This window comes from Phyllobates terribilis, unplaced genomic scaffold (assembly GCF_046119375.1).
Source record: "Phyllobates terribilis strain yellow unplaced genomic scaffold, ASM4611937v1 Scaffold_5__5_contigs__length_657084704, whole genome shotgun sequence".
NCBI classification, from domain to species: Eukaryota; Metazoa; Chordata; class Amphibia; order Anura; family Dendrobatidae; genus Phyllobates; species Phyllobates terribilis.
The window spans coordinates 10,346,144-10,418,232 of NW_027362765.1; the positions used below are offsets into that span (position 1 = coordinate 10,346,144).

The 72,089-nt window shown below is 45.8% G+C and overlaps 1 protein-coding gene, 1 long non-coding RNA gene and 1 pseudogene across 3 annotated transcripts; 1 reads left to right on the forward strand and 2 right to left on the reverse strand.

Annotated features, from left to right (window-relative positions):
- Positions 1 to 10,561: 10,561 nt before the first annotated feature.
- Positions 10,562 to 27,933, forward strand: LOC141270546 (uncharacterized). Of its 2 annotated transcripts, none has more exons than XM_073680606.1 (7): positions 10,562 to 10,638; positions 16,048 to 16,197; positions 16,327 to 16,506; positions 16,581 to 16,704; positions 16,788 to 16,885; positions 17,084 to 17,174; positions 21,888 to 27,933. In XM_073680606.1, exons 2-7 carry the CDS (start codon positions 16,120 to 16,122, stop codon positions 22,979 to 22,981), a joined length of 1,665 nt encoding a protein of 554 aa, XP_073536707.1. In that variant the 5' UTR covers positions 10,562 to 10,638; positions 16,048 to 16,119; the 3' UTR covers positions 22,982 to 27,933. The 2 variants fall into 2 exon arrangements, with proteins under 2 accessions (XP_073536707.1, XP_073536708.1); XM_073680607.1 differs by lacking the exon at positions 10,562 to 10,638 and adding an exon at positions 14,911 to 14,983.
- Positions 20,399 to 21,763, reverse strand: LOC141270578 (COP9 signalosome complex subunit 7b pseudogene; annotated as a pseudogene).
- Positions 27,934 to 63,771: 35,838 nt separating the features above from the next.
- LOC141270606 (uncharacterized) lies at positions 63,772 to 65,255 on the reverse strand. Its single transcript, XR_012321706.1, has 3 exons — positions 65,097 to 65,255; positions 64,941 to 65,005; positions 63,772 to 64,459 (listed from the first exon to the last, which is right to left on the reverse strand). It is a non-coding gene; the product is annotated as an uncharacterized lncRNA (long non-coding RNA).
- Positions 65,256 to 72,089: the final 6,834 nt, after the last annotated feature.

Below are 72,089 nucleotides of genomic sequence, written 5' to 3' on the forward strand. Positions count from 1 at the left end.
AATCTGTGAATTACCTGGGAGCCGACCGCATGGGGGTGAGGGAGTCTCTTCTATGCAGTGATATAATTAGGTAGAATATAACAGTTATTCTTACCTCAGCGCTGTATATATCACCAACAGAGAGCTTCACTCGTCCCACGTCTCGGACCGGTCGAGCACCCCTGGGTAGATTAACTCAAGGTCCCTGTTCGAGGCGCCAGCTGTCGTCACTGCATTCTTGGTCTTCTATCCTTTGGATTACGATATCGGAGAGAAGAAGACACAGGACAGGATGTTTGTGTCTAAACATACTCTAAACTTTATTACAAAACACAGGGCTAATATACACCCTGAAGGCAGGAAACGGATTTACCATATATGGTTCGATTATACAGTTTAGCTGAACAAGCGAAAAAAGCTAGTTTCTGTATTCTTTAAAATATTTTATTAGACGTATCTGGTTAGCAAGGCCACATTATCTTCTTGCAAGAACACATTATTGCCACAAGAAGAAACATCTGGCCAGGGAGGACACGTTATCTTCTTAGCAAGGACACGCTATTGATACAAGAAGGAACATTTCAGCTTGCTGTTGTTTTCTACCTAAAATAACTGTCAGACTTATATAGCATAGATGGGGCCTTTAAACTTGAGGGACTCCATCTTCTGCTATAACAGTGGCGACGAGGAAAATGGCTGGGTCTTATAGGGCAAGGACATGTGACATACACTGCCAATGACACATGCCCTTGCTTGTGTGAAAAAAAGCAGTTCGCTCTGTGTGTGCGCTGCTGATAGGCTGACAGATTGCACCTCCCCACTGTAAATGCGGGAAAGAGAAAAAAAAAATGGAGATCTTCATTATTCCTGCAGAGATCCATCCCCTGCCCCTCCCCCCGCCCCGCTGTACACTCAAACTGCGTATTAACATTAATTTTCAGCATTACTGAGAAAAAATCCAGTTATGATTTTGGTGCACGAACAGTTATCGAACATAACCTCGAACAGCCGAATTTTTTTCAAATCGTTCGTGTTCGCCGAACGGCTCGAACACCGCCCAAAACAGCTCGAATTTGAGATTGGCGAACAGTTCGAGTCGAACAACGCTCATCTCTAGTACTAAGTGCCGAATTTATACTATCCTGGTAATATACACTGATTAACAGACTGTTTTTTATAGCCATCAGAAATATAAGTATATAATTTTTATTCATTTTTAACTAATTGTGAAAGTTTGAACAAAGTCTTTTTTATTATTATTTTTTTCACACACAGTCTATTATTATTGGAATTCTATCTTAGTTCTATTGCACCTCCATATATCCTTTTGCACCGTCTTGATAGTATTGGATCTTCCTCCATTTCTTTGGTTGTATTATCTTTGTGGGGGGCGTTTGAACTTTATTAGGTTACCAGTTTGACTACCAGCGAGAAGAGGAACTGTGAGTCCTCGAAACACGTAGTTTTTTTTGGCCTATACAGGACATCGAAGGAGAAGGAGAGAGTCAATGCACAGGGATAAGCCCTCCTGATATCCAGAAGATATATATAACCATATCATATTGTTGATACAAAATATAAATGCACAGAGTCAATAAAATCACTTAAAAACACCAAACCCCATCCTTACTTTGCAAGATACCTGTTCCAAAGGTGTATCTAGGTTTTCTGGCACCCGGTGCAGAAGGGGCTGGCTGGCACATTTTAGCTTGGGGGGCAAGCACACAGCAGTGGCCCATGAGTAGCGGCCCATCCTTAACATGTTTATTACCAGATGCATCATAAGCCTGTATTCACACGACCGTATTGTCTAAGTGCTGCCCGTGAAAAAAGCTGACAGGACTTGGACCAGTTCAGATGAGTGTTTGTAGTGGTCAGACATAGTACATATTATTCTTATGTATTACTTAGTGTTGAGCGATACCTTCCGATATCGGGAAATATCGGATCGGATTGGATCGGACCGATACCCAAAAAGTATCGGATATCGCCGATTCCGATACCGGAAACCAATGCAAGTCAATGGGACACTAATATCGGAATGCCATCCCAGCGTGAGAGAATTCTCCTGATTGTTTAAAAGCCGGCGGTAAAAATCCGGCGAGCGGTAAAAAGCCGCCGGCTTTTAAACAATCACACAGCCCCATACTGCTTCCCCGCAGCCTCCCGCCCCGATCCTGCGCTCCCCCCGCCACCTCACATCTCGATCGTAAGTTAGGACCGGGCGGGGAGCGAAACACCAAGGAGCAGGGAGCGAAGGACCCGGGCGGGGAAGCCGGCAGGGAAAAGACTTCACCGCCGGCTTTCCCGTTCTGTGCTGCGCTCTCCTGCCGGTTATTTCAAATGAACAGATGAGGTATCAGGTGATGCTGATCAGCTGTTCATTTGAAGTAGCCGCGGTGCCCTCAGAGGGTTCATGTGAGTTCATGCTTCACTGCATTGCATGAACTCACATGAACTTTCCCACGGCCGCACAGGTCAGCCTAACCTCCCAGACCATCAGAGCCATCATGATTGGTGTGTGCGCGGGTGTCTGTGCGATGTGTGCGGGTGTGTGCGCGATGTCTGCGGGTGTCTGCGTGCAGGCAGACATAGGCCGATGTGACACTACTACTCCCATCGGCCTATGTCTGTCCCCCGTCCACTCGTGCCAGCAGGATCAGCTCGATGGGAGCAGTAGTTCCCATCAGCCTGATCCTGCTATTTAAACTGCCCCATATGTTATTTTTGCCCCTATACATCTTTTATTTATTTAGGCCCCCATATATATTTTTTTCTTTTTGGTCCCCAATAAATTTTAAATACATTTTTCATTGGTGGACAGTGGTTACCTAAAATAAATTAGTTCATACATTACCTGTCCCCGCCGATCGCCACCTAAAATAAAGAAAAAAATAAAAAACTACACCTATACTCACCTAGACACCTAATTCCCCGAAGCCATCGATCTCCTGTAATAAAATATAAAATAATAAACCACAACCTTATCCTTACCCCTCCGTAGTAGTCCACGAGTGTCCCACGAAGATCTCCAGTTTAGAGCAGCCACATAAAATGTGACCGCTCTAAACCGCTGCGGCCGCTAGAATGACGGGGCCGTAAAGCAGACCCGTCATTGCATAAGCGGGTTCGCCGGAGTTCAGGCAGCGCTGCTCCGGTTAGCTCCTTTACGGCCCTGCTGTACCGTGAGAAATTCCCACGGTACAGCAGTGCCGTAAAGGAGGTCTCCGGAGCTGCGCTGACTGAATGCACTCCGGTGACCTCAGTCATGGGCTCATGCTGACAGGAGCGGACGTGTTCCCGGCAGTGTGAGCTTACAGCAGCAATGACAGCTGTCACCATCTCCAGATGTGACAGCTGTGCATGGGAGATCAGCGCAGGAACGTGGACAGGTAACTATTTTTTTTTAGTAAACTAACAATTAAATAAAATTATGTGTTTTATTTCAAATAAATTATTTTTTTCTGGGTGTAGTGTGTGTTTTTTCTTTTTAACACTTTGTAGGTTAGTAATGGGGGTGTCTTATAGACACCTCTCCATTACTAACCTGGGCTTGATGTCAGCTAGCATTATAAGCTGACATCAACCCCAGCCCTATTACCCCACTGCCACCGCTACAGGGCAGTGGGAAGAGCGAGGCTAAGTGCCAGAATTGGCAAATCCTATGGATGCGCCATTTCTGGGGCGGCTGACGGCTGGTGTTTCTATTAATATCAGCCCCCAGCTGTCTGCCTAGCTTTTGCTAGCTATTAAAATAGGCAGGACCCCATGTCATTTTTTTTGGGTCCCCCATTTTAATAGCTAGTAAAGGCTAGGTATTCAGCTGGGGGCTGATATTAGTAGCCTGGGAAGCTCTGTGGGTATTACCCCCTTCCCAGGCTTCAAACATCTGCCCCAGCTGTCAGCTTAACCTCCGGTTGAGACTAAAATTGTGGGGGATCCCACGCCAATTTTTTTTTAAATAAATCCTTTATTTTAACACTAAATGACACTTGAGGGGTTAATAAAGATGCCGTCCCTAAATTATTATTTATTTTTTAATTAATTTTTCCCAAAATTTTTGACGTGGGCTTTGCCATATTTTTGTATGCCAGCAGGTAAAGCATCCAGAAACGGGCTGCCCCCAACTCCCAGCTGCCTATTTGTACCTGGCCGGACACGGCAATATAGGGAAGCCCTTTTTTTATTATTATTTCATGAATTTCATGAAAGAATTGAAAAAAAAAATACGTGGGGCTTCGCCCTATTTTTGTGTCCAGCCAGGTACAACTAAGCAGCTGGGGGCTGGAATCCACAGCGCAGGGTGGCCCAAGCTTTGTGGACCCCCCTGCTGCGAACTGCAGTCCGCAGCCACCCCAGAAAATATCGCGTTCATAGAAGCGCCACATTCTGACGCTGTATCCAGCTCATCCAGGGCCCTGGTGCGGTGGCTCACTGGTAGTAAAGGGGTTAGGGCCAGCTTTGTATTATCCGCTGGCCCTAAGCCCGAAATTCATGGGGTCACGCGAATATTAGGCTATGTGCCCACGATGCAGAAATGAAGCAGAAATTTTCCTGACCATTTCCGCATCTCCTTGCCAGAAAAACGCATGCGGATTCTATGTGCGTTTTTGACGCATTTTTAAAGACAAATAAAGTTAGTGAAGAAAAAAAAAAAAGGCCAATTTGATGTCATTTCCTAGTCCAACCCCTATTCAATGTATAAAAAAAAAAAAAAAAAAAAAGGGTGGGCTCACGCGTATTTTTAAGGAAAAGAGGGAAATCTGAGGGCTGATTTAATAGTCTGGGAAGTAGCCAAGGATCATGGCCCCTTCCCTTGCTATTAATATCAGTCCGCAGCAGTTAGCTTAGCCTTTACGGCCCATTGTACAGGTGGGACCTCCCCCAAAAAAAAAATAGGGTCCCCCTATAAATTGGAGCCAGCAAAGGCTAGGCGGACAGCTGCAACCTGATATTAATAGCCTAGAAAGGGGCCATAGTTATAGGCCCCCTCCCAGGCTATAATATCAGCCCTTAGCCACCCCAGATTTGGCACATCCTATTTGTGCGCCAAATCTGGCGCTTAGCCTCGCTCTTCCACACTGCCCTGGTGCGGTGGCAGGGGGTAATAGTGGTGGGATTCATGTCAGCGCCAGCTGCCATGAAGCCCAGGTTAGTAATGATGGGCGTCTATAAGACACCCCCATTACTAACCTACAAAGTGTTAGAAAGAAAAAACACACACTACACCCAGAAAAAAATAATTTATTTGAAATAAAACACACCATTTTATTTAATTCTTAGTTTACTAAAAAAAATAAATAGTTACCTGTCAACGTTCCTGCGCTGATCTCCCATGCACAGCTGTCACATCTGTCATTGCTGCTGTAAGCTCCTACTGCCGGGAACACGTCCGCTCCCGGCAGCGTGAGCCCCTGACTGAGGTCACCGGAGTGCATTCAGTCAGTGCAGCTCCCGTGACCTCCTTTACGGCCCTGCTGTACCGTGGGAATTTCTCACGGTCAGGAGCAGCGCTGCCTGAACTCCGGAAAATTTCTGCTTCATTTCTGCATCGTGGGCACATAGCCTAATATTGGCGTGACCCCATGAATTTTGGGCTTAGGGCCAGCGGATAATACAAAGCTGGCCCTAACCCCTTTATTACCCAGTGAGCCACCACACCAGGGTCCTGGATGAGCTGGATACAACGCCAGAAGATGGCGCTTCTATGAACTCGACATTTTCTGGGGTGGCTGCGGACTGCAGTTCGCAGCAGGGGGGGCCCACAAAGCTTGGGCCACCCTGCGCTGTGGATTCCAGCCCCCAGCTGCTTAGTTGTACCTGGCTGGACACAAAAATAGGGCGAAGCCCCACGTATTTTTTTTTTAATTATTTCATGAAATTCATGAAATAATAAAAAAAAGGGCTTCCCTATATTGTTGTGTCCAGCCAGGTACAAATAGGCAGCTGGGGGTTGGGGGCTGCCCGTTCCTGGATGCTGTAACTGGCTGGCATACAAAAATATGGCGAAGCTCACATCAAAATTTTTGGTAAAAATTAATTAAAAAATAAATAATAATTTAGGGACTGCATCTTTATTAACCCCTCAAGTGTCATTTAGTGTTAAAATAAAGGATTTATTAAAAAAAAAAATTGGTGTGGGCTCCCCCATAATTTTAGTCTCTAGCGGAGGTTAAGCAGACAGCTGGGGCAGAAGTTTGAAGCCTGGGAAGGGGGTAATACCCACGGAGCTTCCTAGGCTACTAATATCAGCCCCCAGCTGAATACCTAGCCTTTACTAGCTATTAAAATGGGGGACCCCCAAAAAAATGACGTGGGGTCCCCTTATTTTAATAGCTAGCAAAGGCTAGGCAGACAGCTGGGGGCTGATATTAATAGTCCAGGAAGGGTGCCATGAATATTGCCCCCCTTCCAGGCTAGAAACAACAGCCCTCAGCCACCCCAGATTTGGCGCATCCTATTTGTGCGCCAAATCTGGCGCTTAGCCTCGCTCTTCCACGCTGCCCTGGTATGATGGCAGGGGGTAATAGTGGTGGGGTTCATGTAAGCGCCAGCTGCCATGAAGCCCAGGTTAGTAATGATGGGCGTCTATAAGACACCCCCATTACTAACCTACAAAGTGTTAGAAAGAAAAAACACACTACACCCAGAAAAAAATAATTTATTTGAAATAAAACACACCATTTTATTTAATTCTTAGTTTACTAAAAAAAATAAATAGTTACCTTTCCCCCTTCCGGCGCTGATCTCCCATGCACAGCTGTCACATCTGTCATTGCTGCTGTAAGCTCACACTGCCGGGAACACGTCCGCTCCCGGCAGCGTGAGCCCCTGACTGAGGTCACCGGAGTGCATTCAGTCAGTGCAGCTCCCGTGACCTCCTTTACGGCCCTGCTGTACCGTGGGAATTTCTCACGGTCAGGAGCAGCGCTGCCTGAACTCCGGAAAATTTCTGCTTCATTTCTGCATCGTGGGCACATAGCCTAATATTGGCGTGACCCCATGAATTTTAGGCTTAGGGCCAGCGGAGAATACAAAGCTGGCCCTAACCCCTTTATTACCCAGTGAGCCACCACACCAGGGTCCTGGATGAGCTGGATACAACGCCAGAAGATGGCGCTTCTATGAACTCGACATTTTCTGGGGTGGCTGCGGACTGCTGTTCGCAGCAGGGGGCGCCCACAAAGCTTGGGCCACCCTGCGCTGTGGATTCCAGCCCCCAGCTGCTTAGTTGTACCTGGCTGGACACAAAAATAGGGTGAAGCCCCACGTATTTTTTATTTAAATTATTTCATGAAATTCATGAAATAATAAAAAAAAAAAAGGGCTTCCCTATATTGTTGTGTCCAGCCAGGTACAAATAGGCAGCTGGGGGTTGGGGGCTGCCCGTTCCTGGATGCTGTACCTGGCTGGCATACAAAAATATGGCGAAGCTCACATCAAAATTTTTGGTAAAAATTAATTAAAAAATAAATAATAATTTAGGGACTGCATCTTTATTAACCCCTCAAGTGTCATTTAGTGTTAAAATAAAGGATTTATTAAAAAAAAAAATTGGTGTGGGCTCCCCCATAATTTTAGTCTCTAGCGGAGGTTAAGCAGACAGCTGGGGCAGATGTTTGAAGCCTGGGAAGGGGGTAATACCCACGGAGCTTCCTAGGCTACTAATATCAGCCCCCAGCTGAATACCTAGCCTTTACTAGCTATTAAAATGGGGGACCCCCCAAAAAAATGACGTGGGGTCCCCTTATTTTAATAGCTAGCAAAGGCTAGGCAGACAGCTGGGGGCTGATATTAATAGTCCAGGAAGGGTGCCATGAATATTGGCCCCCTCCCAGGCTAGAAACAACAGCCCTCAGCCACCCCAGATTTGGCGCATCCTATTTGTGCGCCAAATCTGGCGCTTAGCCTCGCTCTTCCACGCTGCCCTGGTATGATGGCAGGGGGTAATAGTGGTGGGGTTCATGTCAGCGCCAGCTGCCATGAAGCCCAGGTTAGTAATGATGGGCGTCTATAAGACACCCCGATTACTAACCTACAAAGTGTTAAAAAGAAAAAACACACACTACACCCAGAAAAAAATAATTTATTTGAAATAAAACACACCATTTTATTTAATTCTTAGTTTACTAAAAAAAAAATAGTTACCTGTCCACGTTCCTGCTCTGATCTCCCATGCACAGCTGTCACATCTGGAGATGGTGACAGCTGTGCATGGCTGCTGTAAGCTCACACTGCCGGGAACACGTCCGCTCTCGGCAGCGTGAGCCCCTGACTGAGGTCACCGGAGTGCATTCAGTCAGCGCAGCTCCGGTGACCTCCTTTACGGTCCTGCTGTACCGTGGGAATTTCGCACGGTACAGCAGGGCCGTAAAGGAGCTAACCGGAGCAGCGCTGCCTGTACTCCGGCGAACCCGCTTATGCAATGACGAGGCTGCTTTACGGCCCTGTCATTCTAGCGGCGGCAGCGGTTTAGAGCAGTCACATTTTATGTGGCTGCTCTAAACTGGAGATCTTCGTGGTTCACTCTTGGACTACTACAGAGGGGTAAGGATAAGGTTGTGGTTTATTATTTTATATTTTATTACAGGAGATCGATGGCTTCGGGGAATTAGGTGTCTAGGTAAGTATAGGTGTAGTTTTTTATTTTTTACTTTATTTTAGGTGGCGATCGGCGGGGACAGGTAATGTATAAACTAATTTATTTTAGGCAACCACTGGCCACCAATGAAATGTATTTAAAATTTATTGGGGACCAAAAAAAATAAAAAAATGGGGGCCTAAAAGAATAAAACATGTATAGGGGCAAAAATAACATATGGGGCAGTTTAAATAGCAGGATCAGGCTGATGGGAACTACTGCTCCCATCGAGCTGATCCTGCTGGCGCGAGTGGACGGGGGACAGACATAGGCCGATGGGAGTAGTAGTGTCACATCGGCCTATGTCTGCCTGCACGCAGACACCCGCAGACACCCACAGACACCCGCAAACACCTGCAGACATCGCGCAGACACCCGCAAACACCCACAGACACCCGCAGACACTGCGCGCACACTAATCATCTCCATCCTCTTGTACCACCCCAGGTGCTCAGCCATGATCCAGGAAGACGGGAATGGTATGGAATTCTCGTCTTCCTGGATTGATGGGATGGTCTGGGAGGTGTGGCTGATCTGTGTGGCCGTGGGAAAGTTCATGTGAGTTCATGCCGTCAAGCGTGAACTCACATGAACCCTCTGAGGGCACCGCGGCTACTTCAAATGAACAGCTGATCAGCATCAGCTGATACCTCAGCTGTTCATTTGAAATAACTGGCGGGAGAGCGCAGCACAGAACGGGAAAGCCCACGGTGAAGTCTTTTCACTGCCGGCTTCCCCGCCCGGGTCCTTCGCTCCCCGCTCCTTGGTGCTGCGCTCCCCGCCCAGTCCTAACTTACGATCGGGATGTGAGGTGGCGGGGGGAGCGGAGGATCGGGGTGGGAGGCTGCGGGGAAGCAGTATGGGGCTGTGTGATTGTTTAATAACCGCAGCTGAGCGCTGCCATCCAGCTTGTCATCCTTCAGAGACACTGCAGAGCGCAGGCATTATGGGAACTTCCGATTCCGGTATCCGATATTCCAAAAGTATCGGAACTCAGTATCGGAACTCCGATACCGCGAATATCGGTCGATACCCGATATTACAGTATCGGAATGCTCAACACTAACCAGGACATGTGAAACTGGCCTAATACTGCGTGTGTGGTGCACAGATCATAGTTAGTCTGTAAGAGCCTGTAAGGGTATGTGCACATGATCAGTAATCGCTGTGGATTGGACGCAGTGCAAACCGCAGCGGCCAGATGTTAGAGCATAGTGGATGGGATTTCAAGAAATCCCATCCACTATGCGTCTCCGTGAATCTGCGGATTACCCGCGGACACGTACATGTGGCACGTCTTCACAGACTGCAGCATGTCAATTTCTCTTGCAGAGACTAGCGACTCCGCAAGAGAAATTAGATCACTGTAATGTTTAGGATGCAGTGAATCCGCATGGTTCAATGAACACATGCGGATTCACCTGCGTGCAGCACTTTGGACGCAGCATAAAGTATACTGCGTTCAAAGTGCTGTCAATACCGACCATGTGCACATACCCTAATGCGTCTCCAAGCACTTATTCTTAAGAATCAGAATCTTCTTCAGCTCCAGCAGATGTCACAGCACTGACTGATGCAGAAAGGACATTTACAAGCAATATCAGATACTAGACAGTAACACAGGTCAGCAATAACCATGAGTGAGCAGTCTGTACAGGAGCTGACACTCTGAGGACAGGGCAAAAAGCAATCTGTACTGCTTCAATAGATGCCTATACAGGTGTGTAATGAGGTTCTGGCTTTACAGTCAAAGGACTGGAGTTATAACAGTGAGAAAATTAGTATTAATTGCAAGAAGAGCCGTTTTTTGAGCCAAAAAGAGCCGGATCTTTTTGGTGAGCGGAGCCCAGTGAGCCAGATCTCCAAAAAAAAGCCGGACTGCCCATCACTACAGCAGAGTCCTGCATCCACTGAGGCCCCGGATCATGTGACCCCTGACTCCTCCCCTCCTGTGACCTCATCACAGGTCCTGTGCGCACAGAACAGCCATATATGTGGTGGCGGCTCTGCAGGTGGAGGTATGTGGAGATTCCCCATTACTGGCGCATTAACCCCTTTACCCGAGGGTGGTTTGCACGTTAATGACCAGGCCAATTTTTACAATTCTGACCACTGTCACTTGATGAGGTAATTACTCTGGAACGCTTCAACGGATCTCACTGATTCTGAGAATGTTTTTTCGTGACATATTGTACTTCATGATAGTGGTAAAATTTCTTCGATATCACTTGCGTTTATTTGTGAAAAAAATGGAAATTTGGCAAAAATTTAGCAATTTTCAAACTTTGAATTTTCATGCCCTTAAATCAGAGAGATATGTCACACAAAATAGTTAATAAATAACATTTCCCACATGTCTACTTTACATCAGCACAATTTTGGAACCAACATTTTTTTTTGTTAGGGAGCTATAAGGGTTAAAAGATGACCAGCGATTTCTCATTTTTACAACAAAATGTACAAAACCATTTTTTTAGGGACCGCATCACATTTGAAGTCACTTTGAGGGGTCTTTATGACAGAAAATACCCAAAAGTGACACCATTCTAAAAACTGCACCCCTCAAGGTGCTCAAAACCACATTCAAAACTTTATTAACCCTTCAGGTGCTTCACAGGAATTTTTGAAATGGGGAAGAAAAAAATGAACATTTAACTTTTTTCACAAATATGTTACTTTAGACCCCAATTTTTTTATTTTCACAGAGGTAACCGGAAAAAAGGACAACATTTCTTGTGCAATTTCCCCTGAGCACGCAGATACCCCATATGTGGGGAAAAAACACTGTTTGGGCGCACTACAGGGTTCGGAAGGGAAGGAGCGCCATTAGACTTTTTGAATGTAAAATTTGCTTGAATAATTAGCGGACGCCATGTCGCGTTTGGGGAGCCCCTGATGTGAAACCCCCATAAGTGACTCCATTTTGGAAACTAGACCCCTCGGGGAACTTATCTAGATGTGTGGTGAGCACCTTGAACCCCCAGGTGCTTCACAGAAGTTTATATAATTGAGCCGTAAAAATAAAATTTTCATATTTTTCCCACAAAAATGTTTTTCAGCCCCCAATTTTGCATTTTCCTAAGGGTAACAGGCACCATACCATTTGTTGAGTCGCTTCTCCTGAGTAAGCCAATACCCCATATGTGGGAGAAAACCACTGTTTGGGCGCATGGCAGGGCTCGGAAGGGAAGGAGCGCCATTTGACTTTTTAATTGTATAATTTGCTTGAATAATTAGCGGACGCCATGTTGCACTTGGGGAGTCCCTGATGTGCCTAAACAGTGGAAACCCCCCACAAGAAACACCATTTTTGAAACTAGACCCCTCTGGGAACTTATCTAGATGTGTGGTGAGCACCTTGAACCCCCAGGTGCTTCACAGAAGTTTATATAATTGAGCCGTAAAAATAAAATTTTCATATTTTTCCCACAAAAATGTTTTTCAGCCCCCAATTTTGCATTTTCCTAAGGGTAACAGGCACCATACCATTTGTTGAGTCGCTTCTCCTGAGTAAGCCAATACCCCATATGTGGGAGAAAACCACTGTTTGGGCGCATGGCAGGGCTCGGAAGGGAAGGAGCGCCATTTGACTTTTTAATTGTATAATTTGCTTGAATAATTAGCGGACGCCATGTTGCACTTGGGGAGTCCCTGATGTGCCTAAACAGTGGAAACCCCCCACAAGAAACACCATTTTTGAAACTAGACCCCTCTGGGAACTTATCTAGATGTGTGGTTAGCACGTTGAACTCCCAGGTGATTCACAGACGTTTATAACATGGAGCCGTGAAAATAAAAAAATCTTCTTCCACAAAAATGATGTTTTAGCCCCAAATTTTTTATTTTCACAAGGGTAAGAGAAATAAATGGACCCCAAAAACTTTTGTGCAATTTCTCCTGAGTACGCCGATACCCCATATGTGGGGAAAATACAGTGTTTGGGCGCACAGCAGAGTTCAGAAGGGAAGGAGCACTGTGTGACTTTTTGAACGCAAAATTGGCTGGAATTGAGAGCGGATGCCATGTTGCTTTTGGAGAGCCCCTGATGTGCCTAAACAGTGGAAACCCCCCACAAGTGACCTCATTTTGGAAACTACACCTCTACAGGATTTTATCAAGGGGTGTAGTGAACATTTTGAACCGAGAAGTACGACACAGAATTTGATAACATTAGGTCATCATATTGAATAAGTTGTCATCAGTCTTGAGCACAAGTGCTCGCTACTTGAGTTTGCATCGGGTACTCAGGTATGCTCTAAGTATCGCGGGTGCTCGAGTAACATGCTCGAGTCACTGCCCCGCATGTTTCACGGTTATTAGACACCCAAAAAAAACACGCAGGGTTCACTCATGCATGGCAAGCAATCCCCGCAAGTTTTTTTGGGCCGTGAAGCATATGGGGTGAAAACTCAAGCATGTTACTCAAGCACCCGCGATACTCAGTGCATACCCAAGCACCCAGCACTCAATGCGAGTCAACACAAGCACAACCCTAGCATTACCCTAACGCTAGAGTTTATTTTTTACGCCTTTCCTCGTGCGGTATAAGTGATTAGATGACTTTATTCTTCGGGTCGGTGCGATTACAGAGATACCAGATTCATATCGGGTTTTTATGACTGACAGCTGTCACACACTAAAGACGCTTTTTTTTGCAAAGACTATTTTTTGCATTGCCATATTTTGAGAGCTATAATTTTTGCATATTTCGTCCGACAGAGTCATGTGATGGCTTGTTTTTTGCGGAACGAGTTGATGTTTTTATTGGTACCATTTTCAGGCACGTGACATTTTTTGATCGCTTTCTATTCTGATTTTTGGGAGGCAGAATAAACAAAAACCAACAATTCAGGAATTGTTTTTTGTTTGTTTTTTTATTCTGTTCCGCGTATAGTGAAATTGATAATGCAGCTTTATTTTTCGGCTCAGTACATTTACAGCGGTACCACATTCATATAGTTTTTTTATGTTTTGGAGCTTTTACACAATAAAAACTATTTTATAAAAAAAATATTTTTTTTGTATCGCTTTATTCTGAGAGCTACAACTTTTTTTTATTTTTCGGCTGATGGAGCTGTATGGCGGCTTGTTTTTTGCGGGACAAGATAACGTTTTCAGCGGTATGATAAAGCATCATTTTTTGCTTTTTTTTTTTTTTACAGTGTTCACTAAAGGGGTTAACTAGTGGCATAGTTTTATAGGTCAGGTCGTTCCGGACGCAGCTATACTAAATAAGTGTACTTTTTATTGTTTTTTTTTTTAATAATAATATTTATTGATGGGTATATTATATTTTCATTTTTTCTTTTTTTTTTATATATTTTTACAATTTTTTTCTTTTTCTTTTTTTTTTTAACTTTCTTACACTTTTTTTGCTTTTACATTGTGCCATTATGGAACTTTCACTTTTTGCAGCCTGATCGGCTGTATAGCATAGAGAGCAGCAGCAGCTCCCTATGCTATGCAGCCTGTCAGCGCTGCACACAGGGAGGTTACTTTGATCATGCACTGCGCATGACCAAAGTAGCTTCCTGTTGACCCGGATGTTGTCATGACGACATCGAGTCGTCATGACAACATCCGAGACCATACTCAGATGCCACGGGACGCCGGGAGAGGAGGTGAGTACCGATGCTTACTTCCGCAATGCTGCGATCGACTTCGATCGCAGCATTGAGGGAGCTAATGTGCCGGGAGCAGTGCGGGACCGCTCCTGGCACATAGCACCGGGTGTCAGCTGTGACAATCAGCTGACACCTGGCGGCGATCGCCCCGCACTGCTTGTGTGCGGGCGCCATCGCCACACGCGTAATAGTACATAGCTGGTCTATAAAGCCCAGGGCGCAGCTACGTACTATTACGGGCAAGGTCGTAAAGAGGTTAATACTAGAAATATATTACTCGGGATATCGCAGCTAATTCCCACAAGAATAATCCTGGGAACACAGAATTAGATGATTATTTCTCAGCAGTTTCTATAGGACTTAATACATTTCTGATTCTGGAGAGTATTATAAATATGGCAGAAAACAGAGGAATAAAGTTCAGAGAAGAAGCTTCATAGAAACACATTGAAGTTACAGATGTCATTTAACCCTTTGGGCAAAAGTGATTCCAGGGAGTAAATCCAGAACTCGTCTCTGTAGAAGTTTACAGCGTTGTGATTGTGAATCCGCTGCGGTCGTCTCTTCTACCACCGACTATCGGAGATCAGAACTTTTAGCACCATCTCCAAGAAATGTCTGGCCATGGTGGTCTCACCAAACTTCTGCTCTTCTTCATTCTTTTCTTGCAGGGGCTGCAGTGGATTTCATCCTAGATTCATGGAGCCGAATAGAGGAGCCATGTTCCTTCATTCTGATTGTAATTGATCGTTACATTTGTCCAACGTCCACATTACCGCAAGGATCTTTACTGAGTAAATCACATCAGAACTGTAGTTGGTAAAAAAACACCCATTTCCACAGGTGTCCCTTCTAATTGGTGGGAAAACTGTCACCTGTAATAATCCTCCAACAGTTCTGGCATGACAAACACGGAAAAGTGCCCCTTTATGGATATGAAAGAAAGTCTGTTTAGACACTTAAGCTTAATAGTATCAGCTCTAATCAAATGGTTAGAAAGTGATTTACCCTGAAGATTCACAAATTGTGGGGTTGTTTTAAAAATGTTATATTTAGGCTGTTTTTGTGAAGGAATAGCTCCCATAGTACAGTGCCCCTTTCTTGGCCCCCACACACAGTATACTGTTCCCCTAGTACCGCCATCCACCCACACACTGTATAATGTTTCGATGGTACCTCTATCCCCAATTTTATTTTTTTGGAGTGTTTTTCATGTATTATATGGAAACCTATGCGAAAATGCTTAAAAAAAATCCCATCATATCCAGAGAGAAAAATACACTGTACATGGAGAATTTGGCATTAAATATCTATTGTCTTTGTGTTCTTACAAACAAGCTTTTATAAATGTCTCAAATTTCTATGTCTGAATCAGACATTAGATCCAATGTGATAGAACATTACAGTCCGGGGAAAACGGGGCACATTCACATAGACGGCCGGTGGTGATGTAGTCAGCGACGGACTTCGGCCAAATATGTTTCTAGAGCCGTAGTGGAAGATGAATATGTCGTTCTCATCATGAAGTATTACCAATGCCGATTCCAGTGTCTGTAAATGAGACGAGAATTAACGTTATGGAAGATGAGTCTATAAGAAGCGTATTCAGCTGCAGACTCCGAGGAAGAAACTGCTTGTTGTCTGTGGCTTACAATATATAGGTTTTATTACTAGATGTAAAGAAAAAACTAAATACTGTAAAATAAAATATCTCCTCATATGTTTCCCCTTATTATCTCCAGTAATTGTATTATTACACAGGATTTTTATGATGTTACATCGGCTCATCATCTTCTCATTCAGGTCTCTACAATATCAGATCCTCTCAATAAATATCTTCTATAGAAGATAATTTTCCTGATTTACCAATCAAAGATGGATATGAACAGAGACAAGATGGTGGAGAGGATATTACACCTCACCCTAGAGATCCTCTTCCGACTTACTGGAAAGGTGAGAGATTCTGATGACGTCACATTACATCATTCTTATCTATGGGAATAACAGATGGACAGAACTGGAGAGGTGAGGACTCTGGAAATGTCTGTAGTGAGATTTATTACTGTGTCTCTCCATAACCAGGATTATACAGTAGTGAAGAAAACCTCTAGTGAGCGCTGTCAGGCCCATGTGTCTGAGGGATGGGAAAGACCCCTGAGCCCATTCACAGGGCCTCCATCTCACCCCTTCATATATGAGGACATCAATGACCAGAAGATACTAGAACTCACCTACAAGATGATTGAGCTGCTGACTGGAGAGGTGACACTGCTGGGACATTATACAGTAACACTATGAAGGGATCAGGGGAATAACGGTATCATTGTATGTGTCAGGTTCCTATAAGGTGTCAGGATGTCGCTGTCTATTTCTCCATGGAGGAGTGGGAGTATTTAGAAGGACACAAAGATCTGTACAAGGACGTCATGATGGAGGTTCCTCAGCTCCTCACATCACCAGGTAATAGACAGGACTAAATACACACGGCCTATAATTATCTGTATGTAAAGAATGAATTCAGTCCCTGTATGTGTTTCCTCCAGGTCTATCCAGTAAGAGGACAACATCAGAGAGATGTCCCCATCCTCTTCTTCCACAGAACTGTAAGCAAGAAGATCCCAATGTTCCTCAGGATCATCAGGTAGATGGAGAGAAGGTGTCATGAGATCTCCCCTATGATGTGTAGACGGCTATGAAGGTCTTGTGTTCAGTCTTGTTTTATCCCCCAGTATTATATGTTTTATACTTGTGTAATGAGAAAGGTGGAGATGGCAGGATTAGAGCTGATCATTGATGTGACTTCTCCATCTGTCTGTGACTTTTACAGTATTTGTTTCAGGGTGAAGATCTGACCCATATTAATACTACAGAGACATATGTGAGGGGTGATGAGCGGTGTAAAGAGGAGAGTCCTTCATATGACTACCCAGGTGAGTAGTATCCACTAAATGCAGAGAAGTCACAGATTCTTCTCAATCACCGGCTGTGGTTTATTTATCGATCATGTAGTCCGGCCGTATCGTTTGATCACCATTTTGCCAATAGAAAACGACATTCTCCTCCTCCCAAAACTGTTCAAATGACTTAGGTCATTGAAAGCACTTTTCTATAGAACATAACCTGGAGGATCCACCTACCCACTGGGATTAGAAGACACTGACTCTTATCTGCCCAGGTCTTTAAACCACAAAGCCAAATGACAGCGTACGTAGAATGTTCTGACAAGTTAGAAAATCACTTGAAGAAAAATATTATGATGGGCCTGTAAGGGAAAGTGGAGGGTAATGATGCTATTGGCTTCCTAGATCCCTGATATCTTATTGGATGAATCCACCTTCTCTCCCTTCTGTGCTGCTGAATGTGCTCATATGGTCCCTACAAGACAAGGTCCAGTCTTTCTGGCCAACCTTCACTTTTATTAAAGACAACATTAAATGTGCAGTGAGGGCCAAGTGTGAATTTCTGTACAATAACAAAAGAGTTTTCTTTTATTCTGACTTTTCAATTTCTTTTAAAACCGACTAACTTCAAACAGGATTGTGATAAACTACACAAAAAACATTACTCCTGTGCCACGATATATCTCTAAGCTAAATTTAAGACACCTCATCTCTGCAGTATTATAAAAAGTTCTCTTTGAACGTCTAATATTTCTTCTTGAAACTCATCTGACAGAAAATATTGTCCCTTACGATAGTTTAGATTGCCAAGAGCCACCGAGCCCCATAATGTAATTACCCCAGAGAGGTTTCACCACTAGTTACTCATTTTTTACAGATGAAGACTGTTGAGTTTGATCATTTCAGTAGATATGTTAGAGTTTATAATCACAGTTTTTGACTACAGTAGTTACTGCCCAAAATCCTCTGATTTAACCCCTTTCTGCAGCCAGTTTTTTGTTCCTAATCAGGCCCCATTTTTTCAAATCTGACGTGTGTTACTTTATGTGGTGATAACTTTGGAATTTTTCACAAAGGATAATAAGAAACAAATGGACCTTACAAATTATTTTCCAACTTCTCTTGAATCTGACAATCCCCTGTATACTGTTGTACACTACTGTCTGGGCACATGGCAGGTGAAGAAGGGAAGGAGCGACATTTAGCTATTTGAATGCATATCTTGCTGGAATAGTTTGCAGACACAATGTATTGGGGTCACTGTTCATGGTCACCTGGCAGCTCAAAAGATGGTCACCATGAGCAGGCTTGGCGATATCTACTCTGTTTTCAAATTCCAGGGATTGCCTTGCTCGTCACACTTTCACCCCTCTACATGGACCTGGACATACACAGAGACCCCCAAGCTTGGACCTTGGTGTTATCTGCTCTTCTGTAGTGTGACATGGCAAGAAGAATAGTCAGGTAGCCGAGTCAGAACAGAGAGGGCATAGAAAATACAAAATCAGAAGACCAAGTAGTCAGTAAACGGGCCGGGGTCACAACAGGAAACAAATACACAAGCCGGGAGCTGAGCACAGAGGACTGAACCAGAGGAGAACAAGGCTGTATCTGGCAGCTTCCAGCAATATGCTTCCAGCTTTAGTAGGGTGCGGTGCTTTCCAGTTGGCTGAAGCAGGGAGCAGATTACTCCAGCTGGACAGCACACACACCCATACTGCCAGACTGGATAGTACTACTGGTCCCAGGCGCCCTAATCTTAGTGGCTGGACAGAGCCTGTGCCACCCAGAGCTTCTGGTTCTCACATCTCCTCCATTACCAGCGCCGCCTGCAGGATGAATAAGGCGGCTCCTGGTGACAGAAGCAGACGTCGCAGGAGCAGATCCCAGAGGAGATGGGACCCACCATTTGCAGAAGACCTAATATGACAAAATGTCAGAAAACCAGAGCAGTAGAAATCCCCATAAGGTGACTCCATTTTGGAATTTATAACCAGTCAGTGAATTAATCTATAGGAGTAGTGACTATTCTGACTCCACAGTGTTTTTCTGGAAATTAGCACGCAGTGGATGATGGAGAGTGGAAATTACAAATATGCCATTTGATTGCCCAACACATAGTGCTCCAGGAGGTTTTTCTCACTATAGTAATGTCAAATACATGGATGATAAATGTGGTTTGGGCACACTGCAAGGCTGAGAAGCGAGGGGGAGATTTGACTTTGGGAGATCAGATATTGCTGGATTGGTTTATGGAAGCCATGTTGCTTTTTAAGAACCTTTGAGCCACTAATAATGTGGAAACCTGGTTTTCCATTGACAGATGATGGACCTGAGTGGGGGCTTGTTTTTTTGTGAGATGAGTAGAAGTTTTTATTGGTATCATTTTTGCCTAGATAACATTGTTTGGTGGCTTTTTATTCCATATTTGGGAGACAGAATGGACAAACAGTTGAACACCACGCTCTACTGGTTCGTCCTATGAAGATTTCTATTAGACTGTGAACTGTCATTGTCTTGTTTGTCTTGTGAATAATTCAGTATTTTGGAGTGCATTTTTTTCCTTGTTTTTGACGCTGCGCTTTTTGTCTCTTTTTGGTACGTCATGTTATAAATAAAGCAGATTTGTTTTTGATACTTTGTGGTATATAGCTTTGACAAAACTTAATATTGATACAGTCGTGTGCGGATGCGTTTTTAACGCATTTACATAGCATGTGTGGTTTTTTACCTGCATATTTTTTGCATCAATGGCAAGTCTATGGAAATAATCCACACATAAAACAATGTACACCCAACATGTACGGCAAGTCAGTTTATGCAGCCTAAACAAAGCACAGAGGGTGTGAGATTTCTATGAATCCATCCACTCTGCTGGACTTGTAAGACGCTATGTTTTTTGCGCTCTGACAATACGCAGCATCAAAAACTCACCAAGCGCCTATTATGGGAACCCAACCTTATGTGTCTGTTTTATCATGTTTTGCATTCTCTGGCAGTTTCTGTGATCTGCCTTAAGAAAGCACCACGTACATATGTGCTACTGTTTTACATCTTAATCTTTTCCACAAGCCATACAGATATAATTGGATACAGGAAATTGCAGCTCACATATGAAGTGGACTTTCTCTTCCTGCCAGATGACCATTAAAAATTATTTTTCTGCATTTCAAAAACTGCCCTCAAATACATGGCATGTCAAGATCAGGCAAAAGCGACTCATTACAAGAAGAAAGAAAATACAGTCTCCTGGAAAAATAACGCTATAACAGGGTGCATTTAAGGAAATAGGAAAACTTTCTGTACAGATCTGTCCCTACTGCACATTTCAAATCTCCAGAGAAGAGATGACAGGAACAAAGTCACCTGGGATTTTATAACCACACAGCAATAAGCAGCCATTTCTAGAATCCTCTCCGTGACAGGGAAGGCTACTGTATACCGCAGTGACTTCCACAGCAGACCTCTCCAGCAGGGAGATGGATCCACAAACTTATAGGCAAAATGTCCTGATCTGCATGGACAACAATCTGCAAACCAAGCTGGATCTCAGCACTGCTAGCACTAATGGGTTCACTGTCCCTCTTAGCAGGCAGGGTCTCCAAGGGTTTTGGATGGAAAGAGGCAGATACAATGATGGCATGTTGTTAAGTCTGTAAACAGTCCAGGAGCAGTTGTATGACACCTGGAGCCTCTTCCATATTTTCAGCTTCATTAGTAGTGGCTGGAGACCAAACCTGTAACCTTTGATATCTTCTTAGTGGTCTGTCGCTGCTCAGCAAGAGGGGGTCCTTCCCGCTCTGCAAGATGCTGGTCCGTGTCCTGAGTAGTTGAGGAAGCTGTGGCTTTCAGAGTTTTTTTTAATATTTGTCACTTCTGTTTCTATTTGCTGCTGTGTACGGATGTGGTTCTCCTTGTATTGGTTTGCCCTCACCACTTGCTGTTCAATCCCCATTAAGATGGCTTCACAACCATCACACCACTCTTGAAGGGTTTTCACAATGCTACTTATGTCCTTCTTGGAAATGTCCCGTCCAATGCAGAAATCAACTTCTAGCACATGATTGCGTTGATCCAGTTTGCCCTGAATGATGTCTGTCTAAACTGCTTCTATGATTAAATCCTCCAACTCTCGGAGGTTCCTCATGTCTAAATCTTTCAGCAGCACAGAGTATGGAATGCACTTCATCCTGGACACAAGGCTCACAATTGTCAGGTGTTTCAGCTTGTTTTTCTGTACAGCCGAAAGTTCTGGCAAATTATCTTTTAATGCAACTTAATCTGGGTATGTCCCATAGGCAAACAAATTTAGGAGCTGTAAGTAGCCAGAATGTGAACGGTCTGCAAGCTCTTGTACTGTGGGTAAATTTAGAAGTTCTCCGAATACATAGACTCCTGGGGTGTCTAATACTTGGTTGATAAGGGCTGGAAGAGCTGAGCCTTTAGTGCCTTTGGCTAGTAAGATGAATTGCTCCAGGACACTACTGGTTGGCTTCTGTTCTCCTGCCATACTACAGCTAGGGGTCTAAGAGCTTATGACTTCGCTGTTCTGGTCTGAACACACTCTATCTGGGTCTACCGTGTGGTTGTCAGGCAGCCATGACAGCGCCGGGTCCGCTGGAATTAACAATTCAGTATTTTTACGTAACTTGCCATTTTTACTGACAGTTTAAGTAGAAATGTTCAAAAATATTAAACTCAAGGATATTTTATTCAAAAATAATAATTGTTTTTTCTTGGCAGATGACTGTACCAAGAGATCAGAGGGACAGCTGACATCTTCAATTTTTAAATCAGATAGTCTTGAGATCCCAGAGGATATAATTGAAGTGAATGCCATTACCCCGGATATACCATCATCCCTTCACTGCAAAGATCTGTCATCTGATCCTTTGAAACAGGTCCTGTCTTCTGATTCATTACTGACTACTAAGGAAAAGCAAAGTCACAAAATAAGCATTAAAAAACGAACTGCTCCTAAAGCAAATAAGTCATTTTCACAATCAGAATATGGAAATAGTTTTCCCCTTGAAAACATCAAAAACATTCACACAGCAGAGAATAGATTTTCATGTTCCAAGTGTGGGAAATGTTTTAACCAGAAATCAAATCTTGTTAGACGCCAGAGAACTAACACAGGGGAGAAGCCATTTTCGTGTTCAGAATGTGGGAAATGTTTTCCACAGATATCAACCTTTATCAGACATCAGAAAACTCACACAGGAGAGAAGCCTTTTTCATGTCCAGAATGCGGAAAATGTTTTACAGAGAAATCAAATCTTGCTACACATCAGAGAACCCACACAGGGGAGAAGCCTTATTCGTGTTCAGAATGTGGGAAATGTTTTAGCTTGAAAGTGCATCTTGATAGACACCACAGAACTCACACAGGGGAGAAGCCTTTTTCATGTTCAGAATGTGGGAAATGTTTTAGCTGGAAAGCGCATCTTGATAGACACCAGAGAACCCACACAGGGGAGAAGCCTTTTTCATGTTCAGAATGTGGGAAATGTTTTAACCGAAAAGCGCATCTTGTTAGACACCAGAGAATGCATACAGGGGAGAAGCCTTTTTCATGTTCAGAATGTGGGAAATATTTTAGCTGGAAAGCGCATCTTGATAGACACCAGAGAACCCACACAGGGGAGAAGCCTTTTTCATGTTCAGAATGTGGGAAATGTTTTAACCGAAAAGCGCATCTTGATAGACACCAGACAATGAACACAGGAGAAAAGCCCTTTTCCTGTTCAGAATATGGAAAATGTTTTATGAAGAAATCATCTTTTCTTAGTCACCAGAGCAGTCACTCAGGGGAGAAGTCTTTTTCATGTTCTTAATGTGGGAAATGTTTTACTTGGAAATCAACTTTTAAAGAAACCTGTCACCAGCAAAAACTCTATTAAACCTGCAGATATGGGCTTAATCTGCAGGTTAATAGCATTACTAACTTGTCCGGAGCTTGCATGTAGCCAAACGTTGTGGTGAGAAAATTAAGTTTATGCTCCCCAGCAGCATTCGCTTTCAGTAAGTGCGGGCGGCGCCAGCGCAGGTTCAGTCACCACTATGAGAATACGGAGGGGCGTCTGTAACCGCACCCCCAGCCCTGACTGACACTGGCTCTGCATTGCGGCCGGCTGTCAGTCAGTGCCGGGGTGTGGTTACAGCCACAGCCGCCAGATCAGTGATTGAACCAGCGCTTTCACTGCCCCACTGACTGAAACCGAATGCTGCTGGGGAGAATAAAGTTAATTTTCTCCCCACAGCATTCAGCTACGTGCAGGCGCTGTGCAGGTTAGCCCATATCTGCAGGTAAATAGCACTTTTGATGGTGACAGGTTCCCTTTAACCCCTTCACGACCTATAAATACATCATAGGTTGTCTCCCTCTTTTTGGTGTGGGCTCCAGCACTGAGCTTGCATGGTTTCAGGCACATGACAGCTGATCTGATCAGCTGTCATGTGTCCCCTAACAGCTGCGGGTGGAATTATGATTCATCTCTGGCTGTTGACATGTTAAATGCTGCTGTCAATCTCTGACTGCAGCATTTAACATGATCGCGCCGGAAGTGCATCATTAGTTCCGGTCATTGGCACCGTTGTCACATTAACGTGGCTTGCCGATGGGTTGACATGACAACTCATGGTCGGCAGGAGAGTCCTGTGGTGGTCATTGCTGATCTGCCCTGTGGCTGGCATTCATAGCAGATGATCAAGTCTGCTACACATAGCACATAGCTTGTAGCACAAGCGATCAGAAGATCACAGTGTCAAGTCTCCTAAGAAGACTATTGAAACCAGTAAAACAAAAAATAAAAACATGTAAAAATATTAAAAATATATATATATATGTATAAAAGTTCAAATCACTCCCCTTTTGACCCATTCAAAATAAAACAATTGTGAAAAAATAAAAAATACACATTTGGTATCGCCACGTTCAGAAACGACCAATCTATCAAACTATAAAAATAATTAATATGAACAGTAAACGGCGTAATAAGAAAAAAAGATCAAAACGCCAGAAAGAGTTTTTTGGTCGCTGACACATTGCAACTAAATGCATTAACACCACTTAAATAACAAATATGTAGAGATTCTTTTTTTATCTGCAAATTTGTAATGACCTAGAGAATTTTAGCATTTAGTGAACATGGTAAAAAAAATCCTAAAAAAATAATTGTGGAACTGCACTTCTTTTGCAATGTCACAGCATTTGGAATTTTTTTCCCATTTTCCATTGCACTATATGGTAAAATCAATGGTGCCATTCAAAAGTACAACTCGTCCCTGGTTAAAAAAAAAAAAGCCCTCACACGGCCATATTGACAGAAAAAATGATGGCTCTGGGAAGACAGGGGAGCAACAAACGAAAACCAAAAAATGGAAAATCTTAAGGTCCTGAAGGGGTTAAAAAACATCAGAAGTCACACAGTTGAGGTTTTTTTCATGTTCAGAATGTGGGAAATGTTTGAACTGAAAATTGTATCTTCTTAAAGTTGTTGTCCACCATTAGGACAACCCCTTGTCATTCCTCATGTGTGGCCTCATTAAAATAAAATCGCTCATACGCGGCTACCGTGCCAGCGCCGTTCCAGCGGTGTTGGCACTTGCATTCCCGGGGCTCACGTGAGGTTGTTATATCTCACGAGCCCTGCTCCCAAACAGTGCCGGCTTCATTGTCCCCACCTTTGGACTTGTTGAACATCAACAGGATGCCAGGGCTGCGGCTGCTCTTTGACTTCCTAATGATGTTCGATGTCTGAAGGTCGGGACAGTGACAGCAGCTCTGATGGGGTGCAGGGCTTACATGACTCAACATCCTCACATGAGCCCCAGGAATGGAAATGCCGACACCGCTGGAACAGCGCCGGCATGGGATGTATGTATAAGTATTTTTCATAGGACCAAACATGAGGAATGAGAAGGGATTGGCCAAGTAGTTGGCAACCCTTTTAAACATCAAAAATCCCACACAGTGAAAAGTCATTATCATACCTAGAGTGTGAAAAATGAATTACTGTAATCGTATTTTGTTGACCATCGAAAATAACTCCGACTGGGAGAAACTATATATGTTATTGACAAATTGTACAAAATCATATAACAGAAAGTTGTATAATTAAATGGGAAAGTGAAATTGCTTTAGCACTTACTATAGTTTTTGGACTATAAGATACACTTTTATCAAGAAAAAAATCTTCTAATAAGTGAGTGTATCTTATGGACGGGAGACAGCTTCCTGTTACAGAGGAGAACAATGAAACAGCGTCCTTCCTGATCACTGAGATGGCTCCTCTCCCCCAGCCCCACACTTGCATATCTGATTGGTGCAGAGCAGGAGAGGAAGATACCAGAACCTGCACAGAGGCTACACACCCTGAGTGAGTAGCTGAAGAACCTTCCACCAAACTAGCTCAAGGACCTTTCAGATCATGTAACACTGTTTTACATATTTTCAAAAGTTGTCAGGTTCAGTTATGAAATGATACATTTCTTAATGAATTCAAATCTGACAATGAAAATTTTTAGTTTCTTGGTTCTATGATATTAAACAGTTTTCCTTTTACTGCTACATATAATTAATGCATACATATAATTAATGCATTTCAGTACTTTGGAACATTATTATTTTTGCAAATATAAAGATGCTGAATATTTTATGACAAATTTTCTGACATTTAGAGGAAATTTAGCAACAATTCAAATAATTAAAACCTGTCTAACCACTATTGTGAATTATAAGTAGTTACAGAAATTGCACTGCAAAATTTGGTTCTCATTCAGTGACAACTTTTTTGCTTGTCTCTTGTACTCCTTCATCAGTTCTTCTCTTACTATTGTCCAACAATAAACTGTAAGCATTGATGGATTCCATTTTCCTTGATATCTTTTCTCTATAGCCGCAATATCTTGGTGAGATCTCTCACCGTGCTTATCGCTTACTGCTCATTAATTTGGTGGAAAAAGGTCTGGATGTGGATGTAAGAAATTAATATTTAAAATATGGGACAAAGGAAGAGAAGGTAGCAATGGTTTGCTCTTCTTCCTAGGGAATTCCCGGGGGTTTCTGTGGAGCATACTAGACTATACTGAGGACTAAGGCGCACTCAATACGGGTGGAAGAATGGACATTCCAGCATACAGGAAAGGGTTCCTTACAGTTAGAGCAGTCAGATTGTGGAACACCCTACCACAAGAGGTAGGAATGGCAGATACTGTAACAGCTTTTTTTTTTTTTTTAAAAAAGGGCTAGATGATTTCATCAAATTTACAAAATGTGGACAGCACCTCCAGAGAAAAAAACTAGAAATAACATGATTAGTATCATTAGAATGTCTATCACCTTTAGTACCCCTAACAGCACCCAATTTAACAAAATTAAAAATATCATACCAAAATATATCCCTGTTCTCTACCAAGATGATAGATTACATGATATTTTAAATAAGGGCTATAGATGTGTTGCAAGGAGGGAAAAATCAATTGGTAATTTACTCTCACCAAGTCTATATGAAAAACGCACCAATAGCGCAACCTGGATAATGACCAAAGGATTCCATAAATGTTTTGCCAAGAAATGCAGTATTACACTAAAAAATTAATGATCATTTCAACATTAACTCTTTCATTAATTGTGAAACATGTTATGTGGTTTACTGCATTGAATGTACTTCTTGTGGGGTTAAATATATAGGCTGTACTAGCCGTAACTTTAAGAAAGGATCTCTGAACATATTTACATCATTAATAATAATAATAATATTTCCTATTCAGGAACTGTTAAGCTATGTTCACATACTTAGTGTTTGGCTGTGTATTTTGCAGCAGATTTTTATGCAAATTTTCAGCTGAGTCTTGCAATACTAGCAAAGTCTATGAGAAACCAGAATTCTCTGTTCACACAGGTTACTTTTTGTTTGCTGCAAATTTTGTGACTTTGTTGTGTTTTTGAAAAATAGAGCATGTCACTTCTTTCAGTGTTTTTGAAGCAAAAAACGCACCTGCTTTTTTTTCAGTGTTTTTTCACCCATAGGAAGTAATGGGTGGTCAAAAAATGCAACAAAAACGCACCAAAACCTGCGTTTTTAACACAGCTGTTTTCCTGCTATAGAGAAGTTTGCAGCAGAAAAAAATACGTGTGTGATCATAGCCTTAGACCTTTTTTTGGAGCGACATGAGGGAAAATTGGATAGTTTTTGTTTCTTTGGCATAGAGAAAGTTAAAACTCCAAAAAAGAAGTGGCAGCTGGCAACATACATGATTTATGAGAGAAGCATGTTTAGATTAAGGGAATGAATTACAAAACTGATACCATGTTTATTTATTGAAATGTCTTCGACGTTTATACAATATACTATTGTTCCTTTTTTCATTGATGAGAACATTCTCTCATATAACTTTTTATCATTCGTTTCACATGCTTTTAATATGTATATATACATAGTTTTTCTGTGTTAGATGTTTTGTATAATTATGAATTTGTTGCACATGTGTGATGTCTCCTTTTATAAGCATCATTCCACTTTGTAACCAGTATACACTATGACTATGAGCCAGAAACGCGTCAGTCTGTTTTTTGCTGACATGTGGAAATTTTAATTACTTTTTGATATGAAATAAAGTTGAAGATCTTTATCTGGAGGTGCCGTCCATATTTTGTATATTTTGATGGATTTCTCTGCAGGTCAGCAGCTTTTGGACAAGGCACTCCTTTGGAAACAGGAGCGCTAAAGACATAGTACGGTGAGATTCCACTTTGGCTTTCTACAAGACTAGATGATTTTCTCAGTACATATAACAAATTGGGTTATAGATAACTTAGTGACAACAAATGTATAATTGGTGGAGAAAGATTGAACTTGATGGATCTAGGTCTTTTTTCAACCTATGTAACATCCCCATGTTTCTGTATGGTGACCTCGCCCCCAGGACATTCAGAACTTATCTGAGAAAATTCACCAAAATGGGGATGAAAACCATAATTACAAAAAAAAAGGCCACGTTCCTGTGGACTGATTGATCTGACTATTTAAAGGGAAGATGTCATAAAAAATATGTTTCAACAACTGAAAAAATGTAAAGTCTTAATGTTTTTAATTTTTTTTTTAAATATTTTTTTTTAATGAAGTAAACTATGAAAAATAATTTGAAAAAGTCTGGTATTTCCACTTTTAAACACTAGGGGGAGCAGCTGCTGAAATTTGCCATGGAAACCTAGTGTACAACTAGCTCACATTACGACTGCAGTAAATGTGGCCTGGATCTGGTCATGTGTGTGATGTCACTCCTCTCTTCCCCTTCTGGATGTTTGTAAAAAGATCAGAAAGAATGAAGCTTAGGATCACAGTGTGGAGCCATTTTGTTGGTGACTGCCAGTGATACTGACAAGTACAGTGTCACCGAGGACGGACGGCAGCGCCGATTCTGTTAGATGATGCTTCTAGTTGTATCATAAGCTGGGGTTAGATACGCGGAGTGTATCACGTGTGTGATTACACACTCTTACAGTAACACACTGGGAATAGATACAGGTCTCAATGCAGTGTATCACATGCAGCCGATGTGGGGCCCATGAGCTGTGGAGGGGAGGGCCCGTCCTCGCAAATTCAACTGTATCGACTGGTTGCTGATACAGTTGAAAGCAATGTTGAGTGAGGGAGCGTGACACTCCCCTCAATCCCCCTCTGCGTCTGACGTCACTGATGCAGACACTGACAATGGGCGCAATGACGTCACTACACTGAGCCCACTGTGCTGAGATGTGCGGGCATTCGCAACAGAGACCGGAGCAGCGGAAGAACAAGGAGGAGTGCATCCTACTCTGTGGAGGCTGATGGGGAGTGCATCCTACTCTGTGGAGGCTGATGGGGAGTTCATCCTACTCTGTGGAGGCTGATGGAGAGTGCATCCTCCTCTGTGGAGGCCGATGCAAAGTGCATTCTACTTTGTGGAAGCCAGTGGGGAGTATCGTTCATGATGATGGGATTAGATACACAGGTCTGGGGAACATCGCACATGATGATGGGATTAGATACACCGGTCTGGGGAGTATTGTGCATGATGATGTGATTAGATGCACCGGTCTGGGGAGTATCACACATGCAGGGATTAGACAACTTTTCACTTTATACTGTATTTCTTACTTGAAGCTGCGATCATCTGATCTCTACTATACATACCAAAATACACATGCTCTCATACACACAGGAAAATAGACAGACAAATTCTCATACACAGGAGAACACATGCACGCTCACTCAGGAAAATGCACGCGCATGCTCGCACACAGGAAAATGCACACGCACGCTTACACATAGGAAAAGGCACACGCACGCTCACACACAGGAAAATGCACACGCATGCTCATACACATAAAAATACACACGCATGCTCACACACAGGAAAATACACACGCACGCTCACACACACAGAAAAATACACATGCATGCTTATACACACAAAAATACACACGTGGTGTAATACATGGCCCCGCTATGTCCACTTCTATGGGAGCAGTGGTGCAATGTGTGACCCTGCTCTGTACACTTCTACGGGAGCAATGGTGTAATGTGTGACCCCACTCTGTAAACTTCTATGAGAGCAATGGTGTAATGTGTGACCTCGCTCTGTCCACTTCTATGGGAGCAGTAGTTTAATGTGTGATTCCGCTCAGTCCACTTCTATGGGAGCAGTGGTATAATAGATAAATGTCCTGTAAATATATAATTTCACATTCCCCTACATATAATAAACATGCACTCTATAGTGCTTTTCATGTGGCACTAAAGGGCGTTTACCCTAATAAATAAAATAAAAAAACTGCGTTGGGTCCCCCCCTTGCCTATTTTTAGTAACCAGCCAAGGTAAAGTAGACAGATGCGGGTGTATATTATCACGCTGGAAAGGTACCTGGTTATTGGGCCCTACCCAGCCTAAAAATAACAAGCCGCAGCCGCACCAGAAGTGTCGCATCACATTAGGTTGCGCTAATTCTGGCGCTTTGTCCGCCTCTTCATGATGGCCACCACACCAGGGCAATCGGTGTAATGGTAGTTAGGGTTGATGACAGCTGTGATTTGTCAAAAATCACAGCTGCCATCAACCCCCACTACTAAACCACTAATGGAAAAAAAAAACAGAAAAATAAATGTTATTTGAATAAAGACTCCATGATACTTTTCCTGTTTCACCAATTTATTTTTGAACAAAAAAACATGCACGTCCAACGTAGTCCATTGTGTTCCCATGACAATCCCCCAATCCAACGTCCAAAGGCTATGGAGCCTTGTTCAGAGAACGACGCTCCATAGGCCATAGCAGCAGCCACTCCGGGTCCCTCTGCGCTATGCGAGACTCAGCGGCTGTGGTGAGCAGTGATGTCAGTAACTTCACCGCTCTTCAGAGTCACTTAGCCCTCTGTATAATGGCCCCATGGAGTGCCCCACAGTCTAATGGCCCCATATAGTGACCTACAGTATAATGGCCCCATATAGTGACCTCCAGTATAATGGCCCCATATAGTGCCCCACAGTATAATGGCCCCCTATAGTTCCCCACAATATAATGGCCCCCTATAGTTCCCCACAATATAATGGCCCCCTATAGTGCCTCACAGTATAATTGCCCCCTATAGTGCCCCACAGTATAATGGCCCCCTATAGTGACCTATAGTATAATGGCCCAATATAGTGCCCCACAGTATAATGGCCCCCTATAGTGCCCCTCAGTATAATGGCCCCATATAGTGACCTACAGTATAATGGCACCATATAGTGCACCATACCATAATGTGCTCCATACTATAATGTGCCTCACATATTGTTCCACAGTATAATGGCTCTGTGACACCCCAGGGGTCTGGTTGCCACAGTAACGTAATGTTATGTCTGAGAGCAGGTGGGAGGTCCTTTAGTCAGGGATCCTGTGCATGCCACACCTCCTGCCCAGTCTTGGGAGGGGAAGAACTTCCCCTATATAAACCTGGGGCTGAGGCAGGGTGAGTGAGTAGAAGAAGAGAAGAAGTAGAGACAGCATAGGAAGAAACAGCAGTTACAAGGAGTCAGGGGCTGGCAGCTGCAGAGTTCGCCCTGACTAAGGAGACTTTTTACCGGACCCGGAGTCCGAGGCTGTGGGGACTAATTCCTGCCCAGCAGCAGAATCCGTCAGGCAGGGGATTTCAGGTCCTCTGGCCCAGAAGCCCGAAGGCACGGTCACACGCGTGGGACCAGCACCGCCATCGTGGAGCGGAAGCCATTAGAAGGCCCCGAGTCACCGGCCATACGGGTGAGCACCACACGGTACACTCAGGGACGTGGGCTACTTACATCAGCTCCTAGCAAGGTAGCCAGAAGAGTACAGTCAGTTTGGGAGGCCTACAACTACGCCTGGCCAGGGGAGATCCCATCTGCTCAAGGACTGACCAGGCCCCATCCGCTAGCAAGTACTCCGGGAGGGTCTTTTGTTGTTACCAGTAAAGACCCTGAACTACACCGTACCGTCTCTGAGTGGTTCCTGCTACCCCCATCATCCACGTCGGCTGCCCTGAGGCCATACCCCTCCCGTTGGGGGTTATACTATCACGCTGCACAATCCCACCATCGGCCTCAGCGGTCTGCCCTGCAGCAGCAGCCCCCTGGCTGCACTCAACGGGTGGCGTAGTCATCAACCATTTACTACTAATGGACTGCCGTCTAGTTTGACTCCCTGGGCACAGACCGGGTCACCGCCACGAGACTACAACCCTCCACAGATCCGGCTCCGGGTAAGCTCCCGCATGCGCAGCGCAGCGCGACACAGGCCCAGGGGCGCGTCAACTTTGGCGTAGTCGGCAGGATTTCGTGCCCGCAACCACCGGGTACTGCGTGCCTGAAAAGCAAAGACTGTTCAAACTTACCAGTGGTGAAGATTCCCGCTATCCGTGGAGGTTTCCCGCCATCCGGCGCCATCTTCTACCTTCTTCCCGCCATCCGCGAAGTTTTCCCGCCATCCGGCGCCATCTTCGACCTTCTTCCCGCCATCCGTGGAGTTTTCCCGCCATTGGACGCCATCTTGAGGACGCCGCGCGGGAAGAAGAGGGGCGTGGACTCCGAAAGCGCGCGAGAACTGAAGCCCCGCCTCACGTCCGGACGTTGCGTAAGGTCCTGGAAGGAGCCCAGCAGACGCCGACGTCACAGGAGCGCGACGGAAGGTCCTCAACCCTGACGATCCACTGCGGAGCCGCGGCCTACGGAAGAGGATCATCGCAAGGTAGGCCACGGTCCACTAGGGGGGAGGAAGATGTCGGATACGGAGGAGAGCTTCACTGCCTCAACCCCCGCCAGCGCTACCGCTGCTGCAGTTATGCCCTTCACCATGCCCTATATCCCGGGAGCAGCTTGGCTACCCCAGTACTCAGGGGAGTCACATACCCTGCATGACTTTAGAGAAAAGCTGGATAGCCTCTTCCAGGTGTACCCCCTCACAGAAGAGCAAAAAGTGAGCATCCTGGTGGCCCAACTAACCGGGGCAGCCAAAAGAGAAGTAAAATCTTGGCCACCTGGGAGGAGGACTGTCGCAGAGATACTAACCCGGCTGAGGGACACCTTCGATACCCGCACCTCAGCCGAGATCAAGCTTAGATTCTACGGGTGCAAGCAGCGAGCGCATGAGAGTATAAGGGACTATGCACTAAACCTACAAGAGGCCCTGAGGGCCATAAAGCAGACCGACCCTGATGGGGTGGGAAACGAGGACAGGCTGTTGACTGAACAATTTATAGAGGGTTTATATTGCAATGCCCACCGAACCCAGTTGCGGGCAATGGCCTTACAGGATCCCCATCTGGACTTTGCACAGTTCAAGGATAGAGCTATCCGGGTGCTCCGAGAACCAGCACCGGGTGGCGTTGTGACCCACAGGCGCCCAGCTATCACTTACCACCAGGAGGCGGCGCCCTTGTCGACAGGGCCTGTGGGAGCTCATGCGCAGGCTTTGGACAATGACCCGGCTCCAGACCTACACCATCAGGTCCAAGAGCTAGTTAAGAGCGTTGCTGCGCTAACCCGAACTGTGCAGTCTTTACAGGTTTCCACCCCAGGGAAGATCCAGCTGGCATCCGGACCGGAGGACATCCCGTGGCGTCGACCAAGGAGGACCCCACCGGCCAGAGGAAGACCCAGTGACCGATACAGCGAGGACGGACGACCCATCTGCCGCCGCTGCAATCAACCCGGACATATGGAAAGGTACTGTTCTTTAAACGGGCACAACCTGGGGTAGAGGGCCAACCCCCAGGAAAAAGATCACCAGGCCCATCGAACTGGCGCGACAGATATGTGGGAGGACGTCCAGTCTTGCCTGTGGTACTGGATGGCATTCCCATGAGTGCCCTACTGGATACCGGGTCACAGGTCACCACCATCCCGTACGTGCTCTTCAAGCAGTACTGGAATGACTCGGATATTACCCGCTACCCTGACGACGACTTGAGTATCATCGCCAGCAATGGCCAGCCCGTGCCACAGATCGGATTTAAAGAGGTGACCCTCAAAATCGGTAGAGTCGAACTGGCCGCACAGGGACTGATCATTGTAGATATTGATAAACATGAGAGTCACCCAAAAATAACTCTAGGAACTAACGTAATTGAAAATTGTCTTGCAGAGGTGATTTTCCTTTTACAGCAGGTTGCCAAGAACGCCAGCTCCGGCGAGCAGCGGGTGCTCCAGAAAGAGATCCGGGCACTGATGCAACGGCAACAAGTGGAACTCTCCGGCGGTGAGATTGGTAGCGTAAGAATGTGTGACCCTTTTCCTATTGCCATGCCCCCAAAAAGTGAAATGATGATTTGGTGCCGGGCAGCTATTGGTCTGAGAGGTAGAGATTACCAGGCAATGGTAGAACCAGTTTACTCAGACAGTAGGCCCACCATTTTGACAGCACGGGGGGTGGTCAATGTACGCCATGGGAGGGTGCCCGTTCGCATAATAAATATCGGGGAGAGGGAAGTGTACCTGCCCCGGTATGCCACGCTAGCCAAATTATATACCACTAATCAAAATTCTATACAATCTGTGGAACCCTTGCCTCCATCTCACCCGGAGGAAGGTAACGGCTCTAAGAAAGACATGGAGGACTGGTGTCAGCAACTACATCTGGGTACTGACTCCACTCCCTCACATCAGAAACAAGGAGTCTATCGGGTGGTTCAAGAGTATGAGAGAGTGTTTAGTAAACACCCGTTAGACTTCGGGCGAGTCAAGGGGGTAGAACACCGCATCCCCACGGGAGATCATCCTCCCATAAAAGAGAGGTATCGACCCGTACCCCCTGCACATTACCAACACGCCAAGGGGATGCTTAGAGACATGAAGGAGGCTGGGGTAATCCGGGATAGCTGTAGCCCCTGGGCAGCCCCACTAGTTTTAGTCAAAAAGAAAGACAACACCATGAGGATGTGTGTAGATTACCGGAAAATCAACCGTATCACACACAAGGATGCGTACCCCTTACCAAGGATAGAGGAGTCATTGGCTGCTTTAAGATCTGCTAACTTCTTCTCTACCTTGGATCTCACTAGCGGGTACTGGCAGGTTCCTGTAGCAGAGGCGGACCGGGAGAAGACCGCATTCACCACCCCGATGGGACTTAGCGAGTTCACCTGCATGCCGTTCGGACTCTGCAACGCCCCAGGAACCTTCCAACGATTAATGGAGTGCTGTCTGGGCCACAGAAACTTCGAGACGGTCCTGTTGTACCTGGACGATGTCATCGTATACTCCAAAACTTATGAGGACCACCTGAAACACCTGGCGGAGGTGTTCGAAGCTCTGGCGAGTTACGGCCTAAAGGTGAAACCCTCCAAGTGTCACCTCCTGAAACCAAAGGTGCAATACCTGGGACACGTGGTGAGCGCTGACGGAGTGGCTCCCGACCCCGATAAGATCACCGCAATTAAGGGATGGCCAAGCCCCTCCAGCGTAAAAGAAGTGCGGCAGTTCCTAGGGTTGGTAGGCTACTACCGAAGGTTTATTCCCGGTTTCACCAAAAAGGCAGCACCTATGCAGGACCTCCTGATAGGCCAGTCCCGGAAGGCCAAGAACCAGAAGCCGCCCTTCAAATGGGAAAAGCTAGAAGAAGAGTCCTTCCGCCAGCTGAAGATGGCCCTCACGGGGGATGAAATCTTGGCGTACCCGGACTATAGCCAGCCCTTCATCCTCTACACCGACGCCAGTAACATCGGGCTAGGAGCCGTACTGTCCCAGATTCAGCAGGGGAGAGAACGAGTAATCTCCTATGCCAGCCGAAAACTGCGACCCACCGAAAGGAACCCCGAAAATTACAGCTCATTTAAGCTAGAGTTCCTGGCCGTGGTATGGGCAGTCACCGAGCGCTTTAGGCATTACCTCGCTTCTTCCCGGTTCACCGTATACACGGATAACAACCCGTTGACACACCTGAACACGGCAAGACTCGGTGCCCTGGAGCAGAGGTGGATGGCCCGTCTGTCCAACTACGAGTTCACAATCAAATACCGGGCAGGACGCTCCAATACTAACGCGGACGCCCTGTCCAGGATGCCCAACCTGCCGGACGAAGGAGAAGATCCGGAGGGACTGGAAGAAGTTGAACTCCCTGCGTTCCACCGTCATGGGACTATCCAGTATTCCCACCGGGTAAGGGGTAAGCAGGCTGCTACGTTGGACCCCTTACCCCACTACAACTGGGCGGAAACGCAAGACAGCGACCCTGCCGTCCGACTGGTGAAGGAGATGCTGACTCGGCCGGAGGCTCGCCTTGAACCAGACGCTCCGGAGGAAGCCAAACAACTATGGGCGGAGAAGAGTCGACTATTCCTTTACAAGGGGAAGTTGTGCCGCAGAATGGTCAACTCCCGGACGCATGAACTACTCTGGCAAGTAGTGGTGCCCCGAAGAGACGCAGCCATGGTGATGGAGGCATACCACGACGGAGCTGGACACTTCGGGTGGAAAAAGCTGGAGTTCCTGCTGCGCGAGCGGTTCCACTGGGTAGGCATGAGGGGAACCATCGAGAAGTGGTGCAGAGACTGTGGCCCGTGCAATCTGAGAAGGAAGGACCGGGCCAGCCAGAAGACTCCCCTGCAGTCCATCGTCACCCGGCAACCGTTGGAACTGGTAGCCTTGGATCATGTAAAACTGACCCCAAGCAGAAGTGGCTACGTCTACGCGTTAACCATCGTGGATCATTACTCCCGGTTCTTGGTTGTCGTCCCCGTCAAGGACTTAACGGCTCAAACAGCAGCTAGGGCCTTCCAGCAGCACTTCTGCCATCCACACGGGTACCCGGACCAAGTGCTGACGGACCAGGGACCTGCCTTTGAAGCGGAGGTCTTCCAGGAATTCTGCAATCTGTATGGCTGCCGGAAGATAAGGACGACACCCTACCATCCGCAAACTAATGGACTTTGTGAAAAAATGAACCAGGTGGTAATGGATCTTCTAAAAACATTGCCCCTGGAAGAACGCAGTCTGTGGCCTGAGAAGTTGCCCGATCTGGTGGACCTATACAACCACATCCCGGTAGGTTCCACCAACTGTACCCCGGCTTACCTAATGAGGGCGAGACCTGGTAAGTTACCTGTTGACCTGGAAATGGGAGTCCTGACACCTGAGGACACTTCACCAGAAACAGACTGGGACACAGAGAGGCAGCAGCAGTACCGGAGAGTACAGGAGAGCGTGGAGCGAAGTCTCTGTCAGGCTAGGGAAAGACAAGAGAAGACTTACAACCAGTATGCTCCCGCTGTTCCCCTTGTACCCGGAGAGCAGGTCTTGAAGAGGAAAAGACGGCTCCACAAGTTGGATGACCAGTGGGAGAAGGACCCGTACACCGTACTGCCCTCAAGCCACGAGAACCCGAAGGTCTGTACCATCAGTAAAGACGGAGGGGAAACCACAGCCATTGTATCCCGGGACCACCTGAAGAAGTGTCCCGAACAACTGAGGAACCCTGAAGAGGAACAAGAAGACCATCGACCCGTGGGAGAAAGGGAAGATATGGTTAGTACCGTGCTCGGGGACTTCCCTCGGTCTTGGACTCAAGTCAATGGTGCAGTTGTGGTACCCGTACTCACCTTCCTCCAACCATCATCCCAAGAACCTACGGAGCAACGGGTAGAGCTGGAAGAACAGCCGGTCCAGGAGGCAGAAGACTCCACACAAGTAGAACAGGAGAATCAACCCTCTGCTTATAGTGAGCCTGCCGTACCCCTAGTGAGACAAAGAGCCGGTAGACAGCTGCCCAGTTTACCCTTGACATTTCCTACACCCTGTAGTTCAGGGCCAGACAGTCAGCTCCGTAGGTCCACTAGGGCCACTAGAGGCCAGTTACCCGCACGTTGGAGGATCTAAATGTTTAAGCTATTTTATAATGTTTACCTGTCTATAGTTGCTTGTGTGTAATTTTGTATTTCTAGTTGTTTTTAGGAATCCTTGGTGGATTTACCGGGAATCCTTGTATATAGTTGGAGCGTAACCCAGGATGGACTAAAGACTGTCAAGGACTCGGGGTAGAACAGACCCCTACCTGGTTACGTCTCCCTGTGTTGGTGAAATGGACACCTTGCTTTCTTCAGAGACTGCACCCGGTTGCGGACACGCCGTAACCATCTTTATGTGTTTTCTTATTGTATTATTAATGTTTTGCCTTGTTATGTTTTCTAAATGTGTTTAGTCCCGGAGTACTAAATTTTACTAGGGGGGAATGTGACACCCCAGGGGTCTGGTTGCCACAGTAACGTAATGTTATGTCTGAGAGCAGGTGGGAGGTCCTTTAGTCAGGGATCCTGTGCATGCCACACCTCCTGCCCAGTCTTGGGAGGGGAAGAACTTCCCCTATATAAACCTGGGGCTGAGGCAGGGTGAGTGAGTAGAAGAAGAGAAGAAGTAGAGACAGCATAGGAAGAAACAGCAGTTACAAGGAGTCAGGGGCTGGCAGCTGCAGAGTTCGCCCTGACTAAGGAGACTTTTTACCGGACCCGGAGTCCGAGGCTGTGGGGACTAATTCCTGCCCAGCAGCAGAATCCGTCAGGCAGGGGATTTCAGGTCCTCTGGCCCAGAAGCCCGAAGGCACGGTCACACGCGTGGGACCAGCACCGCCATCGTGGAGCGGAAGCCATTAGAAGGCCCCGAGTCACCGGCCATACGGGTGAGCACCACACGGTACACTCAGGGACGTGGGCTACTTACATCAGCTCCTAGCAAGGTAGCCAGAAGAGTACAGTCAGTTTGGGAGGCCTACAACTACGCCTGGCCAGGGGAGATCCCATCTGCTCAAGGACTGACCAGGCCCCATCCGCTAGCAAGTACTCCGGGAGGGTCTTTTGTTGTTACCAGTAAAGACCCTGAACTACACCGTACCGTCTCTGAGTGGTTCCTGCTACCCCCATCATCCACGTCGGCTGCCCTGAGGCCATACCCCTCCCGTTGGGGGTTATACTATCACGCTGCACAATCCCACCATCGGCCTCAGCGGTCTGCCCTGCAGCAGCAGCCCCCTGGCTGCACTCAACGGGTGGCGTAGTCATCAACCATTTACTACTAATGGACTGCCGTCTAGTTTGACTCCCTGGGCACGGACCGGGTCACCGCCACGAGACTACAACCCTCCACAGATCCGGCTCCGGGTAAGCTCTCGCATGCGCAGCGCAGCGCGACACAGGCCCAGGGGCGCGTCAGCTCCATATGAGGCACCACAGTATAATGATGTCATATAGTGCCCCACAGTAGAATGTGCCCCAAAAAGTGCATCCTGGTGTATATGGCCCCCATCATCCTCCTCTCGGCGTGTATGGCTCCCATCAACCTCCTCCCTGTGTGTATGGCCCCCATTATCCTCCTCCTTGCGTGTATGGCACCCAATTTCCTCCTCCCTTTGTGTATGGCCCCCATTATCCTCCTCCCTGCGTGTATGCCCCACATTATCCTCCTACCTGTGTGTATGGCCCCCATTATCCTCCTACCTGCGTGTTTGGCCTCCATCATCCTCCTACTTGCATGTATGGCCCCCATCATCATCCTCCTCCCGGTGTGTATGACCCCATCATCATCCTCCTCCCGGTGTTTATGGCCCCCCATCATCATCCTCCTCCTGACGTGTATGGTCCCCATCATCCTCCTCCTGGCTTGTATGGCCCCCATCCTCTTCCTCCTGACATGTATGGCCCCCATCATACTCCTGGTAAATATGACTTCATATATTCAATAAATTAAAAAACTCTTGTACTTACCTTCTCTGCACTCCCACGCAGCGTTGTGTCCTGTTCAGTATGTTTAGGGCACAGCAGATGGATGATCTCTCTGCTGTGTCCTCAACAGGTTGGCGATGATCTGCAGCCTGTAGTGTAATACTGACAGGCCAAGATAGCCGCCGCACATACTCACCCCGGACCTCCTCCACCACCTGCGACCACCTCCTCCTCTTGCTCCTCCTTCTCCGCTGCCTGCGACGGCTCCTGACTTTCATTGCACACACTGAAAAGTGCGTGCAATGACAGGAGAAAATTTAGCCCGCACTAACGGTGTGGGCTTCAATAAAATGGCTGCTATCCCCTCCCACAGCTGTGACCTGGATGCGTGCCCAGGATGCAGCTAGAGGCAGGAGGAGCGGCCTCTAATGTTAAACATGGACAGATGAGTCCATTGTCTTTCTGGAATTGGCAATGGAGCCAATTCCCTGGCAGGCAAGTAATTATAGACTTTAGCATGTGCACAAACTTCACAAACTGGTACAACATTTTTACTATCATTATTTATAGACGGCCACCAAAAAAGTCTAGTAATAGCTTTCCGCACAGCTGTGACCCCAGGGTGACCACTCAAGATGGAATCATGAAACTTCTGCAACAGGCGCAATCTTAGGTACACAAGTACAAATAATTTGGACCAGGAGTGGTGGAGGAGCCATGACTGGACTTTATGGACCTCAGCTTCCAACTCCAAGAATACAACAGAAACCACCATGCCTTTAGGTAGAATGAAGGATGGGGGTTCTGGAGGAGAAACTCAACTAAAACTGTGTGAGGCAAGTTTCACATGGCCAGACATTTCCTGTACCGGAAAAACCTGTACCCGTGTTCCCCTTGTGTGACACGTGTGTGGCAATCATGTGCCGCAATCAGAATCACACGTATCGACGCCTGGGAATCAGCGGTACAGTTAGTGCTGTTCCCAAGCACAAGGTGCTGAACACTGCCCTCATCATTGTCCCTTGCTCACGCTGTGATAAGCACGAGCAAGGGACAGTGTTGGGAGAAGTAGTCTGCTCCCGCAGTGTCCATGTGTAAAAATAAGAATAAAATAATAATCCATAGTCACCTGTCCGCAGATGTCCCCCACTCCAAAGTGTCTCCATCTGCCTCATTATGGTGGGTGGTTCCGTCGGGGGATTTGTCTGAATCACATTTTTTGTTGGAATTACACGGAAACCCCGACGTAAGTGCTCAGCATAGACTGGCGATCCAGTCTTATACTGGAAGCAATCAAAAATTACCCCAAAATGTTACCAATAAAACCCCCAATTTATCCCACACAAAACCAGCCCCCTCTCAGGTTCGTCATCTGTCAGTGAAACTATAGGGGGTCCCAACTTACTGGTAGAACAAAGACTCTGGAAAAGCGACAGCTCCCTACCCCTCAAATAAAATCCAGTAAATTCTGTGCTCCCAAATCCAAATACCCACCCCACTGTGCCTAAACTGCAGTAAGTAGCCACATGTTTATCATTAAACACATCATGACGCCTGCAGACCATTCCATCAAAGTTTGCGTTCCAAATGTCACTCCTTCCTTTCCAAGCCCTGCCATGCGCCCAATCAATAGTTTTCCCCTACATATGGGGTATCTCCATACTCAGGAGCAATTGCACAACAAATTTTGGGGTACATTTTCTCCTGTTACCCTTGTGAAAATAAAAAAAAAAATGGTGCTAAAAGTACATTTTTGTGGGAAAAAAAATTGATTCATATGTTATAAACTTCTGTGAAGCATCTGGCGGTTCAAGGTGCACACCACATATCTAGATAGATTCCCTAAGGGGGTCTTGTTTCCAAAATGGTATTACTTGTAAGGGGTTTCCACTATTTAGGCATATTAGGGGCTTTCGAAACGCAACATTGCGTCCACTCTCGATAGCAGACAATTTTGCGTTCAAAAGTCAAACTGTGATCCTTATCTTTCGAGCTCTGCCGTGCACCCAAACAGTGGTTTTCCCCCACATATGAAGTATCAGCATGCTCAGGATAAATTGCACAACAAATTTTGTGGTCCATTTTCTCTCGCTACCTTTGTGAAAATAAATAAGTTTGGGTATGAAATAAATATTTTGTGAAAAAAGTTAAATGTTCAAATGTGATGTGCTCAGTAAAAAATGGTTTTGTAAATTTTGTTGGAAAAATGAGAAATCGCTAGTCAAATTTTGAACCTTTATAACTTTTTTTTCAAAAATTGTGCTGATGTAAAGTAGACATGTGGGAAATGTTATTTATTAACTATTTTGTGTGACATATCTCTCTGATTTTAGGGCATGAAAATTCAAAGTTTGGAAATTGCAAAAATTGCAAAATTGTCAAATTTTCTCCAAATATCCGTTTTCCCAAGTAAACGCAAGTCATAGCAAAGAAATTTTACTACTATCATGAAGTACAATATGTCACAAAAATACAGTTTCAGAATCAGTGGGTTCGTTGAAGCGTTCCAGAGTTATTACCTCATAAAGTGGCACTGGTCAGAATTGTAAAATTTGGCTTGGTCATTAAGGACATAATTGGCTCCGTCCTCCTTAAAGGAAACGTGTCATGTCCTAGCTACTATCTACACTGCCCCCGTTGCTTTGTTAGTGATGCAATGTGGATCACTAACAAGCTTTTTTCATTAATATTGGTGGTAGAATAATGATTTTATAATCTTTTATGTACTTATATCCTACCTGCTCATTTTCAGTCATAGGAGTGTGATTCTGCTATTCAGTCAGGGGCGGGCGCCACAGTCACTGCTGGTGTCGTCCACGTATTTAAATATTGCTCCCGGCAAGCGCTGATATTATTGGGGCGCTTGCACATTTCTACATGTCCGGCCGTTGGACTCGCGCCTGCGCAGTGAGGCTGTGTGGTCCCCGCACATGTGCAGTGAAGCTGTGTTGTTCGCATCTTCACCGCGCATGCGCTGTGACCCTCTGGTCCCCGCATGTGCGCAGTGAGGCTGTGTAGTTCGCAGCTTCACTGTGCATGCGCAGGGACATAGCTCTGTGCAATGAAGCTGGTGACCAGTGACTGGACATGTAGAAATGTGTAGATAGTAGATACGACATGACAGGCTCCCTTTAAGGAGTTAACAAAATTCAAAAGAAAATTAGTTGGGAGCATGATAACAATATTTGTGCAGTGAGAGAATGGGCATAATTTTAAACTGTGAGACAGCCAACCTAAGCATGGCTTGAGGCCACTGGGCAATGTATTGATATTGTCTGCTCTAATTTTTGTGGTTCAAGCTTTCTGAAAAAGACGCATTTCTTCAATACTCTTGTATAAATGTATAGGAAAAATAACACATTACAAAAATAAAAAAAAAAATACATCTTCCCTGCCATCACCACTGGAAAAGAGAAACGTACTTGAGGAAATGAAAAAGGCCTCAGTGTTCATCTCAGGGGATGGCAGACAGCCCTGGATTCTGTGCTAAATATTGCATATACAGTGCCTACAAGTAGTATTCAACCCCCTGCAGATTTAGCTGGTTGACACATGCGGAATTAACTTGGCATTGTGACATTTGTACTGTAGATCAGCCTGGAAGTGGGAAATGCACTGCAGCAAATTTTTTTTTTTTTTTTTTTTTTTTTTTTTTTTAAACGTAGAAAGTTAATTCAGAGTGTCATTTATTATTCAACCCCTCAAACCACAAGAATTCTGTTTGGTCCCCCTAAAGTATTAAGAAGTAGTTCAGGCACCAAGAATAATGAGCTTCACATGTGTGGATTAAAGATCTCTTTTGCCAGCCTTTTCTGACTATTTAAGACCCTCCCCAAACTTGTGAACAGCACTCAGACCTGGTCAACATGGGAAAGACAAAGGAGCATTCCAAGGCCATCAGAGACAAGATCGTGGAGGGTCACAAGGCTGGCAAGGGGTACAAAACCCTTTCCAAGGAGTTGGGCCTACCTGTCTCCACTGTTGGGAGCATCATCCATAAGTGGAAGGCTTATGGAACTACTGTTAGCCTTCCACGGCCAGGACAGCCTTTGAAAGTGTCCTCCCGTGCCGAGGCCAGGCTTGTCCGAAGAGTCAAGGCTAACCCAAGGACAACAAGGAAGGAGCTCCGGGAAGATCTCATGGCAGTGGGGACATTGGTTTCAGTCAATACCATAAGTAACGTACTCCACCGCAATGGTCTCCGTTCCAGACGAGCCTGTAAGGTACCTTTACTTTCAAAGCGTCACGTCAAGGCTCGTCTACAGTTTGCTCATGATCACTTGGAGGACTCTGAGACAGACTGGTTCAAGGTTCTATGGTCTGATGAGACCAAGATCGAGATCTTTGGTGCCAACCACACACGTGACGTTTGGAGACTGGATGGCACTGCATACGACCCCAAGAATACCATCCCTACAGTCAAGCATGGTGGTGGCAGCATCATGCTGTGGGGCTGTTTCTCTGCCAAGGGGCCTGGCCATCTGGTCCGCATCCATGGGAAGATGGATAGCACGGCCTACCTGGAGATTTTGGCCAAGAACCTCCTCTCCTCCATCAAGGATCTTAAGATGGGTCATAATTTCATCTTCCAACAAGACAACGACCCAAAGCACACAGCTAAGAAAACCAAGGCCTGGTTCAATAGGGAAAAAGTCAAGGTGTTGGAGTGGCCTAGTCAGTCTCCTGACCTTAACCCAATTGAAAACTTGTGGAAGGAGCTCAAGAATAAAGTCCACATGAGACACCCAAAGAACCTAGATAACTTGGACAAGATCTGCATGGAGGAGTGGGCCAAGATAACTCCACAGACCTGTGCCGGCCTGATCAGGTCTTATAAAAGACGATTATTAGCTGTAATTGCAAACAAGGGTTATTCCACAAAATATTAAACATAGGGGTTGTATAATAATTGACCCACACTTTTATGTTTAAAATTTAATAAAATTCAACTGAGCAACATAACTTTTTGGTTTGTAAGATTTATGCTTCTGTTCATAAAACCTACTCTCGTTTGCAGTTTGAAGGCTCTAACTTATTTGCATCTTATCAAACCAGCTAAATCTGCAGGGGGTTGAATACTACTTGTAGGCACTGTATTCCATGGACACAGAATCCAAGAAAATTTACACTCTCTGTTGAGCAGGTGGTTCCACCAACTCTGTCCGTTTCCCTTGAAGAAATAGCCTTTGAAAGAAATGTTAATTTCCTCCTTGAACAAGGACTGGACATTCAAGTTATCACCACTGACCAACACGTTGCGAAATGTAAATTAATGTGGCAAAAATAACCAAATATTCATCAATTTGTTTGGCATCTGGCCAAGAAGATTCTAGCAGCATCTAAAATAAAATAAAATAAAAAAGTGTGATACTGTCACATTGGATTCAGCCAATAAAAAAATAATTTATGTATTTTTAAAGAGATTTATGAGCCTGTAAAACTCTCCGGCAGAGTCCTCACTCATTGTACTGGAAGTGAGGGAGGATAGAGACCGGCATTAGAAGACGTGGGGACTGACACCTAAGGACGCGGGCGTGCTGCGCAGATCCGGAGCACATTACAAGTGGCAGTATTGCAGGTCCGGCAGGGCCGGGGAGCGAGAAACACGTGTGCTGGACCCAAAGACTCACTCGGGCGTACGGAGGAAGGGGCTGCCTGTGGAGAGAAAACAGACACTTACCCAAGTGCCGCCACAGCTCGGGACGCAGGAGGAGAGGACGGGGAGCGCTGCTCGAAGAGGAGGTAGGAATCGGGGATTTCTCGTGCAGCGGAGTCGGGACTAAGCACTCTCCGGAGCTCCTTCTACACCAAGGGAGCATACAGAAGGGTGATGGGGAGAACCCCCCCTCCACACATTACTACATTGGGGGACCAGAACTTTTGGGGCCAAAAGTCCACCATTTTCCACTGCGACATACTGCATAGTAGCTGGAGCCTAGGCATCTAACTGTGAAATTTTCACCCTTCTTCCTCCTCCTCCCCTCCCCTCCCTCCTCATTTAATTAGACCAAAGGAAAAGAAAAAATCTCTATAGGCAATAATCTCCTACAAAGACAACTCTTTAAATTGTACTTTCCTACAAGGACAAGTAAAACTTTAATAAACAACCAAAGAAAGTGCACCAGTACCTAGCAGACATTTTTGGCAGTGAAACTAGGAATACATTTCCATTAGTGATGAGCGAGCATGCTCAGGCGAACACCGAGTATCTTCAGCGTGCTCGGTGTTATGTTTGAATCACTCCCATGCACATGATTTGCGACTGTTTGACAGCTTTAATACATGTGAGGAATGCCTAAGAAACAGACATTCCTCACATGTATTAAAGTTGTCAAACAGTCGCAAATCAGGCACACGGGAGTGATTCAAACATAATACAGAGCACTCTGAAGATACTCTGTGTTCGCCTGAGCATGCTTGCTGAAAGGGTTAACAGAACATACTGGCTCATCACTAATTGCCATCAGAGCGACTTACTATACAACACTGCCATCTTGTGGACACACTGTTTTGCTGTAACATCCTAGGCAATTCCTTCCTCATCTCACAATTCTAAACTAGTTTTAAATCTGACTTGAATGGAAGTATTAGTAATAAGCTATCCTCTAGAAGATATGAGCCAATAATTACATTTAGTGTCCAAATGGTGATTTAGCATTCAATGCGCTCACAATACAACATGGTAAAACAAATTAAGGGCGCACAAAAGACGTTTCAGAAAATGTTGCAACACTTAACCAACAGGGAGAACTCAACAAATACCTAAAAAAGAAAATTTCTACACCTCAATCATCTCATAGGAAAATAGACCGGACAATGGACCCGCCAGACGCAGATAATACTGATTCGAGTGATGACAGCTCTGAGAGTGAATCTCCAGGTCATTTCTAAAAAAAATCATTTGCCCAAGCTATGAAACCTCTCCTCCAAGAAATATCTGGCTGAAGATCAGACTTAAAACATGTGGGTAACAGAGTGGAGACACTTGAGTCATCCCACTCAGAGGTTGTAGAATTCTCTAAAACACTAAAAGAACAAGTCTCTTTCCACCACCAACAATTAAATACTACCTTATTAGCTATAGAAGATCAGGAGAACAGGAGCAGGAGGAAGAATGTAAGGTATTAAAGGGATCTCTGAAACCTATGCTCCTGAAGCTCTAGAGAAAGTCACAACAGAAATTTTCGCCTCTTTACTGGGCCCAGAAAGAGCAGATAAAATTATTATAGAAAGTGTTCAGAGAGCTCTCAGACCTAAACCAAAGACATCTGACCCCCCAAGAGACATTATATGCGGTCTACAAAGTTATGTAGATACGTCTGCTATTCTTACCAAAGCAAAAGAGTCGTCAGCTCTTTTATATGATAACGCTCCTTTTCAGATCTATCAAGACATAACCCCCTCAACTTTGGCCAAAAGGAGACTGCTCAAACCCTTACTAGACTCTCTGAGAGCTAACAAGCTACACTACAGATGGCTCTTCCCATTTGGAATAGCAATCATGAAAGAGGGGAGACAAATCACCATCTGCTCACCAGATGATCTTCAGAAAGCCTGGGCAACTTCAAATTCCTCCTGTGGATGTTCCCTCGTGGAGGCCTCTGGACTTGGACCTTGTTTATCCACAGCTCCAGAAAGTAGATGATTGGGGCATACAGAAAAAGTTTTCTTCACCAAAGTCCAAGAGGCAGACCTCAAGATGCTCGACAACATGAGACATATATGTAATTCTTCTTGCTTGCCTTCTGCCATTACTTACCTGCTCTTAAAATGGAGTTAAAAGTTGGTTGCAATGATGATCTGTCTGAGCTAGTCAGACCCCCTTTGATCTTCTTGATAATCTACTTTATTTCCTAGTAAAACTAGGTGACATCTTTTTTGGTTCTAACGTTTAACACTTTGCTAATGTCTTTTTTTCTTTAAGATCCTTAAAGAAATCACCATTTGGACTGTCTCGTCTGCATCAGGAGAGATGCTGCGTGCCCCCTCTGCTACAGATAAGATCCTATTTGTTAATAGCTCTTTCCTTGATAATTGTTTCCTTCTTAAATTTTTGTTGATCACTTGGTACAAAATATATGCAATAGAAAGACCTACACTTGTCCCACGTGGCTGACCTCTCTAAAGGCCCCGTCACACTTAGCGACGCTGCAACGATCCCAACAACGATATGACCTGTCAGGGATCGTTGCTGCGTCGCTATGTGATCGCTGGTGAGCTGTCAAACAGGCAGGCTCACCAACGATCAGGGGAGCAGCGACATCGTGGAAAGAATCTTTCCACGATGTCCTGCTCCTGGTTACCAGCCTGCTGCTGAAGCAGGAGCAGGCTGGTAACCATGGTAAACATCGGGTTACTAGGGGCACACGCGCACCTAGTAACCCGTTGTTTATCATGGTTACCACTCTGCTACAGTGAGCGGGAGGTTACCGCTCACTTTAGCAGGCTGGTAACCATGATAAACATCGGGTTACTAGGGGCACACGCGCACCTAGTAACCCGATGTTTACCATGGTTACCACTCTGCTACAGTGAGCGGGAGGTTACCGCTCACTTTAGCAGGCTCGTAACCATGATAAACAACGGGTTACTAGGTGTGCATGTGCTCCTAGTAACCCGATGTTTATCATGGTTACCAGCCTGATCGCTGCTCCCGCTGGTCACACACAGCGATGTGTGCTGACCAGCGGGAGGGCAAGGACCAAAAAATGGTCCAGGACACTTTGCAGCGATCAGCGACCTCACAGCAGGGGCCTGATCGCTGCAAAGTGTCACACATAGCGACATCGCTGGTGAGGTCGCTGTTGCGTCACCAAAACCGTGACACAGCAGCGATCTCGCTAGCGATCTCGCTATGTGAGACGGGGGCTTAACTCCGACACCATCACAATAGCCTCTTTCAATGTGAAAGGACTAAATGCTCCATCTAAACAAAGCCAAATAATGACCCTTTTGAAAAAAAAATAAAACAAAAGTTTTATTTTTCTTCTCATAAAGTGTCAGAAAGTGAAAAAAAAAATTGAAAAAATATATCTAAAAAAATTAAAAAATAATCCCCAAAAAATAAAAATATACTATACCCATAATATTTATTTATTATGAAAAAAAACCCGAAAACAATAAAAGTACACATATTTGGCATCGCCGCGTCCGGAATGACCTGACCTATAAAACGTCCCACTAGTTAACCACTTTAGTGGACACAGTAGAAAAAAAAAAAGAAAACTAAGCAAAAACCGATGCTTTATCATCATACCGCCATACACAAACTGGAATAATACGCGATCAAAAAGACAAATGTAAATAGAAATGGTACTGCTGAAAACGTCATCTTGTCCCACAAAAAACAAGCTGCCATACAGCTCCATCAGACGAAAAATAAAAAAGTTATAGCTCTCAGAATAAAGCAATGCAAAAAAATTATTTTTTCTATAAAATAGTTTTTATTGTGTAGAAGAGGCAAAACATAAAAAAAACAATATAAACGTGGTACAGTTGTAAACGTACTGACCTGAAGAATAAAGCTGCCTTATCAATTTTACCACACGAATTGTTGGTTTTTGTTTATTCTGCCTCCTAAAAATCAGAATAGAAAGCGATCAAAAAATATCACGTGCCCGAAAATGGTAACAATAAAAATGTCAACTTGTCCCGCAAAAAACAAGCCATCACATGACTCTGTCGGCCAAAATATGGAATAATTATAGCTCTCAAAATATGGCGATGCAAAAATTTGTCTTTGCAAAAAAAAAGCTTCTTTTAGTGTGTGACAGTGTGTGACGCTCGAAAGCCCTACCCTGGGAGATGGGGGACTCGGAGACGGGTCCTGTGTGGTAGATGGGGGTGCAGCCGTGGCCCGGACACACTCCGTGCCCAGGGCCGTCGCACTAAAAATGGATGGTATGGGCTTATCCGGGTTGAGTGGCTGATCTCGACTACGCCACCTGTGGCACCTGGTGAAGGCCACCAGCGCTGCTGCAGTCTGCTGAGGCATGGTGTTATCGCAGCCATAGTTGTTACTACTCCCCACAGGCGGAGCAGGGCCTCAGGGCAGAGGGACAGGATGGAGGGAGTAGTAGTCTAGGAGGTCTGGTGCTGCGTAATGCGGTGTAATGCAGAATAAAGAGTCCGGAGGCCATAGGGGTTAACTTCCAGGGTTTTTACTCACGATGGAGATGGCAGTAGGAAGGCGTCTCCCTGCTCCTCGCGGAGTTCTGCGGTCACCAGAGACTGGGGGGTCCGACAACCTCCGAGTAAGTCCAGTGTTCAATCAGGACCCCGCACCAGAGTGTTCAAAGACTTCAGACCGGGTCCTTTCCTGTCTGCTGTGTGTGTAGATAGGCCGGGTTTCCCTCTGAACTTCACTCAGAAAAAGGGTACGGATGGCAGCTCCGCTCCTTCCGATACCCGGTGGGATCCTCAGGGCCTACCGGACTTCCCTGACCAGGATGTGGAGTAGCAAGGTCAGGTGTCGGGGGCCGGTACCCCTCTTGCAGCCGGAATCCCTCTGAATAGATCAGGTTGGCGAGGACAGGTGGAGTATACCGCTCCGTCTGCATCCTCCCTGTGATCCATTTGCGGTGGAGCTGCACTCCTAAGCTCCGGGCCTTCTTGGTCATGGTCTTTGACCGGGCTGAGACATTCATTATCTGCAACCTGCCCCTCGACCCAAGGCCAGGGTACGAGGGCCGTGCCTCCATCCTCTGCAGGTCCACACAGGATCCACGCTCAGGGAGGGAGGTCACAATAAAGAACACTCAAAGAACCAAGAACCAAAATGGCTGTGTATTAAATATGAATTATTAAGTGTCACTAAAATGTGAATCCTCCACCCTCACCCACTAATTGGTTCCCCTATCTCTTGGTTCCCCTCTCTCCCAACTCCAGTAGGGGCAGCAGCAGGTGCGTAATAGCCCCCTCTGGTGGGAGAAGTGTGGTGTTGGATGTGGAGGTTGGGTCCTGACCATCACACTGTTCTTACCTCAGAGGAGGAACACTACACTCCATTAAAGAAGTGCAGCATCCCTGTGGCGGTCGAACCCTCAGGGGAGCCACATTCCCCCCTGGTGAAACACCGCACGTCCGCGGGCTGCAAAAGAGCAATACCTGGTAAAGCTTTCTTTTTATATAAACAATAAACCATCTTCCCTTTATGGGAGGCACTTCTTCTTAAACGTTTCAAACAGAATATAATAATATAAAAGTACAAAGGTATAAAAATATAAAAGTGCTAGAATTATCCAGAGACATTTATGCACAGACAGACTGGTTAAAGTGCAAGGACGAAGATTCAGTTCAGAAGCGCGAGGGACCTGTCCCAAACCCCCAACGTGAGCCCTGGGGTGGCTGCAGGGCATGAAGATCCCGAGTTGGACCTCCGGGAGAGCCACTCCAGACAGGTTTTTCTTCTGAGGTCTGAGGTAGAAATATCCGCGGTTTTACATAAAACCAATAAGGAGCACCTAAAGAGATGCAAACTATTTACAAGTAAGGAGTCTGTCTGCTGCAAGTCCGCAGGGACCAATGTCTCTAGAAACCGTGAATCTAAATTAAACCATAAACATGAACTCAACAACTTTAAACAAGTTACAGCCGCCGGGGCTGCTTAACTCTCAGGTTCCCTCCTGGGAAAAGGCTCATTCCTCCCGACGGAGGCTGACCGGTCCTCTGAGGCTGAGTGCGAGGGGGCGTCGCTCCCGGACACCTTGTAGACATCCAGGGCGTACCACCCCCGCACCCCATGGTGGCGGGTGTAAGTAACTACGTCACCCGGGAAAAGGTTCTGGCCAGGGTGTCCCTTTTTCAGCCGCGGCTCGACATCCCGCCTGCTGACAAAGATGTCGTCCTGATACTGGGGACTCCTTATGAACCCCCAACCCGCCTCATGGTGGTAGCGGACTACTTGTCCTTCCACACGGGGGCTTGGACGGGTAGCTTCCTCCTGTCGGGCCCGGGATTTTGCAGCCTTGGCCCACACCTCAAGGCGCTCACAACGGATCTCCCTCTGGCGTTGCTCCCGGCTGAGTTGGAGAATCTGCTCACGGCACCGCTCACTCCTCCTCTGCAATTCAGCCCGGGTCTCCCGGGGGAAGCCCATCAGGTCCCCCCCCTGGTTGTCCCAGGCCCACTCCTCAGCCTCCAGCTAGGTGACTGTCGGTGCGGGCAGCGGTGTCAGCAGGGGTTGCTGCGGGTCCTCTGCAAGTGTGGACCAGTCCAGGTTGGGGTCGGTGGATACCCCCGCAGCCTCAGGTACTTCCGATTCAGGAGTTGGGCGGCAGTGCGGGTCTCCGCCCATAGCTGAAGCTTGCAGCTCCGGGGCAAAGACCTGCTCCCAGGTGACCGCGCCGGGCAGGAGATACTCGGCCATGAGGTCCAGTATGGGTACGGTAGGTTCAGCAGCCGGGGCAAGGGTAGCACACTCACCCGCCTCTGGGCCACTCACAACATCTGTCACCGCTTCTCCCTGAGCTTCAGCTCCTTGGCGGCGGGTCCGGAGGCGCAGCAGCATTTCTTCCCGCCACGCAGCAGACGCCGCCTTCTGGGCCTCATCCAGTCTCCGTGCAAGACCCGGGGCTTCCTGGTGGAGAAATTCAATATCTCCCGCTGTAAGGATTGTGCCGCTTCGCTCCCTGCCGGGGGAAGGACCTGGGCCGGGTTCGGAAGGCTCAGTTTGTTGAGCTCCAGCAGCATCCATGTCCGCTCCTGAAGGTCGCCAAACTCCAACTGCAATGGCCGCACCTTGTTGTTTTTCTTTTTCCTCCTCTTTCGGGAGGTTCCAGGCGGTATGCTGACAGGCACGCCTTCTTTCAGCCCATCCATTTTGACGGGCATTACCCCGCGGACAGTTTCTGATGGAAGGGGCGGTCCGCACTTTTGGCGCCATGGGGGAGCCTGGCCCACGATAGGCGGTGTTAGGAGACCGTCTTTCCAAAGCACTATGGTGCCTGTTCTTCTAGGGTGGGCGCCATTTTAAGTGGAAAACGACAGTCCAAGGTGTAAGGCTCACAGTACCCGGTAGCAATGGGTAATTCCTTCCTTTGCTGCGGGCACGCAATCCTGCCGACTACGCCAGTTGTGTGACGCTTGAAAGCCCTACCCTGGGAGATGGGGGACTCGGAGACCGATCCGTGTGTGGTAGATGGGGTGCAGCCGTGGCCCGGACGCTCCGTGCCCAGGGCCGTCGCAATAAAAAAGGATGGTATGGGCTTATCCGGGTTGAGTGGCTGATCTCGACTACGCCACCTGTGGCACCTGGTGAAAGCTACCAGCGCTGCTGCAGTCCGCTGAGGCATGGTGTTATCGCAGCCATAGTTGTTACTACTCCCCACAGGCGGAGCAGGGCCTCAGGGCAGAGGGACAGGATGGAGGGAGTAGTAGCCTAGGAGGTCTGGTGCTGCGTAATGCGGTGTAATGCAGAATAAAGAGTCCGGGGGCCATAGGGGTTAACTTCCAGGGTTTTTACTCACGATGGAGATGGCAGTAGGAAGGCGTCTCCCTGCTCCTCGCAGAGTTCTGCGGTCACCAGAGACGGGGGGGGGGGGGGGGTCCGACAACCTCCGAGTAAGTCCAGTGTTCAATCAGGACCCCGCACCAGAGTGTTCCTAGACTTCAGACCGGGTCCTTTCCTGTCTGCTGTGTGTGTAGATAGGCCGGGTCTCCCTCTGAACTTCACTCAGACAAAGGGTACGGGTGGCAGCTCCGCTCCTTCCGATACCCGGTGGGATCCTCAGGGCCTACCGGACTTCCCTGACCAGGACGTGGAGTAGCAAGGTCAGGTGTCGGGGGCCAGTACCCCTCTTGCAGCCGGAATCCCTCTGAATAGATCAGGTTGGCGAGGACAGGTGGTGTATACCGCTCCGTCTGCATCCTCCCGGGGATCCATTTGCGGTGGAGCTACACTCCTAAGCTCCGGGCCTTCTTGGTTATGGTCTTTGACCAGGCTAAGACATTCATTATCTGCAACCTGCCCCTCGACCCAAGGCCAGGGTACGAGGGCCGTGCCTCCATCCTCTGCAGGTCCACACAGGATCCACACTCAGGGAGGGAGGTCACGATAAAGAACAGCCAAAGAACCAAGAACCAAAATGGCTGTGTATTAAATATGAATTATTAAGTGTCACTAAAATGTGAATCCTCCACCCTAACCCACTAATTGGTTCCCCTATCTCTTGGTTCCCCTCTCTCCCAACTCCAGTAGGGGCAGCAGCAGGTGCGCAATAGCGACCTCTGGTGGGAGAAGTGTGGTGTTGGATGTGGAGGTTGGGTCCTGACCATCATACTGTTCTTACCTCAGAGGAGGAACACTACACTCCATTAAAGAAGTGCAGCATCCCTGTGGCGGATGAACGCTCAGGGGCGCCACAACAGCTGTCAATCATAAAAACCCAATATGATTCTGGTATCATAGTGGTACTTGTGCTGGATGTATAAGGCATAGGATAAAAGGCGTAAAATATATATAAGTGACAACAATAATTTAAAACACATTCATAATTTTATTAAAGGAATGTTCACTTACGCAGCTGGAATAAGGCAGGGAATGGCTCCCAGTTAACTTACATGTCCGGCATGCGCGTCTTTATGTGGCTGTTGATCGGCAATCTTCACATCCTGTAGACCACTGTGTAGTGCGGTCTATCCTTGCAGCGCTCCAAAGGCTGGTGAGCGATGGCGCAGCAGGTGAGGAGAGGGGGGAACAGGGTCCCAGCCGGTGACTGGCTGTTCGCTCTGTAACTCTCCAGACGTCTGTGTGCGGCAGCGGTCAGAGGACCTGTAATGCCGCACTGCAGGATAGAAGGACCTGCGTGATGTCAGAAACACGTGGTACGTACCAATACGGGGACCTGCGAGGACCAAAAACCATAAAGACGCGCACGCCGGACATGCGAGTTAACTGGGAACCGTTTCCTGCCTTAATCCAGCTGCGCCTCCTTTACTGTACTATATTCTGGCAAGCCTGCCTCACGCAGCCAATATCGCTGGTAAAATACTTATCATTTTCATTCTGTGTTATCTACTCACCGACAGCCTAACTATTTGATCCCTAACTCCCTTTGGGGACACCGACATATCGTCTCACACAAAGAGAGAGGATCAAGCACTTCTACAAAAGGCACTGGATTCATCTAAAACCCATTCAGGTCAAGCCTTTACGCTCTCTAAGTGTTACCAGTAACACGTTTCTCTGTGCTGTGAAAACAATAGGACATAAAAACACAGGTAGAACCATCTTAGAAACTATCACCGCCTTTTTTCCCCTTCCTCTGATGGTTCTATAACTGTAGCCTTATCTCTCCTCTTAAGAGCAACTTCAAACTAAATTAGGACCTGCTGCTATGATTACCCTACTATTACCCTATGGTCATCAATACCATTCAGAATTGACCCTTCTTCCAGGTAATCACAGCATTCACTGTTGTATTCTAAAACATTTTCTTCTATAAATTTATTATCCCTCAACTATATATATCCTTTTTGTCCCCAGGCTCGCGTCATTCCTCCTTCCACCCCAGTCATCTTTAAAAATTTTAAACACATTTCTATCCATTCAACCAGGGACAATCACCCATCATCTAACTCTCATCCTCTCCTCCTCCTGCAGGATACACCTGGGATCTGGGATCATACGCACTTTACTAGTACATGCCATACTACTACTGCTACTCCGCAGTCATCTCCACCGCGGATTTATATTCAATCTTAACAAATTATGTTTAATTTTTAAAACCCCCCTCCTTACCTAATGTTGTGGACATCCCTTTAATAAAATCATGAATTTGTTTTAAATTATTGTTGTCACGTATATTTTACGCCTTTTATCCTAAGCCTTATACATCCAGCACAAGTACCACTATTTTACCTCCTATTTTTTAATTTGACAATCTGTGGTTGGCTGTATTTCTTGCTGCAGGTGTTTTAGGCTGACCTACCAGCACCACCACCCTCTTTTCATGAATCTGGTATCGCTGTAATTGCACCGACCCAAAGAACAAAGTCGTCCAATCACCTATACTGCACGAGGAATGGCGTAAAAAATAAACTCTAGGGCTAGGGTTGTGTTAGGGCTAGGGTTGTGCTAGGGATAGGATTGTGCTAGGGTTTGAGTTGTGTTGGGGTTGGGAGTTTTTCAAAAGTAAAGAAAAAGAAAAATGATGACGATATGGAGACTAGTGTTGAGCGCTATTGCTCGCTACTTGAGTGTGCAACGAGTGCTCGAGTATGCACCGAGTATCGCGGGTACTCGGGTGACATGCTTGAGTCTCTGCCCCATATGCTTCGCGGCCAAAAAAACCTCGCAGGGATTGCCTGCCATGCACAAGTGATCCCCGCATGTTTTTTTTGGGTGTCTAACAACCATGAAATATGCGGGGCGGGGACTCACATATGGGGTATCGGCGTGCTCAGGGGAAATTGCACAACAAATTTTGGGGTCCATTTTTTCCAGTTACCTGTGCAAAAATAAAAAAATTTGGGTCTAAAGTAACATTTTTATGAAAAAAGTTAAATGTTTATTTTTTTCTTCCACATTCCAGAAATTCCTGTGAAGCACCTGAAGGGTTAATAAAGTTCTTGAATGTGGTTTTGAGCACCTTGAGGGGTGCAGTTTTTAGAATGGTGTCACTTTTGGGTATTTTCTGTCATATAGACCCCTCAAAGTGACTTCAAATGTGATGTGGTCCCTAAAAAATGGTTTTGTAAATTCTGTTGTAAAAATGAGAAATCGCTGGTCAACTTTTAACCCTTATAACTTCCTAACAGAAAAAAAAATGTTGGTTCCAAAATTGTGCTGATGTAAAGTAGACATGTGGGAAGTGTTATTTATTAACTATTTTGTTTGCTATATCTCTCTGATTTAAGGGCATGCAAATTAAAATATTGAAAATTGTGAAATTTTCGCCAAATTTCAGATTTTTTTCACAAAATAAACGCAAGTGATATTGAAGAAATTTTACCACTATCATGAAGTACAATATGTCACGAAAAAACAATCTCAGAATAAGTGGGATCCGTTGAAGCGTTCCAGAGTAATTACCTCATAAAGTGTCAGTGGTCAGAATTGGAAAAATTGGCCTGGTCATTAACGTGCAAACCACCCTCCGGGGTAAAGGGGTTAAACTGGTTCATTCTCAAAAGCAAACTACAACAGAAAGCATAGAACTAATTCAACTTGGGAAAGCGCTAAGCCACTATATCTGAAGTGACCTTTCACCTCCAAGGAGTAAAAATCTAGATGATATCACGATGGCTACTTTAAAAATTAAGAGACATAAGTATATCTCTCTCGGCATCAGATAGGCCTCCAGCCTTAGCTCCTATTAGCACCATACCTTACTTCTTAGACCCCAACTATGAAGACATCTATGATTTATGGTGCCATCTACCATGTTACACAGTTTCTCAACTACTCACTGACAAAATCCCCATGGTAAACTCCTGGCCATAAGAGGCCACAAAACACCTCAGAAATTTCTTGCAATATTCTGGTCGTGGATCGACTTACTATCCAAATTCCCCTCTCTCAAAATGCTTTTAGAATTTATCATCCCCTCCGAATTTTTTTAAACCAACTTACATAATCTCCTGGGAAAGGGAACTAGGTATCTCATTAAAAGATTCAGAGATTCAAAGGATACTAGCAAATTCACAAGGTTTCACTAGATGTACTATACTCCAAGAAAATGCATATAAAATCCTAACTAGATGGTACAGAACACCGGAATTTCTACACCACCTGGGTCTGTCAAGCTCTAAGATATGCTGGAGATGCAACTCTGGACTGGGAAACATGACGCATATATTCTGGTAGTGTTCCCTGATACAAGGATTCTGGAAGGAAGTAAACAGAACACTCAGATCCCTGCTTATCATGCCCAAATTTATATATCTAAAAGAAATCCTACTCTCTTGCCCCTCCCGTAATTTTACAGCTAAAAAAACATGACCCTCTCACCTTAATGATCGGAGCTGCCAAACATTTAATACCAATACATTGGAAAAGTCCTATTCCCCCTACGCATTCAGAATGGCAAGACAAAGTCAGACTGATCTACAGGATGGAAGCAATCTCGAGTTGGGAGGTACACACACATACGCTAATTTTAAAATCTTGGTCGCCATGGTCACAAGAATTTATTCCTAAAATATAAAAACATATTTTCCCATAGTCCTATAAGTCAAAAAGAGTTCTAATAGTTGGACCTTTACATGGTGGATTAATATCCACATAATACATTGTATCTACTTGTCAGACATCTTACTTATTGAAGTTGGTTCTTGTAACATAACCTAGATAACAATATGAGCTAACTTTGTTTTAGATACCGTTATCTATCAGGAGGAAATCTAGATATGCAATATTTTGTTTTCATACGCCATATATAAAGTCAAGACTCTATAACTAGTTCTTGAAAACATTTGTACCAATTGCGTAAAAATGTGTTTATTTGTTCATTTGTTTATATTGATCTATGTTTCTAAGTGTTATCCTTATGTTTTTGGCTATAAAATTCAATAAATAAAGAATTTGTAAAAAAAAAAACTAATAATTTATGGTGGTCATAGTTAGTGTTGAGCGAATTTGTTCAGCATTTCAAATTCAGGCTCGTGTTCGGGGTTCCAGCTTGTTCGCGCCAAAAAATCGTCTCTGCCCATGAACATCGAATTTGAAACGCCGAACAAATTCGCTCAACAGTAGTCATAGTGTACCTGCAGAAGAAATGCTGACCAAGTGATCTTACAATGGAAATCAATGTTGCAACATGTGAAAAATATCCATGAGTGGTCTGGTCCTGAACCCTATATTGCATGTGAGCATTTACCACTCACTGCGGAGAAATTGGACACTATCAAATTGCTGAAGCCTACATCAACAGCCATGACCCTGCTGAAAGGGATAGTAGAAAACAAAAATCTTCTACGGAACATAAGACAAACCAACTACTTCTGTCACACAGGAGAATTGGCATTGTATTAGTGTATTTTTAAAATACCAGCCTAAGCGTTTACATCTCTTTATTGATGGCATGATTGCTCGCAGCCTTGGACCACAATAGTAATGTTAGTATGTTGAAGGTTGTGGTGGAACATGACAATGAAACAACTTATTGCACTGACAGCGTTAGACACCATCTTGAATTTTCAAAAGCACGCAAAGCTCGGTTGTAAAATGTTTATATGAGCCCACATCAAGATTTGCTACAAGACATTCGAATTATGAAACAGGAACTTCAAAGCACCTGGAGATCGAAACGCACAGAGTTACCACCAAATATTGCTTCTGTCCCGAAGCCGGATAAACGACAAATTATTGAAGAGCAGGCAACCCGCTACTAAAGTTTAACAACATGTCATGTCTAAAAATAACAGTCTAACTAATACTTGTAGTTAATGGTGTTCTTTAACACTGGGCAACAAGTCAGTAGTGACTGTATGTAAATGGAGACTTGTGATTCCCACATCACACACAGGGGGCGAGCGGCCATGTGACTGCAAGTATATGATTAAAATACTTCCAATGGTGTCGGCACTGTGTCTCCCAGTGATTGCGTTACAGTGTAACGTTATGTGAACCCTGTGGCCGGTCAGTGGCCGCTTCACTGTCTTCACCTTAGTAAAAATCGCTTACATCTGGAGGAAGAGGAAAAGCAGCATCAGCGCTCACGTCCTACAGATATAAGTGGTTGGTCAGAAGTTGGGAGAGTGAAGTGGCCACTGATTGGCCACAGAGTGACTGCTGACTTGTATTTGATGACCGCTCAACCCTTTTAATGCATGGTCTGGTTCAGCATGTTTTGTATAAAAACTTTTGTTTAAAGCAAGTTATTATTGTTTTTGTACTAAATATGTTATTTTTAATTAAAAATATTGTTAATTAATAAAAAAAAAATTACACTTAACACTACTTCTACGGTGAATATTTTTCATAACCTTGTATAATTAAAATGTCCAGTCATGTACAAAAACATATGTTGTATTTATTTTAACATAAGTTACAATAAAAACTGGAACATATAGTTTAAATAGTAGAAACATTAATTCAATTTTTAAATTATTAATCATTAAACACGAATAAAAAAAAGTTACAGAATGTACGTACACATGCTACATAACTGCTAATAAATTTGGAGCACTCAACTATCCAATACATATGAAACAGCCTCGTTCAGACGAATGTAAAATACTTGCAGTCACAGACCTAAACTATTGTCAGTCACCGACCTCGTACAATATGCTGTCTGTGAATTAAAGCTTAATCGAAGCAAAAAAATAATATTATTAAAAATGTATATGTGTGGGTAGGGGACCTGTGGATGTTGGGGACGCCACGTAACACCAGTGTCCTCCCCTTCAGGGTCAGGATATTTATCTCTTATTGTATTAACTGCACATGAAGGAATGGGCACACGATGGGGTTCTCCCAAAAAACCATATCTCATGCTGGTGAGACTTCTGTACGCCGATAGTCGCAGATACCTGGGTGTTAGAAAAATAACATATAATTTATTTACATTCTATTTAACATTGTATAGCGTATAGATGTAAAGAAGGTTGTAATTATTTTGATTACAGGGAACAAGTCTATAAACACTATTTTCCTGCAGATATAGTGGTGATCTGCAGATAATTAGCATTAGGGCTCTCACCACCTTATAAATCACAAGCGCTATCTGATGGTTTATTGGATAACACACTCACCCATGTTTTTCAATGGGGCGGTGCAGATGAACAATTTGTTTCACTGACATTTTCTCTGTTAAAAAAAAAAAATAACAGCCTGCTGTGATCTGACTCTGAAATGACATGCCACTCACACATTCAAGTCTATGGATGCAGAAAAAAAATCAATCGGATGACTTACAGAGCCACAGTTTGGCATGTGATTTTTACAAATACAGGGCATCAGTCACTAAGTAGTGGACAACTCCTTTAAGGTAACAAGTTATATATCCTATCAAAAATCAATTTATTTGGCACTTTGTTCATCATGGAAAAATATGTTGATGATCTAGCCTATTGGTCGTTTGATTAAGATCATTGGCGGTTGAACACGATGACCCACGCTGTGATTCACAACCTGAACTTGCTTATGCAAATTTGCATTAGGCAGATAAATCCGGTCAGGATGTATAGCGGCCGGGGCAGGATGTATAGCGGCCGGGGCAGAATGTATAGCGGCCGCCGGGGCAGGATGTATAGCGGCCGCCGGGGCAGAATGTATAGCGGCCGCCGGGGCAGGATGTATAGCGGCCGAGGCAGGATGTATAGCGGCCGGGGCAGGATGTATAGCGGTCGGGGCAGGATATATAATGTCCGGGGCAGGATATATAGCGGTCGGGGCGGGATGTATAGCGGCCGGGACAGGATGTATTGTTGTTAGCACCACGCCGGATTCCTGCTCTGACAGGCAGGGTCTCCAGCGTGTCACTTCACTCACCAGCGCTGCGGTTGAGGCTTCCCTCCCCTGTGCTGTGTCTGCTTCCAGCAAGGCTTCCAGTCATGTGCTTAGGGCACGCGCGCTTGCTCCCGTCCTCTTACAGGGCCAGCGCTTGCACTTGCTATTACGTCCCCAGCCAATGGCTGTGGGACATTATATATATATTGCTTCCTCCCCACTAGGGCGGTGCCTGAGCAACCTTCCTGTTTCACAGTCGAAGTTGTTAAGGTTGAATACCAGTCCTGTCTGCTGCACTCTGGTGCGAATCCTGCCTGCTGCACTCTGGTGCAAATCCTGCCTGCTGCACTCTGGTGTAAATCCTGCCTGCTGCTCCATCCAGCCTGTCTTACTGGGTCCAGCTGCTGTGCGTCCGTTGGTCTGTACTGCAGTGGCACCTGGCGTTCATTGGGAGCCAAGTCTAACCTCACCATCAGAGGCTCTAGTGAACAGTCAGGTGCTCACGCCCCTCCAGGCTCTCCGCGGTACATGGCACAGTGGTTCCACAAACCACGTACGTGACAGTTTGCCCAGGCCATGAATCCCGCTGGACCCCGGATCCCACCTGATCAGACCATGTAACAAGAGCTCTGCTGACAGAAAGGCATGCAGGAAAAGTTGTCAATGCAGTTGTAGTCCCTGACTACCAAGTTGGAGACCTTAAACATCTCTCCAGTGTCCCCTCATGTTCAAACAGCCATGTCTTCTCCGGAAACTTCTCAGACTGTTTGCTTAGCTCGAGGTCCAGGCCCCCGACTCGCAGCTCCACCACAGTTTGACGGCAATCCAAAGCTCTACCGCAGGTTCATCAATCAGTGTCGGCTACACTTTGAACTTCTTCCTCACCACTTCCTGTCGGACCGAGCAAAGGTAGCATTCCTTATGTTGCACCTTGGAGAGGAGGCCCTGGCGTGGTTGAACCCATTATGGGAGAGAGAGGATCCGATCATCTCCAATTTGCCACTATTCTTGGAGGCTTTCCGCAAAGTATTCAATGAACCCAGGCGAACCACCTCTTCAGCTTCCGCTCTTCTCCGCTTAAGTCAGTCCAATTCATCTGTGGGACAATATGCGGTACGCTTCCGCACTCTGGCGTCTGAACTCAGATGGAATAACAGAGCTTTGGTGGCGACATTCTGGGAGGGGCTTTATGGAAACATAAGACCTACCAACTACCTTCGACGACCTGATCTCCCTCCCCATCCGTATAGACCTTCGTTTCCGAGAGCGTGCTCGTGAGGTGTTTGGTGAAAGAGGATCATGGCACCTGGTTTTGTCCTTTCAAAGGCCGCTTTTTCCTTCGCCCTCCCCTTGCACTGTCATCTGGGTAGTTGTGGACCGCTTCTCCAAAATGGTGCATTTTACCCCATTGTCTGCTCTTCTGTCTGTTCCTGAACTGGCCGACAGCTTCATCAAACATATTTTCCGCCTGCACAGATTTCCTCGTCACATTGTGTCCAATCAAGGTTCGCAGTTCACTTCCAGATTCTGGCGAGCTCTCTGTAAACATCTAGATATCGTCTTGGACTTCTCCTCGGCCTATCACCCTCAGTCCAGAGGGCCGTTGGAGCGTGTCAACCAGGTCCTGGGCAACTACCTGCGACACTTCGTCAATGCCCACCACAATCATTGGGTGAAATTACTTCCCTAATTTCCCTTCTCGTACAACAATTACGTCAGTGAAGCCTCGGGAGAGTCTCCTTTCTACATTGTGTTCAGTCGGCAACCCGAGGTTCCCCTCCCTGTGACGGTTCCTTCTGATGTTCCTGCGGCAGATGTCCTCTCCAAGAATTTTGTAAAGTTATGGGAGAACACCAAAACCACTCTAGAAGCATCCTCCACCCGTATGAAGAGACATGCAGACTAAAGGCGCCTGGACCCTCCGTGCTTCCGCCCTGGCAACAAGGTATGGCTTTCGTCAAGGTACGTCCAGCTGAAGGTTCCCTCTTACAAGTTGGGTCCTCGTTTTATCGAGTCTTTCGAAGTGCTGAAGCGGATCAACAAGGTCTCCTATAAATTGAAGTTGCCTCCTTCATTACAGATTCCAAATTCTTTCCATGTATCTCTACTGAAGCTGGTCATCCTGAGCCCCTTCTTCAAGGATCCCAGTACCACGCCCGCGCCAACCACCTCGGATGATATTTTTGAGGTGGAGAACATCTTGGCCATGAAGAAGGTGAGAGGCAAGACTTTCTTCCTGGTTGACTGGAAGGGATTTGGTCCCGAAGAGAGGTCCTGGGAGCCTAAGGAGAACATTCACGCTCCAATTCTCCTCCTTGATGGCTTGAAGAGGAGGAGGCATAAAAGGGGGGGTACTGTTAGCACCACGCCGGATTCCTGCTCTGACAGGCAGGTTCTCCGGCGTGTCACTTCACTCACCCGCGCTGCGGTTGATGCTTCCCTCCCCCGTGCTGTGTCTGCTTCCAGCAAGGCTTCCATTCATGTGCGCGTGCACTTGCTATTACGTTCCCAGCCAATGGCTGTGGGACATTACATATATATTGCTTCCTGCCCACTAGGGAGATGCCTGAGCAACCTTCCTGTTTCACAGTCGAAGTTGTTAAGGTTGCATACCAGTCCTGTCTGCTGAACTCTGGTTCAAATCCTGCCTGCAGCACTCTGGTGCAAATCCTGCCCACTGCACTCTGGTGCAAATCCTGCCCGCTGCACTCTGGTGCAAACCCAGCGTGCTGCTCCATCCAGTCTGTCCTACTGGGTCCAGGTGCTGCGCGTCCGTTGGTCTGTCCTGAAGTGGCATCTGGCGTTCATCGGGAGCCAAGTCTAACCTCACCATCAGAGGCTCAAGTGAACAGTCAGGTGCTCACCTAGTCACGCCCCTCCAGGCTCTCCGCGGTCCGTGGCACAGTGGTTCCACAAACCACGTCCGTGACAATAGTGTCCGGGGCAGGATGTATAGTGGCCGAGGCAGGATGTATAGTGGCCGGCGGGCAGGGTACATAGTGGTCGGGAGGCAGGGTGTATACTGTTTGGGAGGCAGGGTGTATAGTCATAGGGAGGCAAGGTGTATAGTCATCAGGAGGCAGGGTGTATAGTCGTTGGGAGACGGGGTGTATAGTCGTCGGGAGGCAGGGTGTATAGCGGCCGAGGCAGGATGTATAGCGGCCGGACAAGGAAGAATAGCAGCCGGACAAGGATGTATAGTGGCCGTGGCAGGGTGTATAGCGGTCGGAGCAGGATGTATAGTGGCCGTGGCAGGGTGTATAGCGGTCGGAGCAGGATGTATAGTGGTCGGGACAAGTATTCAATCGAGAGCACAGTGTTTTATGTATGTGATAAACTGGCCTTTGATATTTAGAGAACATTTTAATGATTACTACTTATGAATTCTCATGTTGATTACATTGTCTTTCTGTCAGTTGACGGCCAGACTGGATAATCTGGATTTGAAAGTCTCTTGACAGAATCTGTGTTGAGCTGGGGATCGTCCGTCACACATTAGTGAGTTTCTAAAATATGTGACATAGATTGACACTCATGGCTGCAGATGCCTTCTTCTACTGTTGGCATTGCAGAGCATTATCTGTGCTCAACAATCTTCCATGTGGATCTGGTGTTTGAGTTGGACGTTCCTCACTGTGGATCATTTTGGAAACACCATGGGTTAAGTCAGTTTTCTGCATCAACACGACTCTGCAGTCTGTCTAGCAAGGCTTGCCATCCCTTAAAAAGAACAAATAACTCATATTATGGTACAGACTGGTGAGCTGCACTTCAAAAATGTTTTCTTAATTTTGGTTAACATTATAAGTTAAAAACATGAATGGATTAAAAAAATTACACACACAGTATATGTTTATACCCTTTGATAGAGGTTTTGTTTTTTAGGATAGGTCATCTATACATATTAGATTGCGGTGGGATGTAGCAGCCAAGATAAACTATTTATTCCAACTTTGTACTTTAGAAGTAAAAGTGTACAATGCAGAACAGCGTTGCCGCACAAGTACACTTCAAAAAAATATAACATGAGAAGATTTGCAGCATCCGGCACCACCACTTACTAAACTGTGATGGAGCAGCGGTGCCAGCACCATAGACTTTGCTCCAGGAGACCCCGAACTGTGATCTAATCAATTAATTTATCAATGAACAATTAGAAATCAATGTAATCCCAAGGTGTTGTGCTAACTAATATACCTACAGAGTTAGAGCCTTGAGGGGGATGAGTTGAAGTTGGTCATCATCACAATCATCCTCTGTTTCTTCCTGCAAATATAAAATACAAATTAGCATAATAATAATGCAACTAAAGAGACCTTAGAATGAACATGTAGAATTATACTTAACAAATTGTTACCTCGGAAGCTGGATCAATGTCTGACTCTGATTCATAATCAATTAGTTCAGCAGCAAAAGTTCACGAGACTATTGGTGAACACAACATGTAAAAGTAGATTATTTTAGTGTTAAAACACCAACAATAATATTAGACATTAATATTACCACTATGCATATTCCATTTACAGTATACTGTATTTAATGGGATTGTCCAGTAATTTACATTGATGGCTTAGCCTAAGGATAGGTGATAAATATAAAATCAGCAGTTATTGGCATCAGCGGCCAGACGTCAACAGCAACGTCAACTACCTGGTGGACATGGCCGGGTAATGCACATCTGCCCTAATGGAAATGAACAAGGTTAGATCTGTAGCACCACACTGTGGCTGCCGTACAGTGGGAGCAAGGTAGCTCCACTACTGAGCAGATCTCTCCGCTGTTGGTGCCAATAACAGCTGATTGGTGAGGGTGAGGATACATAAACTGTTTGTGATCTATAAGATGCACAGAGTATGTTCCATTCACTATGTAACCAGCAGTCTGTGCATCAGGGTGCATGAGAACGAGTTGCCATCCATCATCTCATGCCTAGCCACCCTGCTAATAGACTAATTTGATGGGGTTGTCCATCATTAGACTACAAGTCAGTAGTCACTCAGGGTGAATGGAGACTTGTAATTCCTCACATCACACACAGACAGGGAGCGAGCATCATGTGAGTGCAAGTATGTGATTTCAATACTTCCAATGGTGTTGGCACTGTGTGTCTACCGGCAATTGTGTCACAGTTAGTGTTGAGCATTCCGATACTGAAATATCGGGTATCGGCCGATATTCGCGGTATCGGAATTCCGATACTTAATTCCGATATTTTTACAATATCGGATACCGGAATCGGAAGTTCCCATAATGCCTGCGCTCTGCAGTGTCTCTGAAGGATGACAAGCTGTGTGGCAGCGCTCAGCTGAGATCCAGCCTGTCATCAGAATGCCATCCCAGCGTGGGAGAATTCTCCTGATCGTTTAAAAGCCGGCGCGCGGTAAAAAGCCGCCGGCTTTTAAACAATCACACAGCCCCATACTGCTTCCCCGCAGCCTCCCACCCCGATCCTCCGCTCCCCTCGCCACCTCCAATCCCAATCGTAAATTAGGACCGGGCGGGGAGCGCAGCACCAAGGAGCGAAGGACCCGGGCGGGGAAGCCGGCAGTGAAAAGACTTCACCGCCGGCTTTCCCGTTCTGTGCTGCGCTTTCCCGCCGGTTATTTCAAATGAACAGCTGAGGTATCAGGTGATGCTGATCAGCTGTTCATTTGAAGTCGCCGCGGTGCCCTCGGAGGGTTCATGTGAGTTCATGCTTGACTGCATAGCATGAACTCACATGAACTTTCCCACGGCCGCACAGGTCAGCCTCACCTCCCAGACGATCAGCCCGGTCATGATTAGTGTGTGTGCGGGTGTCTGTGCGTGTGTGTGCGGGGTGTGTGTGCGATGTCTGCGTGTGTGTGCGGGGTGTCTGTGCGATGTTTGTGCGGGTGTGCGCGGTGTCTGTGCGTGCAGGCAGACATAGGCCGATGTGACACTACTACTCCCATCGGCCTATGTCTGTCCCCCGTCCACTCCTGCCAGCAGGATCAGCTCGATGGGAGCAGTAGTTCCCATCAGCCTGATCCTGCTATTTAAATTGCCCTACTGTGCCCCAATAAATTTTAAATACATGTCATTGGTGGCCAGTGGTTACCTACAATAAATTAGTTCATACATTACCTGTCCCCGCCGATCGCCACCTAAAATAAAGTAAAAAATAAAAAACTACACCTATACTCACCTAGACACCTCTCCATTACTAACCTGGGCTTGATGTCAGCTGGCATTATAAGCTGACATCAACCCCAGCCCTATTACCCCACTGCCACCACTACAGGGCAGTGGGAAGAGCGAGGCTAAGTGCCAGAATTGGCGTATCCTATGGATGCGCCATTTCTGGGGCGGCTGACGGCTGGTGTTTCTAGCCTGGGAGGGGGCCATTATTCATGGCACCCTTCCTGGGCTATTATTATCAGCCCCCAGCTGTCTGCCTAGCCTTTGCTAGCTATTAAAATAGGGGGGACCCCACGTCATTTTTTTTGGGGGGGTCCCCCATTTTAATAGCTAGTAAAGGCTAGGTATTCAGCTGGGGGCTGATATTAGTAGCCTGGGAAGCTCCGTGGGTTTTACCCCCTTCCCAGGCTTCAAACATCTGCCCCAGCCGTCTGCTTAACCTCCGCTAGAGATTAAAATTATGGGGGATCCCACGCCATTGTTTTTTTAAATAAATCCTTTATTTTAACACTAAATGACATTTGAGGAGTTAATAAAGATGCAGTCCCTAAATTATTATTTATTTTTTAATTAATTTTTCCCAAAACTTTTGACGTGGGCTTCGCCATATTTTTGTATGCCAGCCAGGTACAGCATCCAGCTTCTATGAACGCGCCATTTTCCGGGGCGGCTGCGGACTGCAATTTTCAGCGGGGGGGGGGGGGGGCAGAAAGCTTGGGCCTCCCTGCGCTGCAGATTCCATCCCCCAGCTGCCTAGTTGTACCTGGCTGGACACAAAAATAGGGAGAAGCTCCACGTTTTGTTTTTTTTTAATTATTTCATGAAATTCATGGAATAATTAAGAAAAAAAGGGCTTCCCTATATTGTTGTGTCCAACCAGGTACAAATAGGCAGCTGGTGGTTGGGGGCAGCCCGTTCCTGCCTGCTGTACCTGGCTGGACACAAATATAGTGCAAAGCCCCACGTCAATTTTTTTTAAATTATTTCAGGAAATTCATGAAATAATTAAAAAAAATTTATGTGGGGCTTCTCCCTATATTTGTGTCCAGTCAGGTACAGCAGGCAGGAACGGGCTGCCCCCAACCACCAGCTGCCTATTTGTACCTAGCCGGACACAACAATATAGGGAAGCCCTTTTTTTCTTAATTATTCCATGAAGTTCATGAAATAATTTAAAAAAAAAATACGTGGGGCTTCGCCCTATTTTTGTGTCCAGCCAGGTACAACTAGGCAGCTGGGGGCTGGAATCCGCAGCGCAGGGAGACCCAAGCTTTCTGGGCCACCCCCGCTGCAAATTGCAGTCCGCAGCCGCCCCAGAAAATGGCGCGTTCATAGAAGCGCCATCTTCTGGCGCTGTACCCAACTCATCCAGGGCCCTGGTGCGGTGGCTCACTGGGTAATAAAGGGGTTAGGGCCAGCTTGGCATTATCAGCTTGCCCTAAGCCCGAAATTCATGGGGTCACGCCAATATTAGACATGACCACCATGAATTTCTAGTAAAGTATTTAAAAAAACACAACACCCAGAATAAAGTCCTTTAATTGAAATAAACACACAATTCTTTATTGTTCTAAATTAAACCATACTTACCGTCACGCCCATTCCAGCTGAAGCCAACGATCTCCTGCAATAAAAGTAAAATAATAAAGCAACCTCATCCTTACCTTCCCATGGATCCCACGACAGCTTCAGCTCTGCTACATCGAGATGACAGGCTGGACCGCAGCAGAACGCTGCCATCCAGCCTGTCATCCCGCAGACACTGAGAAGCGCAGGCATGCTTGCGCTCCTCAGTGTCTCTCTGTGACGGCATAAAGATGAGCCGAGGTCATGTCCAATGAACTCAGCTCACCTCATGCACGTCACTGACAGCGTGGGAAAATTCTCCTGCATTCAGCGCTTCAGCGTGAGAATTTTCCCACGCTGTCAGTGACGTGCATGAGGTGAGCTGAGTTCATTGGACATGACCTCACCTCATGTATGTCACTGACAGCGTGGGAGAATTCTCACGCTGAAGCGCTGAGTGCAGGAGAATTTTCCCACGCTGTCAGTGACGTGCATGAGGTGAGCTGAGTTCTTTGGACATGACCTCGGCTCATCTTTATGCCATCACAGCCAGACACTGAGGAGCGCAAGCAAGCCTGCGCTTCTCAGTGTCTGCGGGATGACAGGCTGGATGGCAGCGTTCTGCTGCGGTCCAGCCTGTCATCTCGATGTAGCAGAGCTGAAGCTGTCATGGGAACCATGGAAAGGTAAGGATGAGGTTGCTTTATTATTTTTCTTTTATTGCAGGGGATCGTTGGCTTCAGCTGGAATGGGCGTGATGGTAAGTATGGTTTAATTTAGAACAATAAAGGATTGTGTCTTTATTTCAATTAAAGGACTTTATTCTGGGTGTTTGTGTTTTCTTTTAACTTTGACTATGGGGTTAGTAATGGGGGTGTCTTATAGACGCCTCTCCATTACTAACCTGGGCTTGATGTCAGCTGGCATTATAAGCTGACATCAACCCCAACCCTATTACCCCCTGCCACCGCACCAGGGCAGTGGGAAGAGCGAGGCTAAGTGCCAGAATTGGCGTATCCTATGGATGCGCCATTTCTGGGGCGGCTGACGGCTGGTGTTTCTAGCCTGGGAGGGGGCCAATATTCATGGCACCCTTCCTGGGCTATTAAAATCAGCCCCCAGCTGTCTGCCTAGCCTTTGCTAGCTATTAAATTAGGGGGGACCCCACGTTATTTTTTTTGGGGGGTTCCCCCATTTTAATAGCTAGTAAAGGCTAGGTATTCAGCTGGGGGCTGATATTAGTAGCCTGGGAAGCTCCGTGGGTATTACCCCCTTCCCAGGCTTCAAACATTTGCCCCAGCTGTCTGCTTAACCTCCGCTAGAGCCTAAAATTAAGGGGAACCCCACGCCAATTTTTTTTTAAATAAATCCTTTATTTTAACACTAAATGACCAGTACAGTAATCAACACTGTCACTGTACTTCATATATATGTGACTGACATGTTTCTATCTATCTAATCTATGTGTGATTCTCTATTCTTTCTATTCTAAATTGTCGGGTACAGATGCTGAATTGCCGGCCGGCTTTCTTAAAGAGACGGTGCACGAAAACACTATTATTTTTTTATATAAATCCTTTACACTAAATGACAAGTACAGTAAGCAACACTGTCACTGTACTTCATAGATATGTGACTGACATGTTTCTATCTATCTAATCTATGTGTGAAGCTCTATTCTGTCTGTTATAAATTGTCGGGTACAGATGCTGAATTGCCGGCCGGCTTTTTTAAAGAGACAGTGCATGAAAACACTATTATATTTTTAAATAAATCCTTTACACTAAATGACAAGTACAGTAAGCAACACTGTCACTGTACTTCATAGATATGTGACTGACATGTTTCTATCTATCTAATCTATGTGTGAAGCTCTATTCTTTCTGTTGTAAATTGTCGGGTACCGGTGTATGCCGCTGATGAATTGCCGGCTTTTCATGTCATTCTACATTATTCTTAGTTGTTTTACTTCATGTAGAATTAACCTACAAGGAAAGAAAGGGTTTATTTTCATTCCGATATTTGTGTCCCATTGACTTGCATTGGTTTCCGGTATCGGAATCGGCGATATCCGATACTTTTTGGGTATCGGTCCGATCCAATCCGATACGATATTTCCTGATATCGGAAGGTATCGCTCAACACTAGTCACAGTGTGACATTATGTGAACCTTGTGGCCGGTCAGAGGCCGCTTCACTGTCTTCACCTTAGTAAAAATCGCTTTAATCTGGAGGAAGAGAAAAAGCAGCATCGGCGCTCACGTTCTACAGATAGAAGAGGTTGGTCAGAAGGTGGGAACAGTGAAGCGACCACTGATTGACCACACGGTTTGAGTGAGGTCACACTGTGACGCAATCGCTGGGAGAGACACAGTGCCGACACCATTGGAACGTGCAGGCACTGGAATTGAGTAAACATACAGACTAAGAAGGGGCTGTTAGAATAGTGGACAAACCCTTCAAAGTTCATATATAGTTTTATATATATTGTCATAGAAAATATTAAGAAAATTTCTCTCTCCTCCCTCCACTATACTATTTGTCAAAAGAGCTATAACCAGTTGCTCATATGCAAATAACAGAAGCCACCAAGTGTCCAAGCTAATTAACACATCAAATGGAAAGACAGAGTTGATGAATAGACACCTTGGTGAGGAGGATACAGCTCCTTTGAGCTTCAAAGGAATTCATTCACACTTCACACAATAGCAGGGTCACCCTCATTTGGAAAGTCTTTTTGCTCAACAGAAATCTGCAATCTCGCGGGCACCGACATGAAATATAGAATATGGAATACCCCCCCAAGGTTCAGTTCTAGGACCCCTGCTCTTCTCCATCTACACCTTAGGCCTGGGACAGCTCATAGAGTCTCATGGCTTTCATTATCACCTCTATGCTGATGACACACAGAACTATCTCTCTGGACCCGATATCACCTCCTTACTAACCAAAATCCCACAATGTCTGTCTGCTATTTCATCCTTCTTCTCTGCTAGATTTCTAAAACTTAAAATGGACAAAACAGAATTCATCATCTTTCCACCATCTCATTCACCCCCCCCCCAACTGACCTATCTATCAATGTCAATGGCTGTCCACTCTCCCCAGTCAATCAAGCTCACTGCCTTGGGGTAACCCTGGACTCTGAACTCTCCTTAAAACTACATATCCAAGCCCTTTCCACTTCCTGCCGACTCCAACTCAAAAATATCTCCTGGATCTGCACATTCCTCAACCATGAATCTGCAAAAACACTAGTGCACGCCCTCATCATCTCCCGCCTTGACTACTGCAACCTCCTGCTCTGTGGCTTCCCTTCCAACACTCTCACACCCCTCCAATCCATCCTAAACTCGGCTGCCCGACTAATCATCCTGCCCCCCCCCCGCTATTCCCCGGCCTCTCCTCTCTGTCAGTCTCTTCACTGGCTCCCCATTGCCCAGAGACTCCAGTTCAAAACCCTAACCATGACATACAAAGCCATTCACAACCTGTCTCATCCATATATCTCTGACCTAGTCTCCCGCTACATACCCGCATGCAACCTCCGATCCTCACAAGATCTCCTTCTCTACTCCCCTCTAATCTCCTCCTCCCACAAACGCATACAAGATTTCTCCCGTGC

Bases quoted from the DNA above. Each gene is read 5' to 3' on its own strand.
- LOC141270546 (XM_073680606.1), top strand. From the start codon at position 16,120: ATGGATATGAACAGAGACAAGATGGTGGAGAGGATATTACACCTCACC. The intron at 16,507-16,580 runs GTGACACTGCTG...TGTATGTGTCAG, and splicing joins TTGAGCTGCTGACTGGAGAG to GTTCCTATAAGGTGTCAGGA. The intron at 17,175-21,887 runs GTGAGTAGTATC...TTTTCTTGGCAG, and splicing joins TCCTTCATATGACTACCCAG to ATGACTGTACCAAGAGATCA.